The 72089-nt window shown below is 41.9% G+C and overlaps 2 protein-coding genes across 2 annotated transcripts; one reads left to right on the forward strand and one right to left on the reverse strand.

Annotated features, from left to right (window-relative positions):
* The first annotated feature begins 23661 nt into the window (after positions 1–23661).
* Positions 23662–36192, forward strand: LOC124273328. Its single transcript, XM_046708567.1, has 2 exons — positions 23662–23809; positions 34765–36192. The coding sequence occupies exons 1-2, from the start codon at positions 23732–23734 to the stop codon at positions 35737–35739; spliced, it is 1053 nt and encodes a 350-aa protein (XP_046564523.1). The 5' UTR covers positions 23662–23731; the 3' UTR covers positions 35740–36192.
* A 13293-nt stretch (positions 36193–49485) lies between these two features.
* Positions 49486–51123, reverse strand: LOC124273317. Its single transcript, XM_046708557.1, has one exon. It carries the CDS (start codon positions 51121–51123, stop codon positions 49486–49488), a length of 1638 nt encoding a protein of 545 aa, XP_046564513.1.
* Positions 51124–72089: the final 20966 nt, after the last annotated feature.

The following is a 72089-nucleotide window of genomic DNA, read 5'->3' on the forward strand; positions in this document are numbered from 1 at the left end:
CTTCAGAGCCACTTCAAAAAAACAATCTTAGCCCTACAGTTATTGTAATTGTGTAATATCGAGATCTTAGGCTTCGGATACAATCGCTATCCACTTGCGCAAAGCGAGTGTAGGCTAAGATCATTGTTAACTACAGTCGACATTTAAAGCTGGTCCTGACCAAAATGGCGTTAAAGCCAGGGTCTGTCTCACACAAGGAATCAGCTTTACGTTGAGAGATTGCTATATTTCGTTGAAACTGTATGATTCGCCTTGACACTTCAACAACTAGGAGATTGCCCTATTGATTTAATGTCCATGACATCGTTATTTACGGCAACGAACCACAAAACTATCTAACGATATCTAAGTGTACTCTTCCCACCCGATTCAATGTTGAAAGAAGAGTGAAACCTTTTCGATAATAAAGGAAAGGATTAACAATTGCCGTGACCTTTTCAATAGCACATGGGCCGCTAAACCTTATTTAACCGCCACATGGGAGTGGCTTCCCGTTTATTATTATGCAGTCCTTGCCCAATGTAATTAATGGTGTAACATCGTATAGTTCCACATATATTTCTTTTCGCCTGTCAGCGATTTTATCTTCAGTTAATCATTGAAATATTGCACAATTAGATACAAGTTAACGTGCAAAATCAAGTTTGTTTCTCATTCTTAAATACAAAATTGAGGCGGACGTGAGACGAGGATTTTAATATGTGCATTTTAGATATATACTTGTATTCTGAAAACAGGGACATACACATGATGAGGCATTTGAAATTTGTGTAAATGAAAAAAATCACATTTAAAAATGTGTCAAATAATTAATTCACCGTGAATAAGTACTGCAGTCCAATTTCTTTTATTACTTCCATCCTCCTGACTCAATGACAACTGTTGATAGATCATACATTTACGTGCTATGTTATAAGCAAATATTGTTTGCATTTTATATTATGATTTTCGTAATTATTAGGGAACTAAATCTAGACCCATTTTTTTATGAATGTATTTATTCGTATTTCACAAACATGGGTAGGTACTTTTCTGGTTGTATTATCGAATTCTCAGTTACTGAATCACGACAGTTTCAATGTGGAAATAACATATGCTATCTTCCCAGTAAAAATTCATTATTTGTGAACTGTGCGGTGTCTGATGGAAGGATACTGTGTATGTGTTGTGTGACATGATCAGTTCCACTTTTGTCTTGCGCCGAATGCTCTGCGCGCTTGCAGACAACTGTAGACAGTAGTCGAGAAATTCGAACCTCCACAGTCGAAGAATTCGATCTTAGCTAAGATTGCGATCTTAAACCAATGTCGTCTTACAACCCCGCTAAGATCGGGTTGTGCAAGTTGGTGAGGACAATTATACAGTGATTGTAAAGTTGATTGAAGGGGCGTAAGATCGATTGTAACTGAGATTGTTTTTTGCGAGTGTGCCCTGTCTTATAACAGCGGTTATATTGTTGAGCGTCATACATGCAGACAGTTTTTAAACAGGGACATTTTTTAAAGGGTTCAACATTTTCGTTCATGGGGAATAATCGATTACATACCAACAAAACGACAAAAGGATCAATGCGTCCTTCTCTGGAGATATAAATCAAATGAAATGTATATGATGTGTATGTCTAGTGGGAAACAATTTAGTGATGCAGACACTTAGCCTTCGACATCTATAAATTTCCTTTTGATTGTCATTTACAGTACTGACAAAGCATTTCACAAGAGATGAATTGCAGATCAACCCATTGTAATTGATCGAGAAATGTGAGTCTTGACGCTCCTCCGTGTTGGCTATGTTGATGAATGAGATCCTGTGTCAATTTACTAACCGTGAATGATTAAGTGTATACCGGTGTCTGTCAGCATACTATATACTCGCATGGAAATAGATCGTTCGGAGAAGACTGAAAATTCCTTTCATAGGGACATCGATTACGCTGTAAGAGATCTTCATAGAGCAAGCGTGAAATCTCCTAGCGCTGGAACTAATACCGGTGTCTGTGATGCGTTGTTGATCACCTACTCCCACTCTACCTACCACTGCCAATAACAAATTAAGTTGTTATATCAGAATGATCTCTCAGCTGCTGTTGTGTGTTATTCGATAGCACAGTAATTGCTTTGGAGCAATTTTCTATTTGATGAACTAGTATGTTGCTGTCTATTACGGGACATTACATTATATCAATCTACTTAGCAGTGTTGCTCGTGGTAAAAATATACGTACCAAGAAAACGGTGCACATTTCACGTACTTCCTATAAAAATATGAAACATATATTTAAGACATTTTGAGTATAGGATTTGCCTTTTGCAGTAGCGTGGTGTGCTAATATATATAAGTGATATCATTATAGCTTTTGAGTACATATGTCAAGTGGGGAGTTATTGCAGGGAGACTGTGAGTTTTTTCCATAGTTCATGTGTCATTCCGCGAACATGAACGACGGATGCTGTTCATGGCGTCACCATCACATCTTGTTAAGGCATAAATACGACGTAAAGACGGACAGAGGCTTAAATGTTTTAGAATGTGTATGTCTTACATGCCAAAATATACGGAACTCCCGAGGCCGTAATATGAGAATGCTTCTCAGGGTTCATAGCTGTCTGTCTGTCTGTCTGTCCGTCCGTCTGTCTGTCTGCGTGCGTGCGCTTGTGTGTATGTATGTGTGTGTGTCTGTATTCCTGTGTGTCTGTGTGCGAGTACTTGCGTGTGTGCATGTCTGCTCGTGTGTATGTGTGTGTGAGAGAATACATATGGGGATATGAATGTCTGCATGTGAGGATGTGTGCAATGTCAACGTATGGTTATATGAGCCAAGTTGGCATTACATGAATAAAAGAAAGACATCGTGATATGTTATTCCCACATGACGTGGAATATTCAAGATGATGCCGTCCATCCGTGTCCTCACCACGTCAATATGATTCAGCATCATAGTCGATTATTATATCAAACATATTATCTGGTTAAAAATGGCCTCGTGTTAGCTGCTACGATCAAATGAATGCAATACTGGCTTTTATTCGATTCCTTTTAACATCAGCATTTATAAATGAAACATTTTGGCTTATTTGATAGTGGAAGAAATATATGGAATACTTCAGGATGAAACTTATATATGATATTGCCTAGCTTCACTTGGTTTATATTTTTCTATACATGTTCCTATATTAATATTCGTCTCATATATTTAACGTAGTGTAGTGGGTGCGATCTTAGTTCCCATTGCTGTAATCTTTATTTGACTATAATATTCCCCATCGAAATGCAACGTATTGTTCTTCAAACTAAAGTGTTCATCAACTTACACAGATGACCCAATATAAACATTTGGAATGTATGAGTGTTTGTTGTTGGTACATTCTATAATGTATAGTAGATCTCCACGATGCTAGCGCTGTTACAGAGTCTGAATCAATGTAACAATGGAAACGCGTATTGGGGACTTATTGTACAGACCTCAATAGATTAGCCAGATGGATTAACACGATGCAAATTGACAAAATGCAGTTTCACGAAATGCCTAAAACTAGCGAATTATATAGCGGAGAATGGTCATTCTTTGGAAATAGAAATACACCATCACAGTTTGATTGATAGAGAGGAGAAATTTGTTAAGCGCATGCATTATATGCACTTTCAAAAAGTTTTCTAGGTGACAACCGATACGCCCTAATAGTCCTCCCTATCATCTTGTTGCTACAACAGTGCCTGTCATGTCAGACAGTTTAAATGAGAGTAGGAGCAAGGTTTTAATATTTATAAAGACTACTTGTTGTTTTTCATGACTCAGCAGTTTCTACATAAAATGTCCCTGGTAGACGTGATACCATGCATTTTTTGATAATCTTAACTTGTTTTCAGATATTAGCACGACTTGACATCATGGATAACAGATTTATCTGGGTTTTTTTATTGTGTCATGAACCTTTGATCAACCTGTATCGAAATATGTGTAGACAATTATCAGATTTAAAAGTACGTGTTGCACATTCAAAGAGAATGTTGTGCTATGTTTCAATTATATTGTAGTATTTTAATGGCACATGACTGTCTCTTCCAAAGGAAAACCGTCGAATTTCCTTTGGATAAGAGATGTATAATTTATACCGAAAGATTGACATCGCTAATCGTTTGTTTGTTGTTTAACGCCGCAACCATCAATTTGCAACTGTATGACGGCGGTCTGTAAATAATCAAGTCTGGACCAGACAATCCAGTGATCAACATCATGCGGATCTATCAACACAGTTAAGACACGATTTCATGTGTCAACTACGTGATACACGCGGGTTATCAAATCGAGCGCGTCTGTTTGTAGGCAAGGTGTGATATGTGTTTACACTTCTATTTCCAATATCTTCAAAAGTATGCAAAAATAATGTCTGAAGGAACTATCTTTTCTTTTTCAAAGCATTCCATGGTTGCCCTGTCAATAATATAATCCTAAATGCACATGAAATAAAATAGTTATTCTATTTGTGAAACATGTAGTACTTTCCACAGTAAATATTAAAAGTGTTGTATGTAATCATGTAAATATATGATCCTTGGGTGCCTTTGTAGTCTAGGTGTCTACAACATACACCAAACACAAGTAACTTCCAATAACAGTATAACAGTACCAGTAGAACGTATTTCGTAAGCAGATTGGAGCCTTTGTACGTAGGACGAATACTATTTTCTTCATGCACAAACAAAGGGATTTCAATATGAGATCAGATGACTGCACACAGAATGAAGCAGTAAATGACGGTGTTGGGACATTCATTTATAAGTAGGCATCTGAATGTATTCCACTTGTAATCCTTTCTCTGCTGAGCTGCTTATATATGCATGCCATAGAGAATTTATCCAAATTTCTACTTACGCTTCTTGTAAAGCGATGATTCAATAACAGTAAAAAATGAAACAACCAATTCCAATGTAGTGACTTGCCCACCTAAGCAAGAAGAGAAACCGCCTCATCGTTTTAATGTTTAGATCATATGCAAAATATCCATTCACTCAGTCCTTATAACAATAGGAAATACCTCGCCTTTCTTGCTATATTGACCAGTGGAATTTGGAATCATCCCTCTGTTCATAAGAAATTAATTATGGTTGAGAAACCGGTAACCGCTGAAACGGGTAAGGCACATTTGACATTTTGGATGGTGTAATTCCCAAACTGCGCATGTACATCCAACATTCCACAAATGCATTGTGCTGAATAAGGGCTGACTATTTATTAACCATTCTGTTAGCTTGTAATGTTTCGGATCAGACATAGTTAAGTGCAAATGTGTCAGAGAATGATGCATTTTAGTAACGGGCTCACAAGCTGTAATGTAAATGAAACACAGAAAATGCATATTAGATCCAATGGAGTCAGAGGCGGATATTAACTTTTCAGAAAAATGCATCATACACAAAGATGATTAGATTAAGCGTGATCGGATCTGTATTTCGAAACGAGACAAATGTTTTCTTGTGTAGATCGAACAAATTCATTCTCCCCAAGTGAGCAACATGTTAACGTGAAATGCGGATATGTCCCGTGACAAAGCCGTAAAGAGCACAGCCCATGTACCTTTCATACATTTTAATTGTATAATTCCCTAAGAAGAAACTGGCAGCAAAAGCATTGCAAGTCCAAACGGACCCTTGTGCTGTGGTCTAAGTTCAGTTACTGGTGGTATATAGTCCGTTATATGTTGTATTGCTTTGAATAGTATTGTAATTTTGAAGTTACATGCTACTTTTAGAGATCTGGGATCTGAAACTCGTCAACTTCTCTGTGTTCCAAATGTTAACTCCTTTGCTTCTATAGCAGTACTGTCTTAAACTTTCAAACATATCTGTGTCAACTTGCCAATGCCGATGAATTCCTCCACTGAACCTTTTGTGGGCTACGAGCATACATTGTGTATGGAGCTATGTGCCATAGAAACATATTATTATTGTAAATAGAAGCAGAGGTTTGATTGTCCTGGCACATTCAGGCTGGTTAGGTTCCACATAAGTTCAGATACCCTTGCCCCATCTACATGGTGCCAAACAGCGAATGGGACGTCACTCAGGAAGCACTGCCCACTCGAAACTTCCAAGAACTTTCGAGAGACTATAGAAGCTCGCCAACACGACAACATTCTGCAGTATCCCCAGTGTCAGAGGAACTGCCCTCCCGGTGGAGAGCACGGGCACACTCACGGTCTGTGCCAAGAGATGAGGTAACAAACGACTGGCTACTACTTCAAGGGAATAAGAAAGGACTGACGCAGTAAACGTATATGTGACTTTGCTTGTTTTGAGCATTTAGCTTTGAACTGCAGATTTTTTAAGTGACGTTTATACTCGGCCCGGATGCTGTCTTGAATATGGACACCATGGAGCTTGTCTCGACCTTGCATTCAACGATAGGTGTAGGCCTGTTATTTCCAAACGTGCATACTAATCCCTCCCCCTTGTAACATAACCGATGAATCATTCATTAACTTGTCGCATTTCAATATTACGTGTGTCGCGTCCAAATGTCATGTCAATATCATTATCATTAGAAAAGGACTCGGCAAGGAGAACCCGTTCTTTCAAATTGGTATCTGCTTTGGCAAGGATTTAAATATTACTACTAAACGAATCCCCTTGGAATATTTTCTTTTGTTTTGAAGTATTAACCTACACTTGCGAGTAGCTTTCAGGTTGTGCCGACCAAAAACTCTTTAAAGACTTGAGTAAACGAAGAAGTCTCTCAGTTAGGTAAATACAATGAAGCGTTTTCAGAATCCATTCACGACTGACTAAGTTGTATGATTTTTGTAGTCAACAAATCACATAGAGGCTGGAGTGGTATGTTTTTCTTCTTTTCCAAAAATATGTTTTGGTACAAGAATTTCGTTCCCTTCGTCACTGCTGGAAGAGCAGTACGATGACACGACGTTTGTCATGCATCATGTGGAGATTGAATATTGAGTCTTCAAACATGTTATAGGGCGGAAGCTTTCAGGATCTGTCATTCTTTCTTGGGAAGAAGTATTGCGAACCTCTGCAGAACACGTTCCTCCAATCTGTGTGAACTGAAACAGGTGTCATCTTTTTGAGACTTTTATAAATATAGCTTGTAAACCGTCATGAATATCTCAATCCCAAGACAAGCAACACACGCATGTTAGGAAAAGCTTGTGAATTGAAACATTACAATCGTTTGCATTTACACATCTCTACAGATGACTGACAATAGTCATTTTGATCATGTTCATATGCGTACGAGAGCCGGGATACATAATGGCGTTGCACACAAGAACAGAACAAATGGTACATGTGCATTGGCAGAGAAAATCGTTAATACTCTACATATTATTAAAAAGTAAGGGACATGTAACACAAAAGTGACACAACAATTGATAGTGAAACAGGGACATCGGACCGAGATTTGCATTAGTCGTTAATTGAGCTCAAGGGGCCATCACTATTGAAGTCAAACTCAGTTGATATCGCGAGAATCTGTCCCTATTCTCAAAACAAGCCCGGGTTCGACGAGGCATTCACCGAATCAACCGTGCAATGCCAAGATGGTCTTCCTGCAGGGCAGCACGAAGTTGTTCGGTGGTTGTTGATTGTGACGTAAGCGCGGCCGTCCAAGGTTATTTGAGACAATTTCGATGGGTGACAAGTCCGGACTGAATGCTTGCTGTGGGAAGGTGGTTTTGTTCTCCAGCTGGATGTACGAGCAATACGATCCCTGTGTACTCTTGTCTTATCATCCCGAAACACGAAACGACTTCCATATAGGCGCCCAAATGGCACCTTGTGTACCTCCAGGATGTTGCCACAGGAGTGTTGTCCAGTACCACATCCGTTAAGAACATGTAAAGATGCTCGGTCTGTCAAAGTTATTCCACACCACACCTTTACTGACCCATCCTCAAAACGTTCGTTCTGTCTGAGATTAATGGCATGTAAAGGCTCATTCAGGTAACGCCACACTCAAACAGTCTAAAGCAAACCTTGATTGATCTGAGAACATAATGTTTGCCCAACGACGATTGGTCCAGGGCTGCAACTATTGGCACCAAGACGTCTTGCATTAAGGTGACGTTCCGTCAATCGTGAGATAACCGATTTAAAATCATCAGTCCATTCACTATAACACCTGTCACTCTGTGAAGATCCAGTCTGAGAGTCACTTTGACCACGGTTTCGAAACACAGTCGGTCTGTTGAAACGGTCCTGCACGCCAGTTGTCGCCCTTGGTCGCCCAGATGGACGTCTGTCATCAACGTTATTTGTCTGTCGATAGCATTATTATAATCTGCTTATTACTGAACGTTAAGAGTTCATACAAAAATGTTCTATGTTGTTCCAACTTCCAACATTCAAATTGCTGCTGTTTCTGACGAGACAAACGTATAACTGGGTTTAAAACAAAGTTTCGTTATGTTTATCCCTGGAATATACGGCACATACTGACAAGTTTCAATTTCACCTCGACCATGCTGTCGTGGACATAAAATTCAAAATAGGTTGTGAATGGAAAGAAAATCAATTTCTAAACCCATATATAATCATGCAACTTGGTTCCCAAATAATATCACCCAAAAATGGAATATCCCCTACGTGTGTTATAGTTTGAATAAGCAGTATCAACATGAGGTTAAACAGGATAGCAAAACCCTTTCATGGCAATAAATTTAGATAGATGTGGGTTTAAGCGGTTTTTTTACAAATTAAACCTTCAGGTTAGTTATGGTAAGATACAGAAATGTAGATCATACATAATGAACTACATGACAGAGGAAATAACAAGGTGCCCTGTTCGTTCTACTCTGATCATATTATTGCACGAGTTTATGATTGTCTCTTGTGTATTTTATTACAGTCCCATAAGTGTTTCGTTTTGTGAAAGGGAATATTTTAAAACAAACAAAAGTTTGATACATTGATAGTGACTATAACGCTAACTGTACCTGTCTACCAACACCACATCTCAGTTCGACCAGTCAAGTTTACTCTTATGTGTCACGTACATATATTGTTATCCGGCATAAATCTTCTCATAGCTACATGCACACATCAACCACAACACATTCCTATCAGTACAATTGATGAATGGAGGTATTTCACACGTAATTGTTTTAATCGAATGCTCTGAGGGTAATGTCTTTCGAATTGCATAATTTTGGAAAATGGGAAATTATTAATAAGTTTGTTGTATTACATACAAGGATCCTGAAGCATACTTCAGACGAACATACTCGTTATAAATTGCGCATTATCAATAAATATAACAAGAAATCCGAAATGATCATGAAATACAAGTCTCCTTTTCAAAACGCCCATATACAGTATGTGTGCAAATGTTAATTACTGAGAGACGAAACAGGGCTGGACTATAGATTTTGTAGTGATCCAGGGGCTGTGTGTAAAAGGCAAAGAGAGCAAGGAAACACTTTTATCCTACCAGTCAGGTGAAGTTAAAAAAAACTGTAGATGTGGTATACATGTACTATCTCCAGTTGAATATCGCTGTATTTCAACGGGGTCAGTTGCTGCCCAGGACAACTTATATTGGCTTATCAGGTAGAGACAGGGCTATTTGCCGGCATTAATGATGTAAGCGCATTTCCTCACTCTGCTGTCACCCATTGTTCAGGAGAATCTAGATTTACTTATCCGCTGGAGGCATGCTATCTTCAGGTAGCCATGAGCGTACTTGCTGTGACACGGCGGACAATTTTCATGTGAAACTACAATGTGCAGATAATATTCATCTGCGTCTTGTTATATACTAAGACCCGAAACGCTACGTACATGTACAATGAGCGCCTATCGGAAGAGTCGCCATATAGCTTGAATATTGCTAAGAGCAAAACACACCTATCGAAAAAACAACAACGTCTTTTTGAGAAATACCTGAATTCTCAAACAACAAAAATATGGTATACTTCCATTACGAAAGCTAAGCGAGTTGGAAACGATGTTAAAGATTTGAGATTTGGTTGGGAGAATTAGCAATGCTTTCCGTTCTGTCCCAAATCGTCACCAACAATGAGTCTTTGGTGGATGCATTGATACCTGGCGACACACATTCTGCGCTCATATCGCTGTCCAACACCGATGTAAATGAAATTCTTCAAAGGCATTAAGTCGGTGTAGTAATACAAGACAATCTTTATGGATAACAACTTTTCTCTCTGTTTTTCAAGACATTACCGGGCTAGTTCTTGCCCCTTCTTCAGGTGGATTTGTTATCCATAAGATTTGTCGTGTATTACCGATGTAAATGTTCATTTACAACAGTTAAAACCGTCCCAATGTGCCAGTCCTATATATTTACGTGCATAGACATAATACCGAATATGACCGGCAGAAGAGATTCACGAACTTTCACCAAAGTAAACCTAATGGACGTCACGGATTGTTACATGGATTATAGATACCCACACTGTGGGTGATATATATATCAATGAACTATTACTCGTGGCTGGAAGTCAACCAACCTGTAACAAATGTTGGGATTGTTCCTATAATGTGTGGTGCCAACCAGTCACAAATCACCGCTTGTCTCCGACACATCTGTCTCCATACCAGTAGTATGATTCATTGGCTGATAAACACATACATCAACTCAGATGAATTCATGCTATGAAATACAAAGTTTCACACTTGATTTGCCCGCTATGGCCTGGGTGTACCACATATATTTAGAAGGTTTACCTCGCTTGAAACATGTGTTGACTTATAGTGCCATAACGTACTTTCAAAGTAGTAAGTTTCACGTCATCCTAAAATAGCTATGGCGTTCAAGCTTTCAGTTCCGACTGTAAACTCTAGTACGCAACACTATGGTTGAATGTGTCAGAAAACACTTAAGCGTCAAAATAATAAACAGTGGCGTCATTGTTAACAAACTGTACGCGCCTAATGCCGACCTGTAAGAGCAGTCTTACTTTCTATATGTTTGCAAAACGTAACTCCCTAGTCAAGAATAGCGGGGTATAGTATGCAGATACACGCAGGATTTATTGATGGTGAGATGGAACGTAACACATTTCATGTCATATCAGCAAGGGAACGAGAACATCCACTTTATAGACTGTATGGACCTTAAACTGCATTCTCACCTATTTGTTCTGGTTTGCACGTAAAAAAAACCCCGAAAAAAAACACCTTTTAAACTGACTGAGCAATGTTGCAAAAAGTGCTTCATGCTATGAACTCATTCATTACAACAGATGTGGTCATTTAGATCCCAGCACACGGTTAAGTAGAAGCCACATCGTATGGACCTACATTCTCGTAAATATTGGAGTTTTTATCCCCGGGCAATGTGGCCTAAAATGCCACAGCCATTAGTTGTGTCGTATGCTGTAGTCCTTTAACACCTAATGGCCATTAACATCAAAGACTCATGGAACAACATTACTGACCTCAGATACAACAGATGGTCTTTCTATGATATACTGACGATATAATATCAACATTTTGTTTTCATTGGTACTCCTTTTGTTTATGTCATGCTGGGTGAAATTTCAGAAATGATACGTCACATTGTAAATCAGAATTTAGCCTTTCCACAGTGTGAGCAATATTACTTAGCATTACTACTAACACAGTTATATCTTATACATTTCTATATATTACCCCTATGTGCACGGATATAGGTCGAGTTCATTCAATGCTAATTTATTCTAATTGTTTCATTGTTTGCGAATGCAACATCACAATTAAATCGTTATGTTATTTTCCTAACATTATTACAAATAAATGAGGTTAAAATAATCCATTGTTTATTAGGCCTACTCTTTCTCAAAACAAAGGCTCCTTGGAATTACGAGTTATTGGAACCTACATTTTTTGTCTCGTCATAGAAAATCCATAATTCCTCATAGTCAGCTCTTCTCGAAGTCTTCTCTCTATGTCTATATGTCTAAGTCATTCAGGACCTATAGCTACTTAGCTGGTATCACGCATTCTATGATGTCAATCATTCTGTCATATAACAAGCACCTTGATCACAGAGGTAACATGGTTCACGTGGACCTAAAGTGAATCGAAAAAGGCTATGTGCATCTGTTATCGTTGAACACCATAAGGAAAACCTTAAAAACAAATACAACAAACCAAAAAGACAACAGCAGGTAAACACCTATAACCCGATTGAATGCGACACGTTTGCAGCTGTAATAGCTGACAAATGCTTCTGATATTTTAGAATGACAACACTCTGCCTTTGTCCATTTTGTCGTCAAACACTATTCGGATGTGAACGTTAATGGTAATTATTCGTCAGTAAATACAAATAAACAGAAAAATGTAACATGTCAGAGCTACGTTTGGTGACATTTTCGTGAAATTGCTTTTTATTCTATTGAACCAAGATAATAACATATGTTATAATTCAGTCAATCTTTAAAGGATATAAAATTATCAATTTTGCTGTAATGGGACAAATAAATCCGGAACATGCACACACCGACGTGATAGTTAATTGACGTGCCTTTCGTACTTAGTGCTGGCTACTGTTGATTCTATTTTAAAAGATACACTTCGACGGTGCTTCATGCCTGCCTACGTTTCCTGTCATCTGAGGTATGTGTGCTCTCAGTCAGATGTGTTGACATTGATCCTGACTGTCTACATATGCGACAGGTGCTGGCTAAAAGGAGACAAACAATTGATTTCGTAACTGTCCACTGTGTCAATATTTAAAATCAAAACGTGGAATATTGATTATCCGTCCAGAAAAATCAAGATCAGCCGACAACATGTGGTGAGTAGCTACATTCAAATATCAAAATATTTTGATATTGGTAGTAGCTTGTAGCAATAAAGAGCAATTGGCAGGCTAATCAATAACACATCTACCAAAGAAGATCTATCAGCCTGGTCAAATGAACCAAACAATGCTAGTCGATAAAGCAATTAAAACTTTTACCATACCCTCGAGTATGCATTGATATATGCATACATTACAAAAGGCTGAGAGGCATACATGTCTGCAACTCGTCGCGAATGTGTCTTATTAGTGTATTTGTCGATCAGTAAACTAATATTAGACTTTACGTTATCGTTCTAACTGGAAAGATCATGTAAGTCGTGATGTGAGGGACTGTTGAATTTGAACAAGTGTTTAGAACGAGTGTAGTCTCTCCTATATGAACCAGATTGCACTTAATGGCTGTTAAGTGTATCGCAGGTCTCCGGCCGACATATACACCCCCGGCCCACCAATATACCTCCGGCCCACATATACATATACACCTCCAGCCCACATATACACCTCCGGCCCACATATACATATACACCTCCGGCCCACATATACATATACACCCCCGGCCCAAATATACATATACACCTCCGGCCCACTTATACATATACACCTCCGCCCACATATACACCTCCAGCCCACATATACATATACATCCCCAGCCCACATATACGTATGCATCTCCGACCCACATGTACACCTCCGACCCACATGTACACCTCCGGCCCACATATACACCTCCAGCCCACATATACACCTACGGCCCACATATACATATACACCTCCGGCCCACATATACATATACACCTCCATCCCACATATACATATACACCCCCGGCCCACATATACATATACACCTCCGCCCACATATACACCTCCGGCCCACATATACATATACACCTCCGGCCCACATATACATATACACCCCCGGCCCATTATATACATATACACCTCCGGCTCCACATATAAATATACACCTCCGGCCCACATATACATATACACCTCCAGCCCACATATACATATACACCCCCGGCCCACATATATACATATATACACCTCCGGCCCACATATACATATACACCTCCAGCCCACATATACATATACACCTCCGGCCCACATATACATATACACCCCCGGCCCACATATACATATACACCTCCAGCCCACATATACATATACACCTCCGCCCACATATACACTTCCGGCCCACATATACATATAAACCTCCGGCCCACATATACATATACACCTCCAGCCCACATTTACACCTCCGGCCCACAAATACATATACACTTCCGACCCACATATACACCTCCGACCCACATATACACTCCCAGCCCACATATACACCTCCGGCCCACATATACAACCCCGGCCCACATATACACCCCCGGCCCTTATACAAACCTCCGGCCCACCAATACACCACCGGCCCACATATACACCTCCGGCCCACATATACACCTCCGACCCACATATACACCTCCGGCCCCATATATACACCTCCGACCCACATATACACCACCTCCGGCCCATATACAAACCCCCGGCCCACCAATACACCACTGACTCCACATATACACCTCCGGGTCCACATATACACCTCCAGACCCACATATACACCTCCGGCTCCACATATACACCTCCGGTCCACATATATACACCTCCGACCCACATATACACCTCCGGCCCTTATACAAACCCCCGGCCCACCAATACACCACCGGCCCACATATACGCCTCCGGCCCACATATACACCTCCGACCCACATATACACCTCCGGCCCACCAATACACCTCTGGTCCACATATACACCTCCGACCCACATATACATTCCCAGCCCACATATACACCTCTGGCCCACATATACACCTCCGACCCACATATACACCTCCGACCCACATATACACCTCCGGTCCACATATACACTCCTAGCCCACATATACACCTCCGGCCCACATATACACCTCCGACCCACATATACACCTCCGGCCCACATATACACTCCCAGCCAACATATACACCTCCGGCCCACATATACACCTCCGACCCACATATACACCTCCGACCCACATATACACCTCCGGCCCACATATACACCTCCGGCCCACATATACACCTCCGACCCACATATACACCTCCGGCCCACATATACACTCCCAGCCCACATATACACCTCCGGCCCACATATACACCTCCGGCCCACATATACACCTCCGACCCACATATACACCTCCGGCCCACATATACACCTCCGACCCACATATACACTCCCAGCCCACATATACACCTCCGGCCCACATATACACCTCCGACCCACATATACACCTCCGGCCCACATATACACTCCCAGCCCACATATACACCTCCGGCCCACATATACACCTCCGACCCACATATACACCTCCGACCCACATATACACCTCATCATCAGGTCTACTGAGCCTAAGTTAAATCGACTATTCTGAGAGTGGATGTACCAACCATATGTTATGCAGTGTGTGTTGGGACCAACGGACAAAGGCATTTTACAGGCTAACACATATACATGAAGTTTCTCCAGAAAGTTGAGTCGTTGGAATCGTATATCTGTGATTCATATAACAAAATTGGTTTAATTACGAAATTATACACCTGCAAACTGTACATGGTATGATAACTGTTATTTACTAGCAATAGGCACTTCACAAATCAAGTCCCTCTTCGAGCATGGTATTATATCCAGGGAGCTGGTGGGTACACAAACCGATTCTGGCGCTCCACACATCAAGCATACGATACTCACGAGTATCATGTCATAAATATTTATCCCTTATAGTACAATGTCTCGTATATTGGCGAAATTTCAAACAAAGTCTCCTGGCCAGAAATAATAGAATCAAGGGCTTGTAAATCGTCTCCCATGTTAGGCAGCTGTGTCGGGTTACTGACGTGATACATGACGCGACCCAGTGTATAATCGTTCAACTCTCTCGCAACACTGATAAGCTTAGCAATACATTCACACATGCAGCTCTTGTCTTATGCCAGTTGATTACCATTCCGTTTTTTGACTGTGTATTAGCTTATGTTTAAATATTCAGTGTTATTCCACATACAATTGCATATTTGATAGAAGAACGTACGATAAGACATTACACTAATCATATAGTTGTCTAATACAAAGCTATAGCCTGATTAAAACAAGTTGCGCCGGGATCCATTAAACACTCACATCACTACAGATTTCGACAGTGCATGCAACTTTATTTTCTGCTTCAGTTTATTGTAAAGGTAATTCCCAAACTTCTGCTTTTGCGTCAAAATGAAGACAATCCCTATATTGACGAAGTGATCCAGATACTTTACACATGTTAATATTTACTCTTTCACATTGATGTCGAACAGGTGAAATGCTGAAATACCTAAACATGTACAAAGCCAATGTAAAAAAACAGTCCCCTATCCGTTATTAGTGATCCCTCACACACATTGTTGCTTTCCTTGCAAAGTAAGATATATATGTACATTTACCTGATGTTCTATCAATCCAAATGTGAACACAATGAGTAATTATGTGTGAAATAACATAGGGAACCCTGTCCGATAAATTATGAGAAATTTTAAGTCCCACTAATAAAGAATAGCGTAATCCTTTGTTGTGGACCTTATATGAATACATTAAGACCGTAAAGGAGCCATTTCAGCAAATGACTTTCTTTTGACCTTTAGAAAATGATCAAATGGAAAGAACGTGTAGTGATCGGGTACTTGTAGAATAGAGCCACCAAAATCGCCCACGAAGATATGATTATGAAACGGATGGCCTTTCTGATGCCGCTGTTAACAGAAGGGCAACAGAGTTGAAAGGAGGCAGGGCGATCGCCCCTGTTCTGGACGGCCTGCCACGTCCAAGTGAAAACTGTCAGAACGCATACCTAATTCATATAACAACATACAAGATAAAACACCGATTGTTGTGAACAATTATGCTTGATTCTCATTTCAACAAACGAACGAGGAACGTTAGGACAATTTCATCTTTGAAATTACTAGTATTAGCCATCTGAATGCTTTAACATAACACTGTCTTTTGACTATTTATTGAAAAAAAGACTTCTGCGTGTTGAGGACGTGATCTCATTATGGCAAACATTAACAAGCTCACAATCATACCAACATCAGGTCTAATTAGTCACAGCTAAGGGGATTAGTATTGATTAGGTATATACCTATAAACAGAGCCGAGAATATTTGATGGAATGTATAATATGACTAGTGTGTATACTATTTCAACATCGCCCATGTCGACGAGACATCACTCATGTTGAAAGTTTTCGAAAAACGTTTGCAAACGAAATACGTTAGTCTCCTTATATTGTTGCAAGTGAACGCTAAACAAATCTGGGTTACATGTATGTCTTAAACAACAAACACTAGTTTCTATAAACCTAAAAAATTAAAGAGCAGTTAAATAATTTCAAAAGTTAAATGGTTAACTTTCGTGATGAAGAGATTTGTACTTCACCGAACAGTATGGCGTCTAACGGTGACATGAAAAATCAACCAATTGAGTTACACATAAACAACCCTGAATACATTTATGTCTATATTTATCGGTGACAAACATAACATTTATAATCTTACAGCGCTGTAAAATTAGAATGCTTCCTTTTCATCATCAAAACACTGTAATTGATTTATACAAACGGATGTTTAGATGTATCGGGATTGATGTTTATGATACTTATAACACTGTCACATGTATTCTGTGTGTAATTTTATAGAAAGAAGAGCACCGGACAAAGTCTTTTGTGCAGCACCATTTGAATCAGATAGATATACCTGGTTGTCGTCTGGCCGCCTGCACACCACATAGGTTCTTGAGTATATTATTTACTCACCTCCATGTCATCTTTTTGAGGCTTGTATAAATATAGCTTGTACTCAGTCCTGGATATAGCCATCGCGAGACAGCGAACAAATTACTTTCAGTCATTTGATCATGTTCATATGCGTACAATAGTCATTATATTTCATGACATTGCGAACATGTACAAACCAAATGATACATGTAGCGTAAACACATGCATTGGAATAGAAAATCCCATATTATACATACTATTAAAATAGGGGACATGCAATAATAAGTGTCCCAACTATTGATATCTTCAATGACATATATAGTTTAACAGTGTAACAATGACATCTGACTGAGGTTTGCATAAGTGTCGTTGAATATCAGATGACCATAGTCGATGTCAGATGTTAGACGATCGTCCAAAGCCTCTATTCGAAGAGGCCTACTCCTAATCGTATGTCCAATGACATCTCCCGCAGTGTTCGGTTGTTGTTGACGGTGCGTGATGTCATCCAAGGATAACTCAGACATCAATGACTGACGAGTATGGACTGAGTGCAGGTCGAAGTAATGCAGGTACGTTCTCTCTGTAGCAATACAAGCCTGGTGTGCTCTTGCTTTGCGATCCTGAAACACAGAACGACGTCCATGTCGGCGCGCAATGGCACCATGTGAGGCTCCGGGTTGTTGTGACGGTAGTGCTGCCCAGTGATACGTCCATGTCGGCATCATGTGAGGCTCCGGGTTGTTGTGACGGAAGTGCTGCCCAGTGATACGTCCATGTCGGCGCGCAATGGCACCATGTGAGGCTCCGGGTTGTTGTGACGGAAGTGCTGCCCAGTGATACGTCCATGTCGGCGCGCAATGGCACCATGTGAGGCTCCGGGTTGTTGTGACGGTAGTGCTGCCCAGTGATACATCCATGTCGGCACCATGTGAGGCTCCGGGTTGTTGTGACGGTAGTGCTGCCCAGTGATACGTCCATGTCGGCACCATGTGAGGCTCCGGGTTGTTGTGACGGTAGTGCTGCCCAGTGATACGTCCATGTCGGCACCATGTGAGGCTCCGGGTTGTTGTGACGGTAGTGCTGCCCAGTGATACGTCCATGTCGGCGCGCAATGGCACCATGTGAGGCTCCGGGTTGTTGTGACAGTAGTGCTGCCCAGTGATACGTCCATGTCGGCGCGCAATGGCACCATGTGAGGCTCCGGGTTGTTGTGACGGTAGTGCTGCCCAGTGATACGTCCATGTCGGCACCATGTGAGGTTCCGGGTTGTTGTGACGGTAGTGCTGCCCAGTGATACGTCCATGTCGGCGCGCAATGGCACCATGTGAGGCTCCGGGTTGTTGTGACAGTAGTGCTGCCCAGTGATACGTCCATGTCGGCGCGCAATGGCACCATGTGAGGCTCCGGGTTGTTGTGACGGTAGTGCTGCCCAGTGATACGTCCATGTCGGCACCATGTGAGGCTCCGGGTTGTTGTGACGGTAGTGCTGCCCAGTGATACATCCATGTAGAGGTATTCTGCCTGATCAAACTCCACAAGAGTACTGAACCACCTCAAAACGCTCGTTCTGTCTGACGTTAATGGCATGAAAACGCTTATTCCGTCTACGCCACATTCTATTGCGCCTGTCAAAGAAGTACAAATTAAACCTCGATTGATCCGAAAACATAACGTCTGGATTGGCACTGCTGCTATTGACTTCAACACCTTGCATTGATGTGACATTCCGTCAGCCATGTGATAACACGTGGACGCCGGGCATGCAGCTTCAAATGTGCGTAGCCGACTACGAATCATCTACCCACTTACTCTGACACCTGTAGCTCTGCGAAGCTGATCTCCAATTTGAGATGAACCTTGCCCCCGGATTCGTAACACAGTCGATCTGATCTGGTCCTGTACGCCAGTTGTTGCTCTTGGTCGATCAGGTGGACATCTGTCATTAGGGGTATTTGTCTGTCGACATCATGACTATAATCTGCTTATTACTGACAGAGAAACGTTAAGGGCTCGTGCCACAATATTTCAAGACTACGTATCCAATCGGTGATATTATGCATACGTGAAATTCACACATGCAAGCAGGTACAATTGTTTTGGTGGAAAACCATTTTGAAGAGATGTACATTGCTATTGCAAGTCAGTTGCATTACTGTTTTTCAGGTACACCATATCTTATGTATAAATTACATGTTCATCTTCCACAATATTAAGTTATTTTCCAAAGTAGTTATCAATATTTACCAAAGTTTCTCACCTTCCAAAATGACCCAAATGAACAGCAGAATACATGAGTTTGTTCGCCAATCTCCACTGGTACCTGTAGACGTCATGGCAGGGACACGTCTTACCGTATGGTTGTCCACATACATACCATACACTCGGACTGTTCAACACCACATCAGGATTGTTTTAGTCAGTTTAAAGGTCCGTCTATGGTGTATACACCCATCTTAATCTGTTAAGTTTCAGATGTCAGATGTCAAAACCTTACACAATTGACCGCCGCACAATGCAAATACGAGTCCCCCAATATATTAATTTTTCTTACCGGAGGTATGGTTCATCTAGTATCGTAATCACCACAGGGTCGTGATTATAAACTTTAAGAGATAACAATCGCAGAATCATCTGCTACTGTTAGGCGATGATATTTGAATGTTGTGGTTCTTGTTGGGAAGCTTAGGGGTGTGACATCGACGGACACAGGGATAACAAGGACTTCCGGCAAATATATCAATCACTTTAAGTTCCCCATGTCAGTACGAAAGCCAACACTGAGGAGAAAGATCGAAAGGATGTTTCAAATAATGATGTTGGCAATAGCTAATTACTAAACATCGAGATGAGAATATGCATAACATGTGTGGCAATACTTCATAAACCGAACTTGACTTTCCAAATCAGAGACATCAGCGGGCGTGAATAGTGGAGCACCGCCCAACTGAAGCCTGGAAGACGATAGGACCTGGTGACTCGCTACTATATTTAACATTATGTTATTGTCATAGTTGTAAGTTCTCGGATATAACATGGACACTCGCCCAGGGCCACTTGCACGTTTTTATATAAATTCTCTCCTGGAGGAAATTATCTTTTTACTCATGAAAGCTTTTCTGACAAATGAAAGCAACAGACATCATTTCGTATTTATAAGACATCTCTGAAAAAAGCAGATTCCTAAAGCAGTTTGCACAATTGCAACTGTATTGTGAACTTGTGAGTAGGAATTACACTGGCAGGTTAATGGACCAGTAGTTGGCGGATATGTAAGCCTGCCCAATCATTGGTATCCACCACAATCATACACACAAGCAAGTCAGTTGTTCATCTCATAACAAACAACAACACATGGGAACGTATACGTATAGTCAGAATTCCATCACTTTCACACTGAAGCGTCATATTTTGAAATGTCCTTCAAATGATCACCATGTTTCACGTTTGTTTATCAAGCAATCCTTTCAGTTTTTTAAAGCCATCATGGCATTAATTCAGGTTGCCTGAAATACTTATAGAAACAAACCCTTCCTTGATTGGTATAAATATCAAGGTTAAACTTTGGACCCAGAAATATCTCCATTGTACGGATGTCACTACACACCGCTGTGAGTAGTTCTTTCTTGGAGATGATCTATTTGCTTACAGGGCGGTCGGAGGGCGGAGGGGTAGCCTAGTGGTTAAAGCGTTCGCTCGCCACGCCGAAGGTCCGGGTTGGATTCCCCACATGGGTACAATATGTGAATCCCATTTCTGGCGTACCCCGCCTTGATATTGCTGGAATATTGCTAAAAGCGGCGTAAAACCACACTCACTCACATAGGGATCAGGTAGTCTTGTGACCAAAGCAATCGTCCACGCAATAACCTACAATTTATATATGTCATGGTGAGAAGTTGTGTTGTATCGTTAAGCGTTATAACCGACACTGGTAGCTTAACTAAGAAAGTTCCTCTCAGGCAATGTTTCTACAGACGGCTTGTTGATACTGTGATGATCTCATGTATATGACAACCGACCTGAGACCTTGAAAGTTAGCAAAAGCTATGATGTAAAGTTGAAGTTTTATTGAGTGTGTGTGTTTATTTTCGTGGATATTTTTTATCCATGTATACATGGTTGTCGAAGTGTAGAAAGCAAGGGCTACTGGTTATATTTAGTGCATTGATTAATGAGGAAGATCTGTAAAAGCAAACTTTTCATCTTTACAAGATGAAGATAGAACCGGATGCAATTAGCTTTGTTCCACAGCCCTGCATGAATATTTTACTCGAAATATATTGTACATACAGAAATGGTTATTAAGCCTGATCTCTCTTTGAAGTTTAAGAACCTTTGTCCTCAAGGTATTAACTGATGACATTACATTGCTCTGCATGCGTCACAGTTAGACCATTAGTTTCCTTCGATTTCCTTTAACAGCTTGAGAATTTCAGTGTAAAAATCATTCATGGTTGTTGTCATGCTGGAAACAGTAAACATGAAAATACAGTCGGTGAGATAGTGATATACATGCCGCCATGACTTAAGTCTCTGTGGGGATTTGGGTTAGAACAGGTCACCGGCAACCTAGGACGGCCGTGCTACGCTCACTAACATAGTTAATTGCGTGCCATCGTGACCAGACGACGTGGATGAATGCTCACAACATCGACCACTGGTCCAGTCTAAATGGATTAGTTCGGAGTGCGGCATGAAACACGGAAATGTACACAGAAACAATGAATGAATTCGTTTGTTTGTTTGTTATTTAACGCCTCATATGATGATGATCTGTAGATAAAAGAGTCAAAAACTGACAACGAAGTAATTGATATTATGAACATCGATCTTCGCAGTTGGGATACGATGACATGCGTCTAACATGTCAGCGACCCGAGCACTCGACCCCTTTAGTTGCTTCGATAATCTGTAAATGATGGGATGGACATTTCTTTTCTTATTTTTGTTCATGTGATTAAAATAATTATATCTTCGATACTTCATATTTTTCTCGCAAAACCTAGAAAACATTGCACTTTGTGTGACTAAAACTGTTACAGTACAGCACAACCAAGCAACGACGAACTACAGAGCTGATCAAGAATGTCTGGTACGGTCCGGTGTCTTTTACGATTACTCCCGATTTATGATGTTCTCGAATCGTTATCGTCATATTCAACAGTATTCGGTATCAAGAGAAATGAACGACAAACGTGTCGATACAACTAAATGCTCCTAAAACGAAATGCAGGGATGGTTAATGTTGATACAAATCGGCAATGAAGCAACTTTAATGCATTAAGCGATGTGAACCTCAAACATCTGCATGACACAACCACCTACATGGCTTGGTTTGAATGAGGAGAGTGTTAGAGCATGTTCGTAAAAGGGATGGCGTTAAGCCATAATGTGTATGGTGATTTTCCTATCTGAGCCATCCCTTTTCGTCCCGACCATTACTATTCCTAATCAAGCTCTGGTCACTTTAAATGCACGATAAACTCTCACGTTAACCACCCTCACCCAAAACCCCACCCCCACACGCGCGCGCGCACGCACGCACGCACGCACACACACACACACACACACACACACACACACACGCACGCACGCACGCACGCACGCACACACACACACACTCCTCCCTCGTAACAAATAGTGAACTGTGTCAAAATTTTAATGATAGGTTTGTTTAACAACTTATGTATTTTTAGGACATTAATTCTGCAAAAACCTCATAGAGTTGGTCTGATGTTGTAATTATGATGAGTGTTTCCTTTAGTATTATATGTATATTAGTTTTTCATCGGTCCAATTTTGAGCCAAACGGACTATAACAAGAATAACAAACTTGATTCTTGTAATGATATACATATACCTCAACCGTTCGCTGAAACAAAAGGGAATAGTGTAGCTATCGACGACTTGTGCCATCGTATATAGGCTTGGTAATGCCTGTCCCTACTGGAAGATCATTGGAGCACGCACGTCGCGTATAACTGGATTACCTCGACATATCGATCAGCAAGTATTGTTGACAGATCCACGTGCCCCATCCTTATAAAGTGGAACTGACTCCGTGGTCGTCCACGAGTCGGTGGCCTTGTCGACCAAGAGAACACTTTGATACCAGACGCTTGACGCTACTATAATGAGACTGGTATCATCTCTTCAACCTGGGCTTGTCCTTGCTCTTGGTCTATACCTTGTGCTGGCAGAAAAAGAAGAGGTAAGTTTGATTGCCTTTTAGTATCAAGTTTTCTTTAGTAGGTAAAATGCTATTTGCGTGTGTTGATGTTGCGGCACTTGTTTGAGTATCTGAAAATTGTCAAAAAGTTTTGTGCAATATTATATCATCTAATTTTAACAAATAGAATAAGAATTATTTGGTAAATCAGAAGTCTATGCCATGGTAAATGTTACAGTGAAAAAATATGAACAGGAAAAAACGGTGTGATGTATTTTGTTGTAATATATATGTCCTAGAGGTAGTTTTCATGAGGGTACTTCGGCTGTCATTCAGTAGCTACTACAAATATAATGACACTGTTTGAACGAGATTTTTTTTCCTTTCCTTCTGTCGTGATCAATTAGAAATGTAATACCAGTATACAATGAAAACACCGTCGTCCTTTAAAATTAAACAAACTGTTTTGACAGAATGGATTTGTGTAATTAGAAACATATTTATTTCGAATCTTCTTGGCCTGTTTTCATTGCACCTAAACCACGGCGCGCATAATTTCACCTGACATGTGACAAGTTTATTTAAATTTGCCGTTCTTAAAAGGGATATAAAACTTGGACAGTCCTGAAAAGGAAAGGTTGTTTGAGAACCGCTTTTAGATATCTCCACTGAAGTTATGACCACATTTGCGGACGACATTACAAGCTTCATCGTGAAAGCTAAACATAGGAAGAGTGACATAACTGTAACGATGTGTCACATATCTAGTACATGTGCCACCTGGCCCTTAATTGCCAGGGAAGCATTGACACCACATGGGTGTTTAAACCCTAAGAAAGAAATAAGAAAACGGTACTTTGGGTATGAAGCAAACAATGACTATCGCAGGGTTGTTTCCCGCCTTTGTTCCGCAACATAAATTCAGCAATTTCATTCTACAAACATAGAGCAATAGGTTATCTAAGTACATAAAAGTTATGTAAATTTAACCATTGATAATCCTGTTGCACTCCATGTTATCATAAGTCTTGTGCTTTAAGTAGTTGATAATTCCCTGAAAAATCTGCAGCATTATATTCCCGTAGAGAATGCATTAAGTGTGAATGGCGGGTGATTTTGCCTGACAGTCTATTAATAGTATGAGCTGCACGCCCATTGATAAATGCTAAAGCAGCCTCAGTGCACTCGGGAGATCAAATATTATCATATCAGCAGGCTACATTGAGCTTCATCTTCTATCCTTAAAGCCAACTCATGTACAGAAAGTCCCACACATCATTAAACTTTCTTTCTCTGTATTTCAAACCAATAAACATAGGTGCCAAGTGTAACACGACAGTATACCGTAGCACTTGTTTCACAGCAGCAGACTATACAAGACAGAATTCAATGTTTTCACGTGTATATGTACAAATTAAATCATTTAAGAACTACGACATGTACAAACGTGTACATGAACAATATTATCAATGAGCGTTATTATCTTCTGAGAACCTGAGAAATCCACTTTTCTGACATTTGTGAAAGTCTGTTCAGTGTATGTTCTGGAAGTGTGCGTTAGGTTACTCGAACCAACACATTTGTGCGTTTTCACAACCTCAGTTCATGTATTTTAAGGACATACGAGCATTTTGTCTCTGATGTGTTCTAAAGCTCATAACATACCGTTCCATAACTTAATCAATTCATTTATTATCTTCCCGCAAGATCGTCTTCATACAAATAATAACCCGGACAGACAGACAGCATGACAGACAGGAAGGCAGAGATATATTTACGTCTCATCGCTGTACATCGTAAAAAGAATATATATACAGACAAGACTTGAAACTGTAAGAATATGGTACAGCGCCACTCGCATTAAGTTATGAGAGACGGTAAAATCATATACAAGTAGGCATCTATACATATATAAAAGCGATTGTTTATCAATATAAAATATGTTTTCTACGTTGTAGTATTGAGAAGCAGGTTTTGGCCGTAAAATAAACCTTTCGTGGTTTGACAAAGTTTAACAGTTGGACACTTCAGCTGAAACATTTGTAAAAGAGCTATTCTAAAGTTGTCATATAAGAGACAAATTAATGGAACATGCTCCTCATCTTCAATAACTCCATTACAGGTAAAGCAAACTCAATCCTCAACATTTCAATTTGTATGTCTGCCCGTTTCAATTCTTAAAGGCGCAATACCACATACATATTTTGCAAAAGCCGAACGGTAATTCCGGGGCATAAAAGTGCTAACATAACTTTCACAACAATAAAACATCGTTAAAAGATCTGTAGGTACGAGGCTTACTTCTACTATTCATATCATTATCTTCCCATAAACGTTCTTGCCAATGTTTATCATAGTTGTTGCCCCATGATGTAATCATTAGCATATTTCAGTGTACGCATAGTTATATGCCGAATCTACAAAACTGCAAAGTACTATGGTGCTTCCTATACTTCTAAAGGACATTAATGTACCCAAGCAATGGTTTCTGCATGATGCATTTTACCCTGGCCGATACAAAGCGAGTCCTCATCAAATAACATCCTACTTTAACATAAGGCATAATTATAATTGGTTACTTTGAAGAAGAATTTCTATGTGAGTGGACTTCCATAAAAAAAGTTGTCTTTATGAGGTTCGAAGAAAGTATAGGTCGAATAAAAGAACAGAAGCCTCTGTAATTTAGAACTGATTCTATAATTTTCGTGCGCAATTTCAATGGCATTCAGAAAATGGAAATTCCGTTGGAGCTAAGAAATGTTCTGTGGTAAGAAGCAACAATAACTGTGTCTCATCAACCTTTCATGTCATGATGCAGAGGAAAATATGTTTTAAAAAAATCAACAACTGCTAATTATGAGGTTGAAACGTAGCCTCTGGTTTGCATGTAGAAGTTTAAAGAACACGACGACATGAAACGCCTATGAAAATAAAGTTCCTGTCCTAGTTAACGACGTTTCAATGCTACATCTGGACCATTCTTCAGTAGAATACAGAGTAAGCTTAGTAAATTTATATATGCCCGCTGATGTGATTACCAAGGTAGCATGTATGGACAAAAGTCTCACTACAACGAAGGTAAAGGGAGCAGAAGAAGAGAAGGCGCCTAATACGGTGACGGTTAAAAACAAAACAATGAAGTCCTCCATTGCTGTTACGGATTGAATGTAGAATAGAAGAGCCCACGCCGGGTAGTTAGATGCCATGCTCTCTGCTGGCATCATACATTATTTGAATTTCCATAGTTTATTGGTGTTTCATCTTTTCCCAGTGTCACTGTTTCTGTTAATAGCTGGCCTCATATATTATTTGAATTCCGATAGTGTCTTGATGTTTTCCCTGTTTACAGTGGTTGACGTTGGTGTGGAAAAAGATGTCATATTGTCAGAACATGATGTGGTTAGGATTGTTGGTGTTCGTAAAGTACGGATTTCATGTCAGATTTAGCAAAATATATTTAGAGTTGTTGTATTCGGGTGCCTATTGGACGTGAAGTCCCGTTATGTACGAACCATATTGGTAAACCAGCATTGAACCGAGGTTCGAATGATAGGGCAGAAAGACCATGGCCTCATTTAAATTTGATTTGGAAGAAATAATTTGCATATTAAAAAACACAGGACTAAATATATGTGTCTATGACATTCACTGCATCTTAGTCATGAGTTAGGGGTGTAATAAGGGATTTGCATTGATCGTTAATAGGTGACAATAGATTTTGTTAGGTGATTGGCCAAGTGTACATAACGTCATTTACCTTGAAAAGTCAAAGTCATTAGTATCGCGCGAGTGCGTCAGGACAATCAAGGATTACACGAGGCATCCTCCTAATCAAACTTCCAATGTCAGCTTGGTTCATTCCATCTCGAACATTCAGCCATCCCGCAGTGCACCGCCAATTCCGCTGAGAGTGTTCGGTGGTTCTTGACGGTGATGTCGTCCAAGGATATCCTGGACATCAATGGTTGACAAGAATGGACTGAGTGGTGGTCATGGTAATGTAGTTACGTTCTCCTGTTGGAGGTACTCTGTAGCAATACCAGCCTGGTGTGTCCTTGCTTTGTTATCCTGAAACACAAAACGACGTCCATGTCGGCGCGCAAATGGCACCATGGTGGCACCTGGCTTCAAGATGGTGTCACGGCAGTGCTGCCGTGTGACACGTGTGTGAATGACATGTAGCGCTGTTCTGCCAGCCATGGCGACCCTAGTCTAGCATACAGACCCTGAAGCAAATATATGCAAGAAAGCCCACGCAAGTTTTGAAAATGTGGCAAGTCTAGATTTCCAGTCTCAGGCTCCTTTTCATTATGTTGCATTTTTTTACTATGAACTTTTTTTCTGTAAAATAGGTTCATTTCAGAGACTAGTTGATAGTCTACAGTGACCCCATGTCACAATGTTACTGACCCATCCTCCAAACGTTCGTTCCGTCCATGCCACAACACTGCAGCCCGTGATGTCAACGACGACGCGCTTTAATTCAATCGCTGGATAACATGTGGACGTCGGGAAGGCAGATTCCATCTGTGTAGTATATATCGAATCGTCTGTCCAGTTACTATAACGTCTGTAACTGTGTGAATCCCATCTCCATTTTGAGAGGCACTTTGCTGATGGTTTTGAAACACAGTCGTTCTGATGAATCTGTCCAGTTGTCGCCCTTGGTCAACCAGATGGACCTCCGTCATCAACGTGATATGCCTGTCGATATCGTGATTGTACAGTACTAATTACCGACTGTGAACGATTGTGTTTATAACAATATCAGAACAGCTGGCAGTCTGGTTTTATCATTGCAATGTACAGTAACACACTGACACGTTTAACTGCAAACTTCGAATTTTACCTCGACAATGTTCACATCCACCTCCTGATAAAAACAACAACGCTTGCACGACATTGGTGTGTTTGCATGCAATTCATTACACCCTGTAAATGGATGATGATCATTTTCTGATTCCATACACTAGCATGCAAATTGGTTCTCCAATAATATCCCCACAACATGGATTATCCCCTACCGTTTAAACAACTTGGTTCTCCAATAATATCCCCACAACATGGAGTATCCCCTACCGTTTAAACAGTATATTTGGTCATGACCCGAGCCTCCTGAAAGTCGAACTGTCTGAATAAAGGTCACCGTGACATCGCAATTGTGTAAAACATCTGATCTGATTGCGTGGCTGTTTAGATCTGTGTATGCGAAGCTCACTAGTACAGGCGATGTGGCTGCTTTGGGCTTGGGGTCTTTTGGTTGGTTTCCAGGGTTTTCCGAACTCTCTCTTCGTGAGATCCCTGTATATAATGAAATGTTAGACATACCGGGGAAATCGTGAACATACCCAAGATATGACAACACATGATATTATGTTCACTGTACACGTACAGGTAGAACTACAGATAATGCCCGGGAGATAACCACAGATGGAGTTCTGATGTTATATTCTATTCTCGACAGATAGCTGTGTGGTATTAATTAAACTATTAAACTACACCCAGTTGATATTTATACATGAGAGTATACGTCACATAATGTATCAATATTCATGTATAAGAGACGAAATCACACAATACGGTGAAGAATGAGGACTATTTTTATGGATATACAACTTCTTTATTCTATATAGGCGACGTTTCGGCATAGATTCTAATGTCGTTGTTGCTTGCTTCACAATGACATTAGAATCGATGTCGAAACGTTGCCTATATAGAATAAAGAAGTTGTATATCCATAAAAATAGTCCTCATAACAACGACATTAGAATCTATGTCGAAACGTCGCCTATATAGAGTAAAGAAGTTGTATATCCATACAAATAGTCCTCATAACAACGACATTAGATTCTATGTCGAAACGTCGCCTATATAGAATAAAGAAGTTGTATATCCATAAAAATAGTCCTCATAACAACGACATTAGAATCTATGTCGAAACGTCGCCTATATAGAATAAAGAAGTTGTATATCCATAAAAATAGTCCTCATAACAACGACATTAGAATCTATGTCGAAACGTCGCCTATAAAGAATAAAGAAGTTGTATATCCATAAAAATAGTCCTCATAACAACGACATTAGAATCTATGTCGAAACGTCGCCTATATAGAGTAAAGAAGTTGTATATCCATAAAAATAGGCCTCATTTTTCATCTACCCAACTTCTAGAATGCCAATCAAAGAAGACACACAATACGGTGATATAACGTCACATAATGTATTCATACACACAGATAATGTCACATAAGATAAAAGTATTCATACACGGGAGATAACACCGCCTAACGTAAAGGAATATATACTCAAGGGATAACGTCGCACAATGTATTTGTATATTTACGCGAACGTTAACGCCAGATAATGTGATGGGATCTGTACCTGAGGGATAACGTCACACAATGTATTGGTATTTATACACACAAATAACGTCATAAGGCATAAAGGTATTTAAACACCGTCACATGAGATAACGCCACTTAATGCAATTGGATCTCTACTCGAGGGATAACGTCGCACAATGTATTAGTATGTACACACGGAGATAACGTCACATTGCATAAACGTATTCATACAAGGGAAATAACGCCACATATTGTAAGGGGGCCTGTACTCGAAGAATAACGATGCACAATATACTGACATTTATACACGCAGATAACATCACACAGCATAAAGGTATTTATACACCGTCACGGGAGATAACAACACATAATGTAATGGGATGTCTACTCGAGGGACAACGTCGCAGAATGTATGGCATTGCGTATATATATAAACAATGATTATTTCACAAATTTGATGATATTGATTCACGAAAGATAACGTCACATCGGCATAATGGCATTTATACATGAGTTACATAATATATTGGTATTTATAGACTTGGATGTCATAATGAAATAGAATGTATACTTGGGGACGCCAGGTGATCCCACCAAGTTCATCTAGGGATTCTGTTGGCAAGAAACGTGATATTCTGAGGGATGTCCAGTATGATCAAGTCAGATGGCCGGGCTCGCCAAGACATAACTTTGACATTGTTGGCCTGAAGAAACCCGCACAATATGTGTTGTTGTTGTTTTTTTTGTGATCGGACGTTATGCACACAACCTGGCCATTGCAGGGTTGTACATTGAGATGTGAACAGAACACGACTGGTTCATCTGACCGCAGATCCCGTCTCAAGTGTGTACGGGATGTCTTGAAAGGAGCAACGTGTCAATCGTTCACATTTTTGTCGACGGAATGTGTGGTATGGGTGATTGTAAATTGTGGGACCATGTTTGCCAGCCAGTCCACTGTTCGCATGTTCGGTTGAAGCGACCGTCAACATGGGTGTTGTAACGAGGGTACAACTGGACTTCTGGCTATCATTGTGAATTTCTGAAACATGTGGCATCAAATAGTGTAATACGCTTGTTTTGTACATTAATGTAGGCTGCACGTGCAGCAAATCGTTCGACTAAAACTTCAATAATTTACACGGACCAAAGGCATGAGTTTCTGATCCATTAATGTAAGTTGTTGATTAATTTCGATTAAAAGTAAAGCCAGAAAACCTTACAATAGTCATAAGAACTATTCCAACTTATATCATGAGCATGAATATAATGGAAGAATCATGATACCGGGTGTTGGCGAAGTGTGTTCGTAGCCTATCCTACTGCTGGGCTCTGTCACAAGCACTTGCAAAATCAAGGCAGTTGTTCAAATGAAAAAACGTTAGTCAAAAATAGTGAAATGCATCGGATATCACGTTTGACACTCTTTCGTAAACTTTAGTAGTGGGGAAGCAAATCTTCGCTGGATGGGAGTGCTTGAATGTACCTCAAATTAGGGAAACGTAGACAATAAGGGGGGAACATACTTGTATACTGCACGATTATCTGAAAGAACGTGTGGATGTAAATAAGAAGAAGAAGTCTAGGGCGTCTCGCAGGCTAAAGACGCTCAGTGGTTCCACCCTGTCAGAAGTACAGACCGTGGGAGTACGTCAATTTTAGATGTGGTTTAGGTCCCATCACCAATTATTCAGATCGAAAAGGTGATATCATGCGCACAGACTGCATTTTATTTTAAGCATTCCGTGGCAAACCTAGAGTACTAGTAGAAGTTTAAACGGGCTGGCGTCGTACCGCCATGGAATGATGAGTGCCATAATTATTATGTTTGGCTGCTCTCTTGATTTCAATCTTATTTCTATGGGTGTCAAAACAGCCTCACATGAGAGGATTTGTGTGGTTCCCTCAGTGTCTATACAACCGTGTCTGTTTGAGTTGGGTACGTTTCAACATGTGCGCTTCTACATGTGCGAGTCATTTTCCTGTTTTCCCTTATGCTATGTGTTCCCTTGCTCTTTCAAGTCTAAACCTGTATATTTCAGTATGACGTCGCTGAATACGTTCACCTTTGGCACATAACTGATACTGATTCATACACAATACATAACTGTGCAAGGGAGATCTTATGATGATGAAAAAAGCTTTTGTGCCTTTATTCATATCCTAGGTATATAGATTGTTGCATAAGTTGATCATCACCCAAAAGCCAGAGGGCACGAAGAAGGACGGTAATGAACCGCAAGGAGGTGAATCAAATTGTCGAGTGCATTGCCTTCAACTTTATGCTTTCCCGTCTCGGTGGATCCGATACTTAGAGAATGGGGTCTGTGTGTCCTTCATAGAAGCGTAAGCTACACATGATACACAGCTCAGTAGAAACGCCAGGGACTGATATTTGAGGAATGAATGTGCCATCAGTTTTCCAAGCATCAAGTTTTTTATCAGCAATCTACAACATCACTCTCAACTTTCGATAGTCATGAATATCTGACACATACAAGTTGTATCTGATGATACATGTGACAATTACTTACATTTACTTATATATATTGTGTTTCACAGGCTGGCCACAATCATGGTATATTGACACCATAGTGACGAAAACATACGTTTCCTACATCAAAATAACTCGAGGTGGAGTCCCTGTTCTCACAAATACAGTCATATTCATTGCGTCTAATTTGATTTTCATTTATTTACCAACGCTAGGCTAAAAATGACGGTATAAATACTGGCGTCTGGGCCCAATGCGACTGGGTACAGTCTATATCTCATCGTGATCCTATTGCCCAGGATAATGACACAAAAGCATTTCACACTCCCTTGAAAAGAGGATCGGGTTACAGGAAAGGCGCGGTTTATCACCAGTATCTGCTCATTGTTATCAAATCGCCTGTTTCGTTTGATGTTGTATATTGACGTCCCTAACGTATCATTTGGCGGTGCGATTGATGGCTTCTCTTCGCCGACCTGCACTTAACTGAGAGCGGTGCCGTGTCATTATTTTACAAGCCTTATCTGAACTAATTGGAGTTGGGTTTCCAGGTGAAATCATTCTTTGACCACTTAAGGATCCAATTTTGATGTTTACCGTTATTCCCTGAAATCGCACATATACGACGTGATCTTGGCCTGAGCAAATTTATTGACAGATGTTTAATGATCATCTGAAAATGTGAAACCATTGTACAGGAATAATGGCGAAAAGTATGGCATCATGATAATTAGTTGACGGTGATTACCCATTGATATTGCCATTACTGCGTAATGCGAACGAATCAGTAATGAGAACGAGAACATGTACTTGTTTCATTATTTGTCAGTCAATACGTGCTTTATTACACGAAAGTATAGATGTATTCATACATGACTTAGGAAGAGAGAAGGTGAAATAGGGAGTCCGCAAAACACTTATGTAAATGTATAGGGTAACATATAGGTTAATTAATGTATTCCAAGGCAACGGTACACACTGATCGCCGAACCTTTCTGAAGCCATGCGAGCATGATGATGTCTACAATACAAATGGTAACCTAAACATATATTAGCAATAAGTAACACAAATACGCGCATCAGTATAAATGTCAGTAGCTGCGACTTAATAACTGAATATATTGCCAGATAGCTACGCACCAAATATGTTATCACCGATCGACGACATGAGTCTGTTCTTTCAGAAATTATAAATATCTGACACAGACGATTTGCGTCAAAGGATATAAGTCATAGCTTTGAATTAGGACGGTTTGAAAGCTTATACATAAATCGTAAGTCCTAAATATATCGTTCGTTTATACATTAACTTAAAACTTCGAAAGTCAATTTAAACTTACCAGGATTTTTAAACGTAGCATTTTTGTCATTTTAATTGTAGCTAACATTTCTTACAATCGCCAGCAGCTGAAGGGATGGTGTAAATCCAACTAGGGTCCATGCAGGTAGCCAAGGTACTGTAAGTCCCCATGGTCCCTAGTATGGTGATCGACCTTCAGTTGTTGGCGATCTATAGCCTGTTTTTATCTTGTATTGTCCTAATAGTGCTATTAGTTTTAACCTTCCACACTAGTTTTAAATCCAAGTGTGATATTCTAGTTGTTTTACTGTCCTTCGATGACAGGTTTTATAATATATACATATTCCATTACAATGTCAAATGTTCTCGTCACGATATGGCTGAAATATTGTCGATGTGACGTTAAATAATAACTCACTCACTCACATTAACTTAAAACCAAACTGTCACAAGCACGCGCACTTGGAAATTTGGTTAAGTAAATCATGTGTACATACACTTGAATGCCTAATCCTACAACTATTGTATCAGTGTGTATGCTTTTCCCTCTCCTTGGCATCTGTTTGCCCAAGACAATCCACACTTCCCAAGTGCTACTTCAAGACACAACACTGTCAAATAATGGACGATATGAGAAGGCAGTTAATTATTTAGCGTCTATTGTTTGCTTCATATTCCTGAGTTCTCGTTCAGTGTGCAGCATTCCAACACAACACAAACGGACTTCCCATACGATAGTTAACCTTGTTGACACAGAGTCAATATGGCCTCTTGTCTTTAGTAAATCGTTAATCCACCGGACAGCTGTAATATTCAAGAATACAAATGTCGAATGAGATGGTGTTTTGTTTTCTTTCAGGTGAAGGTTGGCAAGTCTGATGTTACGTCTGTAGCAGTGAAGAGATCCTTCGATTCAATCAACAGGGGCAGTGGCTTAAGTGGCTTCATGAAGCGTGGATTCGATAAGATATCTCACAGCAGTGGGTTTTCGGCCTTCAACAAACGACCCTTTGATTCAATATCCGGTTCAAGTGCTTTCTCTGACTTCGCTAAGAGACCGTTTGACTCCATTGCTTCTGGTGGAGGAATGGCAGGTTTTGCTAAGCGTCCATTAGATTCAATTTCTGCCGGAAGTGGGCTATCCGGATTTGCCAAACGTCCCTTTGATTCCATAGCAGCTGGTAGTGGTATATCGGGGTTTGCAAAGCGATCCTTTGACTCCATAAATGCGGGCAGTGGACTGTCGGGATTTGCCAAGCGTCGATTCGACAAAATCGGGGGTGGAACTGGAATTTCGGGATTTGCTAAACGACCGTTCGACTCCATTGCATCTGGTAGAGGTATGTCTGGATTTGCTAAGCGTCCCTTCGACTCTATCGCAGCAGGAAGCGATCTCTCCGGTTTCGCTAAGAGACCATTTGACTCCATTGCCTCCGGGAGAGGTATGGCAGGATTTGCAAAACGTCCTTTCGACTCAATTTCGTCAGGAGGCGGTATGGCTGGCTTTGCGAAGAGGCCGTTTGATTCCATCAGCGCCGGAAGTGGGATGTCAGGGTTTGTCAAGAAATCTTTCGATAAAATTGCCCATGGAGGTTTCGCATCTTTCAACAAAAAGTCAGACAGTGAGGTAGAAAAACGACCATTCGATTCAATCAGTCAGGGTGCTGGAATGGCAGGCTTTGCCAAACGACCATTCGATTCGATTGGTTCTGGAGGCTTCTCCACTTTCGTCAAGAAAGGCCTGGACTCAATTTCACACTTCAGTGACATGGATGACTTCGGCAAGAGGTCTGTGGATAATGCTGTCGAATCTGAGAGTGATGAACGAAAATGAAAGTTGAACAACAATAAAGACACATGCAAGGCTAACATGATCGTCCAGAAAAGAGTATGCATATCAAAACGTTACTTTCGCACTGAAACCTTTAACTCCTTCTGACATATATGATATGAAGAAGCCATTAATGACAGTGGCCCTACATTTTGTACATGAAATTCAAGTTCACATCCAATTTGAGAAAGAATGCTTGTGTATCCTATTGACTGCGTGCATACTAAAAGGTATTACACATACATGTACTAGGTCTGACATACAAATCAAACCACTGTAACTGTTGACACACGAATAATGTTTCTATGAAGTGTACCATTAAGACGCTTAACACTTTGTATACAAACAGCCTTAATCTTTTTGAAAGAGTTTATATCAAAATTTAAAGGAATATATTTTGTGTTGTTAGATATTTATTTGTTATGAACCGCTTCGGCAATAAAGAGTTGAAGAGTGCCTAAGTTTCATCTTGTTGATCAATGTTTTGTTTTTATTACGTCAGTTCTTGAGGCTAAACGTTCCGCCCATGGAATGCGTCTTGAAATTGCTTAAACCCCTCCCCAGCCAGCCATTAGCAGCCGAAGATTGTTATGGCCTCCATCGTTCGTGGGGCGGAATAACGACAAGGAGTGTTTTGCATCTCATTAGACCAAGCGGTATCTCTGATGTGAGCTGAGGTAGAGGTGAGTGAGGTTTCACGACTATAATACCCCCATTATAACACACCGTATCATATCGATCTGGGAGGAGACTTCACAATGCATGTTGTAGGTTTTAGACACTTGATTAAAAACTTGGCCCACGTTACCCACCTGGACCACCTTACCAACCTGGCCCACCTGATACACATTATCCGCCATACGCAAATTAACCACCACTCTGGCTCATCTTTCCCACCTAGTCCACCTGGCCCGTCCGTCCTACCTGCCTCTCCTGGACTACCTTGTCCAACTGATTCACCTGACCCACCTGGACCACCTGACCCACCAGGACCACCTGACCTTTCTGGCTCATCTGTCTCACCTGACCCGTCCACCCTACCTGACTCTCCTCGACTACCTTGTCCACCTGATTCGCCTGACCCATCTGTCCCACCTGACCCACCTGACCCTTCTGGCTTATCTATCTCACCTGGCCCGTCTGGCTCATCTAACTCACCTGACCCGTCCATCCTACCTAACTCTCCTCGACCACCTTGCCCACCTGATTCACTTCACCCATCTGACCCAGCTAGACCACGTGACCCATACAACCTACCAGACTCTCCTGGACCACTTTGCCCACCTGATTCACCCGACCCGTCTGACCCAGCTGGACCAATGACCCGTACAATCTACCAGACTCTCCTGTCCCAACTGGCCCACCTGACTCTTCTGGCACATCTGACCTACCTTGCGCACCTCACCTACCTGAACCACATGACCCACCTAAATCACCTGGGCCGTCTCACCCAGAGAGAGTATTTACATAGAAAATCAGCAATGTACCTGATAGGTTGTTTTTGAGCTGGACAGACGAAAACTTTACACACAAAGCACAAGCGATTTAGAAAGTCTGATTGTATTTTGAACCTATTTAACATCATCCAATATAGCACATATATTTAGCATTTTTCCCCTTCGGCAAGCGTACTGATGATTACAATTACCTTGGCATGCCGTGAAATCTGCCCAAAAAACTGTGGACACAAGTGACATATAAGCCAGACAATCAGCGGCCTACCATCCCCACTCAATGCAGTCTTAAAAAGTGGCGAAGTCAGAAACACACCTCTATTCATCGTTCTGGATGCTTAATTGTGCTACCTCACAGTGTGACGTTGCTCATGGATTCAAATTCCATAGGAACACAGCTTGTCACTTATGGCGACGTTTATAGCAAAACAATCACGTTATAGATAGTCCCCGTAGCGGCCGCCCACCAGTAATGGCCCCAAAACTGATGGATTCGAACCACACACCTCCAACACGGTTCCAACCAGAGACGTCAGACGCTCGGTGTGTGGGTGCATTCAATGACTCAGCGATCAGCTGACCCTTTCGAGTTTTCTTCGCAGGAGGTCGACCATTCATTGCCGTGAATGCTGACCAAATGCTTTAGGTAAAATATGTTTACATTGCGATTTATTGTGTTGTGAACAGAACATTTTGCGGAGGCATGTGGAGTTCCGGCAAAGCGATACTTTCACTGCAGTGCAGACATCAAATTCTTGTCACTGCAGCGAAATATGACTTTTCACAAACTCAGAAATGTCTTCAACACTTATATAAATGATAAATTGAGATCTTTAAGTACAAGGATTAGGTGGTTATGTATATGGGTGCCATTTTACAAATGGAGAACAGAAACACAGAACGTAATTACATACTATTGTATATACATTTCTGATGTAAACATGGGGGCCAGTAGCAGCGGCACCATCAGTTTATCCAGGATGGCGGCTGGTATGTACTGAAATAGTTTAACGTTCTCTACACTTTCTCACATCATTTACTGTGGGATAAATGTACCTGGTAAAGTATTTCACTTCAACAAACATTTTGAATAACGGGCAAATTGATAAAAAGTTGAACGCGAAATCAAAAGAAATCAGTTGGAATGGTGCGCTATTTGTTTATTCAAAGCATATATACGTAGTTTGCATAGCCCACAAGGTCATAAATACAAGTGTCCTTAGGATGCGAAGCCATACTTGGTATCTATCGGGGACATATTTCGATTAGGACATAGTATTTGTCATTACTTACGATAATATTTGCTTCCTGCAGTTTCAGAGTCTAAGCGAAATCAGTTGGATGAAAGTACATTCCTTACCAGGAAAACGGATGTACTGGTATTCTGTATTCAAGCCACCTCAAGACATAAATTTCAGCGACATGCCATTGATGTCATTGTGGGTGACGTCATTGTAAGCGTTGTTACTCCCTTTTACCATAACAGAGAGCACCACCCGCGACCTGTCTTGTAATTGCAATTCTACAGGTTGCTTGGAAAAATGTATCCAGCTTTGCATCCTGCGATAAAGTTAACTTTTTATGTTCATAATTGGCTGACGTCATGACGTCGATCACATTATCTACCACGTGATCTACCCTATCCTTGCTGACTGTCTTGTCAGTCAAGATAGCGCACCCATGCCGCTGATATGTCCCAAACATCCCCATGTTACCGAGTGATTCCACAGAGGTCATGTTGATGTGGGAGGGGGATCTCGATGCCCAGGGACGTATGTCTACCTGGGAAACTGAAGCAAAGTAATTAAAAATACTATTCGTTGTGAAACTTACAGTTCATCCCAAATGACAGGTTCAATTTCCCTGATCCACAACCTTAAAATTCCGTGTTGCTAACAGCGGTATTAAACTATACTCCACTCACGTTTGCTGCATTGGATTCAGGATCATCACATCAACCTTTTTGATTATGTTGCATAAGTATTTAATAGCGTACTGAAAAGCCGGATAGTCTGCGGTGCTGGAATGTGCTGCGCAGTGTTGCGTCATTTGGCCACGCCAAATAGCGATCTGCCTTAACGTAAAATGGAGGCAAATAGGTGAAGCAGCTCTCTAGTTAGTTTTAAATCTTCGTTTTTGTCGTGCTTGCAAATCTTCACTCTAAGAAGCATTGCTGAAAGATCAAAGATGTGGACAGTACTTGGTCATTCGATAAAGCTCGGGTTTTGCGTTACGTCATAATGACCTAACATCATTGCGTTCATCAAAAACATGCTCCCCAGATCTGACTGATCTTGGTTTATTTAGTTAACATTCTATCATTTCTCTCAATCAGTATCTGCCTCTATGTCAATCATATCGATAGATGAATTAGTTGGATGAAAGTAAAGATGAATAAAACCCAGTGATGTTCGAAACTTCTCCCTTGTTGAACAAAGTCAAATATTGCCTGCAGTGTTCCCTCGCTTAGACTTTCATAGTTAAGAGCAAATCGCTACTGTACTACACCACACATGGGCAGTGAACAAACCTACATTATTTCTTCATTAAATCACTTTCGGTGAAACATAACGCCGTAATTTCCACTGTATATTTTATAGTTTTTGTTTTCGACGATACCAGCAGAGATCTGATATCAAACAAATTTAAAACTGATATGTATACTGATGTCATAAATTAATCCAATTCATTTGATACCCACACAACGTGTAAACATGACAAGCTGCCCTTCATTCACACAACTGGCGAAGGGAATGCTACATTTCGATGAAAGTAAACATGAATGTGTCTTCTTACGATCAAAAGCATGCTGTACAATGTATAAAAAGAAGTCTCATATTCGCAAGGATAAATGTATTTTCTATCATAACCTTTAAGCAAACTGGCACTCGCTAAATTAATTTCCTCTTAGCCTGTCTCCCGTTGGAAGGAGTGAATGGGTTATATTGTATGCCATCTTTGAAGTGGTCAAACAATGTTTGAGAATTAACACAACATATTGTGCCTTCCCTTGGAACAAACAGTCAACGCCAGCGTCGTCTCTCACTAAGATGCCATGCAACAAAAGGCCTTGTAATGTTGCTTTTTCCCCCTGAAGTTCGAAATGTGTCTACTTTTTTCATGTGTCGATATATTTGGAAATATTTTGGGATGCTTTCGTTGCATTTAGAAATGGTAATATTGATTAGTGTGCCAGTGAAACACGCACTTTACCGTGCCATGTTAAATGAGTTTTAAATGATGATCGTAAATGTGTGATTTAAAAACTATTAGTATTTAATATGTGCTGATATGTTAGGAAGTTTAGTATGTTTCTGTGTATATATAGCTGGAGAAGCTTATTTCAGCTGCGGCATGTATACATGATCCAGCAATTAGTTAAGAAACAATTGGTCTGCACGGTAACAAATCGACATTAGTGTGAACTCCCTAATATATTCCCTCGCTCTATGCAAACACAATCCATCTCAGTTACATACAATCGTGTTTGCGATATCCTTTATCTCATTGTATAAAATGTGCTTATGATACATTTGGGTGTATATACACTCAGGCGATAGTTTATACGCTCCCTACATTATCTTGTTGACGTTATCGCTAAATTCAGTTAAAAGTGTAAATACAACGTTATATCACGCATCAAGTCCGCATTTTAGTTGCAATATGAAATAGATCTGCATGTGTTTATCTGTTTTCTCCCTGTGTTGAATAATGTATAAGGTAGTGATGACTGTAAAGTAGGTTTTGTCTGTATTTCAGTCTCGATGTGTAATGTACAATATTCACCTGGCCTTTCTTCCACTTGTTGTCGCATCTCACTACGGGTCACACTGTGGTACATGATAATACATAATATATGATCCGGGTAAGAATTCTTCTTCAGCAGCCCATGCAAGCAACGGGATCAGGCTGACTGACGTGGTAGGCACGTGACATCGTATACCAATTGCGTAGAACGATGTTCATGGTGTTGATCACTAGATTGTCTGTTCCAAACAGATCGCCGCCATATTTGCTGAAATATCGCTAAGTGCGGCGTTAAACAACAAACATCAAAACGTAAAACAAAAACAAAAAAACAAAACAAAAACCAAACATACCACCATACTAAAGACTAGCAGATGACAGTGGGCTTGCATAATGATACAGCCAGAGTAAACAACTATATTATGTATACATTTATCGTGTTGTGTCGATATTGTGCTGAAGTGATATCTGACATGCCAGCGGCTTGGCTTCTACGTGAGAGGAGACTAATGTTGCGGTAGATCGCTGACATGTCAAAGCATTGATAGACCAAGAATCATTATCGTGAACAATTGGCAACTTGCAGGTGGCTGCCTGTGCGAGTCAGATCTGGGAGCTATTGTATAACTCGGCCGCACGTCCCCCAACTTAGTATATTACAAGATAACCAAATAAAGTTTCCTACTGAAATGTACACTGCAAACTAGTGAAGGGCGGCAATGTTATAACTTTTACTGAATAGACATGCTATTATTGTCTCTTGGTGTAATGATGATATTATATTGCGATGTTAACCGACGTGTATGGACATGAGTATTCCCCAATGTAGTTCCTGTCAATGAAGCCCAGCATCTGCAAGTCCGTGGCCACGAGAGATACCGGTCTCTTGGCCCTAACTACTCCCTATTAACGTGAATCCCACGTCATTTAATATGATATAAAGTCAGACTTTTAACCACCATCTCTCAGGCGAAAAGATAATCCAATCACTACAGGTTAATCTTCTGTTGGAGAATATAACGAAGTGTTGTCTACATAACTAAGGGATAGCTCCGCTTAATCTTAACTCCTCGCTCCACCAACTTGAATAATGTCATCACTTATGCTTATCCTGTCTACGACGATACAGACGCTCACTGGAGATGACCCTGTATGGAGCTGATAAGTCGGATGTAATTAAATCAGCATTTTGTTAGGCTACAGATTCCTGGCATGAATACAAACGAGATTTGGCGCTAGTTCATGGATGCGTGCTCCACGTTATTAACAATTCGCAGTCAAACAAACGAGCTTTGCATTCTTAATTTTAATTTTCGTTACAATATTGAAATGATTCATTTTTTACGCAAGCAAAACGTTTAAAAATGTTACCGGCACGAACAGAATTTCACTCCCATAGAAATCCAAATATGAAAGTAAATTAAGCTAAAGAGTATCATCCGCCAGTCTTGATATAATGTAAAATGGCGCAAATGGAACGGAGCGTAGAAAACGAGAGAGAGAGTGTGATAGCAGGTTTGGAATGTGTGTGTGTGTGCGTGAGTGCGTGCGTGCGTGTGTGTGTGTGTGTGAGTGTGTTTTGCTGTTGTAACCCCGCACACAGCAATCTACAAATGATCGGGTCTGGACCAGACAGTCCGATGATTGATATGACGAGAAACGATTCTGGTATTCTGAGTTGGATGCCACGCCATCGACCAAGTTGGAGAACTTATCCGCCCGATCCAGTGCGTGGCCCGGTACGATGGGAGTGAATGTGGGTTTAGGGAGATGTTAACGGAAAGGTTAAGTGGGGCTGGGTGGCAACTAGAATGCATAATCCAGTCAACGCTATTCTGTAGGCTTCGTGACTCTCAACAATGCACACAGCCTGTGCCCACCTGTGTGGAAATCCCTGCGGGCTGAACGGTGATTGTGAGAGGTGATATCACTGGAGTGGACTGTGGTGACAACCGAGGTCTTAATAGGATATGCTTATACAGTTATTGGTGGATCTTTTCTTCGATGTGCCATGACTACCAAGCCTCCCCAGCGATCGTTGTCATTAAAGGGAACAGTATTTTACAATAATGACGATAATTGGCTGGAAGACTGTCTAGCACAGATTTTCCGAAGATAAAGAATGTTTATGATAATTTTGATCAAAGGCATTTTCTCAGTCCACCATCTGCATTGCAGTACGTAAATGTGAAGCTTTAGGAAATAGGGCTCGAATCGTTCCATTACGCCATTTCTCAAGTATTGAATCACCATGTGGTTGTGGTTGAAGCCTGTATAAAGTATCCTTATCTTCAAACAATCATTAATCGAAAGATGCACTATATTTTCTGACCACGAAAATGAGATCAAATTAGACACTGGTGAAAAACCTCACACATCTGCTTGTTTTCCTCATTAATTGTCGTCATGCGCTGTTTGCTTTGAGTAAGATAGGTCAGGGGATATCTCATTAACTTTTGTTAATCTGCTAAATAGTGACGTATGCAGTGTGTTCTGACCCTGTACTTTATAGAACGCACCCCCACGCCCATTGCCCTCAATACGAACACTTTCTTCTGATATGACTGTCTGTTTTCACTACCAGATGAAAACCTCCTGTAGACAATGCGGAAAATTAGTGGAACATTTGTTACCAGATTTTGTTAACAAGTGACAAGTGTTGTCCTCGATACTCCTTCTCGTGGTGAGATTGTAATTAATATCATCTGGCTTAATTTCACAGATTGGCGAGACTTACCATCCTAGCCAGATGGTTGGAAAACTCACCCTATCCCCAAAAACCTAAAAAAGAAAAGAAAACAACCACAAAACAGTAACAAACACAACAATAATGATGTTTATTGATTATTCTTAAAAGCATATGATCATCTACTATAAGTTCATGGTTAACACCTGTAGTTCACTTGTGACATCAGCTTGTACAGCAATACCATGAATTGTTTGTTGTGTTTCTCCAATCTGAATGAACCATGTATAACAAGCTAGATGCATGGTAATAAGCTCCCTAAGCACGATGACCCCCATTTGTACAGTAAAGCGACGATATGTCATGCATCATCACTGGACCTGCTGGGAGATGTAATGTAATAAGCGAAGGTGCCATAAACATGCGACGGTTTCCTCTATGAACAGAATATGTAGGCATGAGCATATTTTGGACGGAATAGTTACAGTGGGACACATAAGACAAATCTTGATCATATTTCTTAGACGGATCCTGTTTATATGATTACCCCGCTCATTGTTGCTATACCAAATTTATCTCTCTCATCCCTCACTCGTTAGGGTTCAATAGGTGAAAGGAGCTTACAGAACCATCTCCTGGTCCCACAATAATTATCTAACACTAATATAAAAGCAAATCTCACGGATAACTGCTCATGTCCCTATTGCATCAAGTTTGCTCATTTTCAATTATCGAATCTGAAGTATGAGGATTGCTCGGATTACCTCCCTTTGAAGTTGGCTGAGTGTCAGATTTTAATCATGGCGAACGTATTTCAGCCGGTGCTTTCGAGAAGGCGTTATGTGTAACATTGAGAACAGACTTAAGATAGATTTTGCTACATTAAGCATTTTTGAACAAGGATAATATCTGTCTTATTTGATTAGGCTTCTTCTCCACCATATAACAACAGTACTATGTTACTTAATCGTGATTGATCACGTTTTTGAAAAATAACAGAACGAGCTACAAACGACCGGTGTCTCCCCAAACAGAAAACACCAGTGTAACTAGTGATGGCTTATTCTCAGTACTGTTGTGAGGCGGTGTGATAGGGTAGTGTAACTAGTGATGGCTTATTTTCAGTACTGTTGTGAGGCCGTGTGATGGCTTATTCTCAGTACTGTTGTGAGGCGGTGTGATAGGGTAAAGGCGGTGTGATAGGGTAGTGATGGAGTGCTGTTGTGGCGGTTAGTGTAACCAGTGATGGCTTATTGTCAGTACTGTTGTGAGGCGGTGTGATAGGGTAGTGTAACTAATGATGGCTTATTCTCAGTGCTGTTGTGAGGCGGTGTGATAGGGTAGTGTAACAAGTGATGGCTTATTCTCAGTACTGTTGTGAGGCGGTGTGATAGGGTAGTGTCAGTACTGTTAGTGTCAGTGGCTTATTCTCAGCTGTTGTGTGTGATAGGGTAGTGTAACAAGTGATGGCTTATTGTCAGTACTGTTGTGAGGCGGTGTGATAGGGTAGTGTAACTAGTGATGGCTTATTCTCAGTACTGTTGTGAGGCGGTGTGATAGGGTAGTGTAACTAGTGATGGCTTATTCTCAGTACTGTTGTGAGGCGGTGTGATAAGTAGTTAAGTGCTGTTGTGAGGCGGTGTGATTGGGTAGTTTAACTAGTGATGGCTTATTCTCAGTACTGTTGTGAGGCGGTGTGATAGGGTAGTGTAACGCTTATTGTCAGTGCTGTTGTGAGGCGGTGTGGTAGGGTAGTGTGTTCATTCCCATCGTGACTACTCCCAGTTTGACTACCCGTCCAATACACACCCTGTTCCAGTCAAGAGGTTTGTAATTACAAGCTCTCCCCTCCATCAGGTAGACTGTTCCACTAACACTTATAAACAATTATAGCTGTACCAGTTTCATGCAATATGTATTCAGCTAATTACATAGGTCATTGTTATGGAAGAGTTCAAGTATACACATATACAGTTACACGATATATCATAAGAATAATACTGAGACAAAATAACAGATAATGATTGAATGATAAATATGTTCGTTATGGTGTTGGTTATGTTTAGGTGATAATCACTGGAAGCGGTTACTTAGTTGAGAATGTGACTATTTGTTGAGTCATTCAATGCTCCGTGTAAAGTAGTTTTAACATCGTATCCTTGAATATCAAAATACACAGTTGTTCTTAGATTTTGATAGCTCCGACATGTAAAGCGGTAGTGAATAAAGTCTTCTTTTATAATGATCACACGAACACTTAGATGTTTCTGATATATGTCGATTATATTTGTCTGCGTTTTGGTCACTACAGCCGAGCTTGAGGCGACAATGGATGATTTGACAAAATCTAGTCCCAAAATCATAATCAAAGTAATTGTGAGTTTCTGTTGCATTTATCATGGTTTTAAATTGATTCAGGGAAATAGCGTTAACAGCTCCATCGAGCAATAAATTCCACGACATAATCGCGCTCAGTAAAATGATTGAGAATATCTTTGCGTTCTACAGTTAATAGTTTCAATGGAAGTTGGAGGGATTATGTTCAATTTTCAAAACAAACAACCTGTGCTATCAGTTTACAAAGTTTCAATCCCAGTAGAGGAGTTATCTCCAAATATTAAACCAAACAATAAATGATCACAAGATCCCCGAATCACTTGGCTTCTAATTATTATAGGTAGGCCCTGGGAGTCTCCCTTATAGTTTTTTTTCAAAGAGTAGACAAAAACTGGAAGTAATCAGCTATAAAGGTATAGTACAATATTAAGTTTTGGGGTGCTCCATTACATGTTTGTGTTCATGAGTAGTCAAACTGGGACTAGTCATGTTGTGAGTAGTCATAATGGGAAGATATCGGGTAGTGTAACTAGTGATGGCTTATTCTAAGTACTGTTGTGAAGAGGTGTGATAGGGTAGTGTGTGTGATAGGGTAGTGTGACTAGTGATAGCTTATTCTCAGTACTGTTGTGAGGAGGTATGATAGGGTAGTGTGTGTGATAGGGTAGTGTGACAAGTGATGGCTTATTCTCAGTACTGTTGTGAGGAGGTATGATAGGGTAGTGTGTGTGATAGAGTAGTGTAACTAGTGATGGCTTATTCTCAGTACTGTTGTGAGGAAGTATGATAGGGTAGTGTGTGTGATAGGGTAGTGTGACTAGTGATGACTTACTCTCTGTACTGTGTTGAGGAGGTGTGATAGGGTAGTGTAACTAGTGATGGCTTACTCTCTGTACTGTGTTGAGGAGGTATCATAGGGTAGTGCAACTAGTGATGGCTTACTCTCAGTACTGTGTTGAGGAGGTGTGATAGGGTAGTGTAACTAGTGATGGCTTACTCTCTGTACTGTTGTGAGGAGGTGTGATAGGGTAGTGTAACAAGTGATGGCTTACTCTCTGTACTGTGTTGAGGAGGTGTGATAGGGTAGTGTAACTAGAAATGGCTTACTCTCTGTACTGTTGTGAGGAGGTGTCATAGGGTAGTGTAACTAGTGATGGCTTACTCTCAGTACTGTGTTGAGGAGGTATGATAGGGTAGTGTGTGTGATAGGGTAGTGTGACAAGTGATGGCTTATTCTCAGTACTGTTGTGAGGAGGTATGATAGGGTAGTGTGTGTGATAGAGTAGTGTAACTAGTGATGGCTTATTCTCAGTACTGTTGTGAGGAAGTATGATAGGGTAGTGTGTGTGATAGGGTAGTGTGACTAGTGATTACTTACTCTCTGTACTGTGTTGAGGAGGTGTGATAGGATAGTGTAACTAGTGATGGCTTACTCTCTGTACTGTGTTGAGGAGGTATCATAGGGTAGTGCAACTAGTGATGGCTTACTCTCAGTACTGTGTTGAGGAGGTGTGATAGGGTAGTGTAACTAGTGATGGCTTACTCTCTGTACTGTTGTGAGGAGGTGTGATAGGGTAGTGTAACAAGTGATGGCTTACTCTCTGTACTGTGTTGAGGAGGTGTGATAGGGTAGTGTAACTAGAAATGGCTTACTCTCTGTACTGTTGTGAGGAGGTGTCATAGGGTAGTGTAACTAGTGATGGCTTACTCTCAGTACTGTGTTGAGGAGGTGTGATAGGGTAGTGTAACTAGTGATGGCTTAGTCTCCGTACTGTTGTGAGGTGGTGCGATAGGGTAGTGCAACTAGAAATGGCTTACTCTCTGTACTGTGTTGAGGAGGTATGATAGGGTAGTGTGACAAGTGATGACTTACTCTCAGAACTGTTGTGAGGAGGAATGATAGGGTAGTGCAACAAGTGATGGCTTAGTCTCTGTACTGTTGTGAGGAGGTACGATAGGGTAATGTAACTAGCGATGACTTATTCTCTGTACTGTGTTGAGGAGATGTGATAGGGTAGTGTAACTAGTGATGACTTACTCTCTGTACTTGTAGCAGGGTAAGGGGTGGTTCTGTTCAATGAAGACCAACGCCTGCTGGGGTGTGAGTTGTGACTTGTGCCACTACTTTATTTTTCAAACATATAGTTTGTCTTGTTTTCACCCTGTAACATAATAACAATAATCAATAAAACAGTCATATCACATATGTACTAATATAGTAGATTACATATAAAAGTTACAATTACTGATAATAATCATATATACCTATCACAATATGTTCATTGTAATACAAATTACTTGAACTGCATCAATTCCAAGAAAGTTATAAACAGAAGTAATAACCACATGCAGTTCACAAAAAGGTATTATATGGATAAATTGCAGCAGCAAAATATCACAATATCAAGGGAACACATATCTGTGGCAATGATATATACATGAAATATAAACACATTAAAAGGATAAAATACCTACCAAATATATGGTACTCAGGTGATATTATATTGTCCACCTTAGTGAAACAGCATGTCCATCTATAAGTAATATAACACACAATTAAGTATATTACGCTAACCTATTCTTATATCATAATGAAACATATCAGAATAAAACAAACCTACATAATAAATATATACATATACCTTACAGCACAACATTATCTGTACTGTGATATTCTTATAAATATATACAATGAACAATTGTTAAAATAATATGATATCTCAAGTGGCACAAACATTACATGTACCACCAACAAGAGTAAAACATAGCCGACAAAGATGGCCACTAAGCAGGCACACATGCTTGTGTGTCACCTGACCTCATAAAAGATTACAATTATTACCTATAAACTTATAATGAAAATGCTGATGCAGTAAACATGAAAATCATGCCTATAAACACACAATATTTGACTTACAATATATTCTTAAAACACATTCATACATACCTTCACATCACACATTTAATATTATAACCTAAGCAAGAATAATGTTTATAATATAACTATACTTAACATATATTGCATCCTACATAATATGTTTATAATTAAGTTAACTAACCTTGAACAGAGAGAAGTTGTTGACCAAAGAGAAGAATCAGACGTCTGTCAAAAATATCACGTACGTCATATGTAAGATGCTTCTCGTGCGGCTGTATGTGGCAGACTGACTAAAATGTGCTGATGTTAGTGAAGAAGAAAACATACCACATAAAACTGACCAATCCGAGATCAAGGAATAGCTTGCCCTCTGAGTTACGAACAATAGAACTCCCTGCTCTCCCACAATAATACAATAGGAGCCCAGGTCCAGCTTGGGGTAATCAAGCTGGAGACAATTACCATACATACTCTGATAAAAACCTAATCCAATAAAACTACCACAACCAAACTGTTTAAAAATGATACCGTATTTACTCAAATAAATAAATAAACTGTAAAATATGACACTACCACACACTTCCCCCAAACGACAAATGACGTCCTCGTCATGACAACTTCCCTGCCACAAGATCTACAAGAACATCCTATGCCTTATCACATTTACTGGCTACCACTCCTGTAGCTATGAGAGAACTAAGGTAGTCTGCTCTCGAGATCCAGTCCGGTTTTGGTGTTGTCCTAGCTGCCATCACATATTTGCCACTTGTCTGCCACGATGGTTTCTGCCGTTCCCTCTGTGACCTCCTTAGTGGTGGGGTAGGTAGTATCCTCCGCCGAGGTTTACCTTCGGGTGTGGTTCTTGTTGGTGGTGGCTCAGAAGTTTCTACTTCCGTGTGCACATCCTCTTGTGCAGCAGCATCAACACCCTTAGATAACTTGACAGGTGGTACAGATGATCCCGGAACTTCAGCTTCTATCTGCATGTCTTCTGGTGCAGAAACCGCTTCATCACCTGGGATATCTCCAACTTCATCACCATCAACATCTGTGGCTCTCTCTGGCTCTTCATCTCGGTGATCCTCATGCAGAGCGGCATCTGTCACAACTTCAGCCTCACTTTCAGGTGGCCTATCAGCCGGTACACCAGCTGAAACTGAGGGTTCTGGTGAGGTCACGGGCACAAAACAAATTTCATCTTCTGAATCGTCCTCTTGATCCTGACCCAAATCCTCCTGTTCCTGGATTGATGATCCAGATGGAGCAACTGGCGTCTTGGATTTCCGAGACCTTGGAATTGGGACGGGTGCACCTGGGACTGCTTGTGGCAGAGATCCTATGGGAAGAAGTAAATTCCTGTGGAGGGACCTCCGTTTCCCATCGTCTCTCTCCTTCCCAACTACAAACACAGGTATCGCAGGATCAGGCTGATGAAGAATGACATATACATCCTTTTCCCACTTGTCAGCGATCTTGTGTTTCCAATCAAATGCGACGATCTTAACAAGCACCCTATCTCCAATGTCCAACATGGCAGCTCTGGCTTTGATGTCATAGTTAGCCTTCTGTCTTGCTTGAGATTTGGTGGCAGATTCAGCAGCGAGTTCATATGCCTGTTTCAGTCGATCTTTCAGGGAAATAGTGTATTCCAACAGAGAATTGGCCTTGCTTGGTTCAATATCTAGTCCAAATGCTAGGTCTACAGGGAGTCTTGGCTGTCTTCCGAACATAAGAAAGAACGGTGAATATCCTGTTGTCTCGTGCCTTGTAGAGTTGCAGGTACGCATGAGAGGACCAACATGGCTCTTCCAGTCCTTCTTTTCACTAGCATCCAAGGTTCCAAGCATGTTCAGTAGTGCTCTGTTGAACCTCTCACACTGTCCGTTTCCCATAGCGTTGTAAGGAGTAGTCCTGGACTGATCAATCTGTGTGAGATTACACAAGTCCTTCATAAGGTTTTCCTGAAAGTTTGCTTCTTGGTCTGAGTGGATTCTCTTGGGTAATCCATAATTGACGACAAAGTTCTTGAAAAAGACCTCAGCTGTTGTTTGAGCAGTCATTTTTTTGGTGGGATAAGCCTGGGCGTAGCGGGTGAAATGATCGGTGACCACTAGTATACACTGTTGTCCTCCGTTGGATGGTTCCAGTGTAAGGAAATCCATGCAGACCAATTCCAAGGGCTGTGTGGTCTTGATGCTTACGGGTTGTGCCTTTACTGTGGTTCCTCTTTTCCTCCTGATACATTTGTAACATTGGCTGACATGATTCTCGATCTCCTTTGTCATTCCCGGCCAAAAGAAACGATCCTGTATGAGTGAATTGGTCCTGTCACGTTCTGGATGTCCGACCTGATCGTGAAGGCAGCGTAGCACAGACTGGCGACATCTACTAGGCAGAACAAGTTGTTCACAGGTTTCACTGTCCACAGATGTAACTCGATACAGGACTCCTCTTTCAGTTTGAGACTTGGAAAGGTCTTAAGGAGACCAGTCATCTCAGGATCTGCTAAACAGTCACTTGCTCTGGGCTTGGTTCCATTCCTCAGATGGGCCATGACATTATCCAACGCTGGGTCTCTAGCTTGTGCTCTCCTCCAATCACGGGCATTAATATCACATTTATCATTGCTGATGTTCATCTCTGGCTCTTGAAGGATGTCAGATGAAACAGATACACTCTCTACTAGGCTAGGGGTTGATGTCATGTTGCACATGGCGCTAATGGAATCTGATGCTATCTGTTGAGTCGGATAATCTTCTGGTGTTGGAAATCCTGACAATATGTTGGCATCAGCATTGTTCTTCCCACTATGTCCTGTTGCGTCCAACTTCGCACTTGTGAGTACATATACTACCCATCAAAAGTTTAGACTCACTAGTGTAAATGTAGCCACTTACTTGTCCACTGTTCTAAACTAGCTTTTTGCAAAATATTCCATACTGTTTAAAGGTACAGTTTAGTTATGAACTGGTGTATTGTAAAACATATTCGTAACATTGAAAAGATTATTGTCATGAGTTCAGTAAATGATTAAAATCTGTGAAAATTGGCGAATTCTTAACAAAACTTTACACCAAAACGAATCTGTTCACATGCACGACATTTGCTCATGCCTTTCGCAATTTGAAGCATCATCCTTGTGCAATTCATCTGCATAAGGTTTTCAGTTGGTTCCCCCCAAGTTGGTGGAGAAATTCATATTCGATGTAACCACATACATATACATAACATATAGTGAGTGCTTTAAGTGAGTCTAAACTTTTGATGGGTAGTATAGGTGAGAGGGTTGTTATCCGTAAGTACTGTATATTCATGTCCATAAAGGTAATCATGGAATTTTTCTGTGATGGCCCATTTCAAACACAAAATTCCCTAATTTGTGAGCAGAGTGGTTCCTTTCCGACTTATTGAGACTCCGGCAGGCATATGCAATAACTTGATGGTGACCATCATGCTCCTGGTACAACACAGCTCCGAGTCCTTGTGTGCTGGCATCCGTGTGCAATTCAAAAGGATGTGAATAATCCACAAATCTAAGAACAGGTGGTGATACAAGTCTGTTCTTTAGCTCCTGGAATGCATTTTCTTTGTTGGATCCCCAAGTCCACTGTAGCATTGTCTGATCTTGTCTGGTTCGACGTTTCTTGCCTTTCGTCTTAGGCATCAGCTCTGAGAGGGGTTTAGCGATCTTAGAAAAATCCTGGACAAATTTCCTATAATATCCTGCAAAGCCGAGGAATTTCCGAACTTCTTCAGGACTTGTTGGTGTAGGCCAGTCTCTAATTTTGTTGATCTTTTCGGGGTCAGCCTCAATTCCGTTCTCAGATACGATGTAACCAACATATTTCACCTTATTCTTGAAAAACTTGCATTTCTTTGGAGCCAACTTCAAGCCGCATTCTCTGAGACGTTGAAATACAAGTTCAAGCCATTCAAGATGTTCTTCGTAGGTCTTGGAGAAGATTAAGAGGTCATCAATATAAACCAGGCATATCTGGAGATGCAATCCTGACAGACAATTCTCCATTAATCGCTGGTAAGCGGCTGGTGCATTACATAGGCCGAATGGCATCCGGTTGAATTCGTAGAACCCAAATGGTCCAATGGTGAACGCTGTTCGTTGTTTATGATCTTCGTGGAGTTCGACTTGGTGATATCCTGATTTCATGTCGAGAACGGAGAAGTATTTATTTCCACCAAGACAATCCAACATTTCTTCAACCCGAGGGAGCGCTTAGGAATCCTTCAAGGTCCGATTATTCAACTGGCGAAAATCCACACACATCCTAAGTTTTCCGTCAGATTTGCGTACCAGTACAACATTGGACAACCATGGGCTGTGGAACTCTCGGATAACTCCAGCTGACAACAGTTGTTGAAGATGACTATGAACTTCTTCATACATGGCAGGAGGTATTCTTCGATGGCGCTGCTCGAAGGGTATGTCGTTGGTTAAGTCGATGCAATGTCTTACAGCTGTACTATGACCTAAGTCATCATCTCCCTTGGAAAAGATGTCCTTGAACTTGAGGATGACTCCAAGTCCTAAGTTCAGTTCCTCCTGAGATATAGCTTTCTGTTCAACATCAGCTTGTTCCAGCAAGCGTTTTTCATCCTCAGACTCCAGTGGCATCAATCCTTTAAACCTAATGGGTTAGAGTTCGCATAACAGTGCTCTTGGATGTACAACAACTGTCTGAGTGGTGACGTTAGCGACATGAACATAAACTTCGCCAGGATGTTCGCAGTTGTAGTCCACAATGGTGGGAGCAATGTCAAAGTCACTTGGAATTGCAGCGTTGTCAGTCGGCTGAATCAGTGCACATACTTTTGGATAGTTCACACTCTTCACAACATGGCCTCTGATGACAACTTGACTATTTGCAGGGATAATCACATTTCCATGTTCTGCGCTTTTCACAAGTCCAAGTTTCCATCCATTCCTTATCAGCTCTTTCTCCCTCAACACTATACTGCGGAAAGCCAAGTACCTGGGTGTATACAGTGCAGCCTTCTGTAGAAACTTGACACCATGTGTGTTCTTGCATCCTTCCAATAGGTGACATAGGATGTTGGTTCCAAGTAACGCTGGCACTTTAGAGTTGTACTGGGTGTCCGTTGATACGAGAACAAACATGAAACAGGTTTAGCATATGATATTCATGATGTTTCTAGCTTGACATCCACATATCCAGTATAGGGTAATGACTCTCCTCCAGCACATTCAATGTTCAAGATGTTATCAAGTGACTCCAGTGGTACATGTCTAAGGTGTGAATCATAGAAGGACGAGGTATTATGGACACTGTAGCTCCTGTGTTTAAAAGTGCTCTTGCTCTGACTCCACTTCATTGGCGTTACCCTCAAGTCCATCCGGGATTCTTTTCCTTTTTCTGGGGTGTTCGTAAATGCCTACAGGTGGCCCCTGCCCATAGGCCTGCGCGAGTTTAAAGCCCTTCCTCGTCTTGAATGATCCAATCTGACATGGCAAGTATGCTGAGTGTGGCCGACTAATCCACATCTCCAACAAGTGGGTCCTGCTCTCTGTGATCTGTAGTCCAAGTCTTGTCCATATGAAGCTTGGTAGCCGACTTGTCTTTCATTCCACTGTCCATAGAAGTCATTGCTGGCTTGATGTTGATCCGCTCTGGTCTGCTGTCTGTTCCAGTTAGCGTGTTCACTTGGTGGCTTTGACCTCTGAAACGGTGAAGAATGAGGGAATTCTTGCTCTGTGGCACTTGCCTTCATTCCAGCAACTTCTGTGGTAAGCTTGTTGATCATTGCCTTCATCTCCTTCATTTCTTTCTTCCACTCAGGCTCTGGCTCCTGTGTAGTGACACTCTTCACTGTTCCTTGTGTCTTAGGCTTTGCAGATATGACTGTGCTCAGCTGGTCATTCTCTATCTCACGGAGAGTAGTATTTACAAAGATTGTCCGAGACCAAGTCCAACAAAAGCCTCTGTAAAGCTTCATTTCGCAAATAAAGCTTTTGTCAGGCCCTTAGATCTCGCCCCCATTGTATATACTACTTTTGAACCCCCAGTTAACTTCCCGACCCCACGTGACACAATAGTGTCACTATGACCGTGAACTATGTCGCGTTGACTTCGATGAAACAGTTTAATGTGAATCGCCTATGATCTCTTTGGTGTTCGTAATAAAGGCTTGCTGGGCTTTCCGTACCCCTTGTTCTATGTACTTTTTTTTCTCGTCTTCGCTGATAGCAGACTTACTAGACTTGGACCGGATTTCTTGTTTCATCTTACGGTACTTGTCGAGTTCAGAGAGGATTGAACGAAATTCCTCCTCTGAGATCTTACTGTCAATGAGTGCCGTGGAAATACGCTCACTTACCGTGTTCAGCTTTGCTTCGGCCAGAACCCTGATCTCGTTGTGTTTCAACGCTATACGATGCAGTCTGCGGGATGCAAACTTACACACTAACCCTGCCACCCCTACCACCCCAGCTGTGATTTCAATGCCTAGCACTATAGGTGTGGCCACGATAGTGGCTAACAACCCAACACCTGCCACCCTTAGTCCCATGCTGGTTGCCATAAGGGCAGTATCAGTCCCGTCCACGATATTGAAAGCTCTATGGTACTTCTTATATAGTGCTTTCCGCGTGTCGCGGTCTTGTTCTAGTTGGCGTTTTACATCACATAACTGTCTCAAGCGGAACCCATCTGCAGTTTCCAGGGTCTTCGCGACTTCCTCTACGACTGGGTACAGTCCCATCCTATAATATATATTACAATAGATATTTTAATTGGGTTTCATTTAACCTTCGATTAATGTACTTAAAGCTGATAATACTTAGATTATCTTGTGTGTAAAAAATCGTGGTCTCAGCTCTACTTCCATTTAGGACACGAACTCCATCAAGGCTTGCTAAAGGTCTGTTTCCCGATACCTTAATAATACGGCAACGTTGGTTTTTACGGCAACGTTGGTCTTCCCAACCTAACCTAATATCATCTAAAAGTTTAATAAACCTCCTGGGCCAATGCCTCTCTCCAAGATAGACGTCTATGATGAGTGTGAAGTTTTTCGCGACATCTCTAAAATCCTGTTGGTAATCGAGTAATTTGAGCTCTATCTTTACCTCCCCACTGTTTGAAGCTAACATGTTGCCCGAGTGGCCCGGTTTTCGTATGACTTGTGCACTAGAATCCGGAATGAACGACCCGAGAATGATGCCGTTGTTCCTAATCTCGGAGATAGTATTATTTTGTTTCAAGGAGATATAAGTTGAGGTGAGGGTAAAGTTGACTAACCATTCAGGCTCTTTAAAATCTGATAACGACACCCTCTCGTACACATTGTCTTTCAAGTGCAGGATATATAAGGTGTCTTCCTCACCAGGCTGATCAAACCCCTCCGTGTCCCCTAGGTTGTTAAGCGCGATGTTGGGACGATGACTAGTCATTATTATATTACTATTATGAGATAATTTCCAACTGTTTTTCTGATAATCTCTCAGGGGTGCACTTCAACCCCATGAGGAGTATGTTGTCTGGTAGGAAGATCTTGGTGAGTGATATCATGTCTTCCACGGCCACGGTGACCCCCTGCAGACTGGTGCGGGAGTCGACACCCACCTGCACGTAAACAGTGCAAACCTGATACTGGTGCCGTTTTACCCACCAGAGTTTGATCCCCTTCACGATTTCGACTTCATCCGGCGATGGTTCCCCTAGGTAGACTTTGATGACCAGCATCGAGTTAGCCGGTAGGCTCGCCAGGATGTTGACCATGCCAGCGAATTCAGACACCAACTGCAATGCCCCGTCTTGCACTCCCGGTTTACTCGATAGCATGTGGGCTGCCATACTGGCGACTGGGCTGATGATTACGCTACGTCTCTGAGCCGGGACGTAAGCCACGAGCAGGGTTCCATTGTTCACGACTTTGTTTAGGTAGTTGTCTTTGTTCTCCGTGAACACGTAGGGGGAGCCGAGCCTAATGTTGAGAAACCAGTCGACCACTAGCGGGCAACAACACCCACTTGTCGTCGTCGGTGAAGACGAGGGAATACTGCTTATTTTTGGTGATGGTCGTCACGTTGCTCTCAACATCTTCTAAGTCGAACAGTTTGCCCCCGAACGATGGGTGTACCACCCATCTATCATCACCGATGTGGACTAAGTCGAACCTAGTGTTGAGGGCCGCTCCTGAGGTCTCAACTATATCACTTAGGTTTCTAGTACCACCAATGATGGGGACTTCAACGCGTTTGTAAATGTTGTTTTTCAGTTGCAAGGCCAACAGTTTGCCATCTACTCCGGGGTCGTCGAATCCGCGTGTGTCCCCGAGGTCGGAGATCCCGGCATTGATGCATTTTTTCAACCTCATTCCGGGACCTTGTGCGCTAGTAATTTTATGTGCAGCGTTATGCTGATGTATCCTATATTCACAGGATTATGCTTTATATCTAACACCGATATTATCAACTCAGGGATGTTGCCCCGAGTTAACCTCTAATACTGACGCGGTGAAAACGACTCTGTTCTACCGTCGTATTTCTCCATTTTCACCGGTACGGCTCTCAGTATCGTGGAAGGGTGGCCCCCCTTGAATGTTGTCCATTGTGCTCAACTGACTGAGATGAACGCACAGCTCTCGGTACGGTACTAGGTCGGGTAACTTCGTGCCTGTGACGGTAGTTGTGGGTTTTATCTCGTCCGGCGTCATCCCGAGTGTCCTCGCCAATGGTCGACCGAGCCTCAAGGGGGTTTATCCCGTTGTTGATTAACACCACTGTGCCGTTTGAGTCGTTCATCTTGAGTTCGGCTCCCAAGGGTTTGAAGACCTCGTCACTTAGCGAGCACACGCTGTAGTAGCCGTCAGTTATCTGGTTGCAGACGCCACTGACGAACAGCTTGTTGTTGTTGATGTTTATGTAAGTCAATCGTGGTAGGTAGGTGATATCGCAGAGTGCGATTTCGAGTTGGCCCGACGTGTTATCGATCGCGTGTATCAACTGAACGGACTCGCCGCTCGTTATTCCTGGAAGTGTTACATACATGTTAGAGTATATATACCAATTATATAATACTTTAAAAATGTACAAGCCAGGAGTGTTTTACCCTAAACTGGATATAGATTTCCCACACATGAAGATTGTGGTCAACGCTGCTGGGTTGTATTTCGGTGCCCAGTTTATAGATGTATTTGCCAGGTATATGTTTTCGGTGACTAATGCTAAGCTAGTCCACGCTTGGTTCAACAACCCGATGCAGTTCTGGTAGAATCAACTCAACTTTGCCGTGTGGTGCGCTACAACGGGGTGTGGCTTGACATTAACCGACACTCGGTCGGGGCTGCTGAGTCAGTCTGTGTTCATGTACCACGTGTACTACCAGGTCAGGCGTATCCTCAAAGAGATCAGCGCTCCACTCCCACAGGACAAAGCATGGGACGCAGTAAACAACCAGTATTATAGACGGGCCTACGAACGTGTTTGCAATGAATTCGAACTAGACCCAAAGACGGATTGGTGTTTGCCGGCCTCGAACCATGGGTTGGGTATCCCCATCACTCACAATAAGCACATCGCGGAAGTCAGCAAACAGCTGGTGAAAGATTGGGGTTACAAGTCGTATCATATCACAACAAACGAGTGGGATGACCGTCACATGGCTTTCGACACCAGCAAGGATTACCGAGTCTGGAGGTTCGAGCAGGGGCCCGCGGACGAAATGTTCATGCTGGACACGTCGAAAGGGTTTACTCGTGCCGGCACCGAACGCTTGAACGACCCGATTCGAACGTACGTGTGGGCGCTGTTAGGTGCGCAGACGCAAACGCGTTCCAGTATTATCGGTAAGGGGACTGCTTACGACGCACAGAAACAGTTCGTGTCCAAAGTCGAGGATGTTATCAATGCTCCAGTTGATCTACCGAGTGCTATCCAACGCTACCAAGACGTGTTGGAATACGCCCGGTCGAAAGTCGACTACGTCTTCGACGTGGGATTGTACATGGCTCCAAGCGATATGCAATTGACAGTAAAAAAAGTGGTGGGTTACAACAACGAAATAGTTATAGCCATGGCCGACCAGAAGTTCGGTGTCAATGTAGGCATCAACGTGAGTCACGTCCCACCTCCCACGGGTGAAACAGGCATAGTCGTACCACCCCCGGAGCCCAGGGTTCAACCAACACCCCCACAACCCCAACCCCCACACGTGCAGGCGGCCAATCAGCAGCACATTGACCGTAAAACAGCGCTGGTGGTTGGCGGGGTCGCGGTCGGGGTGGGGCTTTTTTGGTTAAAAATTCTTTAACCGCTACGTACACCAGACCCGCCACGGCGACGATGGCTGCCCACAGGTTTTGACCGAGCCATGTGACAGTTTTAGCCAGCGTGCTAAGTAACCACGAGACAATGCTACCCAGGATGCCTGGCAGGGCTTCGGCGGCCTTACCAGCAAGTTTAGCTATGGCTTCACCGAGTGATTTCAGGTGTTTTTTTATCCAGTCTCTGACGTCACTAGTGGGTGTACCCCCACTTGGTGGGGTGGGTGTTGGTGTACCCCCACTCAGCGACACCACCAGGGTTGATATGATGAAGCCCAATGCCGTCAGAATGCTGGTGATGGTGATCCCTTGCTCTCGGAAGAGGATTCGGATCCTGTCAGCTAGCGTGGTGTCCTCATTTAGGACTCGATCGATGGTTTCCCGTACACTACTGATCTGGGATCGGAGGGCTTCCCGGTTTGAGGAAGCGGATTCCAGTCCGTCTCTCGTCTTCCAAGTTTTTTATTCTCTCCTCGATATAACGTTTCATATCATCGTCCTCCGTTTCGGTGAGTTTTATTTTCTCGCGAGCGATGTGCTTGTCGACTTCGTTCAGTTTCCCCATGTTGTTCACGAGTTCTCCGCGTACACGTTTCAAGGCTTTGTCTAGACCGTACAGTTCCCTAAGGGAAAATTCGAAACCTGGCAAGGGTTTATCATGGTACGTGGTCAGTTTTTTTTCGATGTTGTCTGATGTTTCTTTAGCACGTTGGGGTATATCACCTTCACCGCTGAGTTCGGCCCTGATGTTTTGTAGATCTTGGGCGACCTTCGGGGGAAGCTTAGGCCGTGCGCCACCGTAATCTCGCATGTTTAATTCATCATGGATAAAGTCAGTTCCATGGCGACCGGTGAGAGTAGACAAAGCGAGCGGTTTTCTCGTGCGCTTATTCACGAGATCGATCTCCAGATGAGCTTTCAATCGCAGCGTGCCCTTGTCATCGATGGTAAACTTGGAATACTCTATTCCCCACGGCTTGGTGTAATTTTTATCCTGTGTTAACCCCTTGTAATAATCGTTGACGGTTGTTTTTAAAAGTTCGTCGCTCAAGGTGCTGCCCATGAACGAGGTGTCTTCACCGGAATCCACCTCAACGGGCGCACCAGCGTCAAAATTATCAATTTCGATGTCGTCAGCCATTATTCATATTAAACTTTTATATTTTATCTATATAACAATGTATGGTAGGAAACTAGATCCTTTCCGCAGATCAAGAGAGCCCCTAGGCGTCAGAGCCGTGCGCCAGTCGGTGACCATCACCAACAATCCCAGCAAGATAGACCAGAACCAAACGCTGTTGGTTAGATTCCCCAACCTGGGTGAGAATGACCTCATCGTACCAGGCACGGTTCGACTGACGTTCAACCTCACGTTGACCTCCGCCAACGACAAACGCGAGCTAGTGTGGAACGTAGGTTGGGCCATCATCAAGAAAACCACCATCAAGATCAGCGATAATGAGGTGCTGAGCATCGCCGACAGCGACGTGTTTCACTGCTACGGGTACCTCAGGAAAAGCGAGGGAGAACGCGTCAATGACGTGTACCAAGGCATCAGCAAATCGACTCGGTTGCGCGTGGGGTACGGCTTCACGCAAGACCAGCTAGACAAGATCTCAGAGGGTTATTCCCGTATGAGGAAGTCCCAGCTTGTAGAACTATTACGGCAGAATAGAGCTATTGACCTAGAGTTCATGCGCACTGAGCGCGCTGTAGGTAACTATCTGAGAGGCTGGAGCATGCATGTTGATAGGAACATAGACATCACCGATATCAAGCCTCTAATCGCTGATAAAGTCAATGAGGAACTAAACGATTTTGGAAGTATAAAGTTTCAAATCACAGTTAAAATGTCACTCGATAAACAGCAGGGGGCTCGGGTCATTGAGTACGTTCAGCCTTACTTCCAAGGTAAACAAGAAGTCGTGACTCATACCGAGACTATAGACGAGTCAATCGATATCAGTTTTCAGCAGATACGAGAATACCTAGAACGCTACACGCACATGGGTTCCGGGTGGATCGTGGATAAAATCGATAATGTCTATCTAGACATAGCTAACTACGTGCCATTCAGAGGCGGGTCGTACCTAGACTTGCCCTCTACTACAAAGCAAAACAGGCCATGATCAACATCAAGAATAGAGGAGACGATTGCCTTAGGGTAGCTACCAGGTCAGCCTTGTTTCCAGCTGACACTCATTCGGACAGGCTTTCTAGCTATCCCCAAGGCGATGGGCTCAACTGGGATGGTATAGATGAACCCACCCCCATATCCCAGATCACTAAAGTAGATAACAGAATATTATAGCTCATAACGTCTTAGGACACGAAGGCAACAAAACGATCGTGCACAGGATCAGCCCAGGGTGTGTGGGGGTGGGGAGGAGGGCCGCCGCGTGATCAATATATTCATGATCAGGCGAGGTGATAAGTATCACTACACGTGGATAAAACACCTCAGCAGGCTGTTGCACGACCAGTCGAAACACGTTGGGAAAAAACACTTTTGCATACGATGCCTGCACGGTTTCAGTCGACCCACCCTGCTGGAATCCCACCGGGAGGATTGCCAAGGTGTGGGGAAGACGGCCATACGAGTCGACATGCCTAAGGAAGGCGACAATATCTTAAAATTCGACAACCACAAGAATCAGATGTCCGTGCCTTACGTCATCTACGCCGACTTCGAAGCCTTGGTCAAACCCGTTGATGCTGGGGGTACCCCCAACACACAAAAAACACAGGAGCATGAGGCCTGTGGGTTTGGATACGTGGTCGTCCGATGTGATGGGGAAACGAAAGGTCCCGTAGTGTACAGGGGTCCCGACGCGGCTGAAAAGTTTCTAAAGTGTTTGAAGGAGGAAGAGAAAACTATCAGGAATGCGCTGTATACAGTCGCTCCCATGCGTATGAATCAAGCCCACCGGCTAGCTCACGGCTGCAGCACTCACTGTCATGTGTGTGATAAACCGCTGAACGGCAGTGATGGCCCGCTGAACAGCGTGGTGAGAGATCACTGCCACGTCACCGGTAAGTATAGAGGCGCTTCTCACAACGTGTGTAACCTCAAGCTCAGAATCAACCCCAAGACAATAAACATCCCCGTGGCCTTCCACAACTTGAGAGGGTACGACTCTCACTTGATCATGCAGGCTATCACGAAAGTCGACGGCAACCTGACGTGCATCCCCAACAACATGGAGAGATACATCTCCTTCAGCTTGAATGGCCTGAGGTTCATCGACTCGGTTCAGTTCCTCCTGTCGTCACTCAACAGTCTGGTCAAGGCCAACGATACCTTCCCCATCACCGAACAATACACCGACCCTGAGACTCGACCCCTGCTGATGAGGAAGGGTGTGTACCCCTACGAGTACATGGATGGCTGGGCCAAGTTCGCCGAGACCCGACTACCCCCCATGAACCGATTTTACAGCAACCTGACTGACTCGACAATCACCCAAGACGATTACTCGCACGCGTTTAACGTATGGAGTAAACTGGGCTGTAAGAATCTGGGTGACTACCACGACCTGTACTTGAGGACAGATGTACTCATGCTAGCCGACGTGTTTGAGACGTTTAGGAGGACGTGTTTTAAGCAGTATCAATTCGACCCCGCATGGTACTACACCAGCCCAGGTCTGTCGTGGGATGCATTGCTGAAAAAGACCGGAGTTAAGTTAGAATTGCTCACCGATTACGACATGCACCTATTCTTTGAGAAAGGCTAGCGAGGTGGGATTTCCATGGCCTCTAAACGCTCCGCAAAAGCCAATAATCAATGTGTAAAGGGTTATAACCCGAATCAACCCAACACTCATATTTTCTACCTCGACGCCAACAACCTGTACGGCTGGGCCATGAGCCAGTATCTACCCACAGGGGGATTCGAATGGGCATCGCCCGAGATCGATGTTATGAGCATCGTGCCGGATTCGAACAAAGGCTATATCCTCGAAGTGGACTTGGAATACCCCAAGGCATTACACACATCACACAACAGCTACCCCCTGGCCCCCGAATGTATGAAGGTTAACCCAGACTGGATGTCCGAGTACCAACATAACTTGCTGGGTTGGCGGGTGGCAGACGTTGAAAAACTAGTGCCCAACTTAATGAATAAGACCAAGTACATTTTTCACTATCGCAACCTACAGCTGTACCTGTCATTGGGTATGAGGCTGACCAAAATACAAAGGGTGCTCGTGTTCGACCAGAGCCCCTGGATGGAGCCCTACATCAGAATGAATACGGACCTGCGAAAGCTGGCCACCAGTGACTTTGAGAAAAACCTCTACAAGCTCATGAACAACTCGGTGTTCGGTAAGACTATGGAGAACCTGAGGAAAAGGCGTGACCGTGAAGCTGGTTCGGTCGAATGAGGAAGACAAGCTCAGGAGACTGATAGCCAGCCCGGCATTCAACCGGAGCAAGATATTCACCGACGACCTGGTGGCCCTACACATGAAGAAAAGCCACATCAAATTCAACCGGCCTGTTTACGTGGGGATGAGCATCCTCGATTTATCCAAACACCTGATGTACGACTTTTTACTACAACGAGCTCAAGAAGCAGTACGGCGACAGGTGCGAAGTGCTGTACACGGACACAGATACCCTGCTGATGGAGATTCGAACCGAGGACGTGTACGAGGACATGAAGAAACGCCTTGATTTGTACGACACCAGCGACTACCCCAAGGACCATGCCATACACAGCACGGTAAATAAAAAGGCCCTCGGTAAGATGAAGGACGAGTGTGCTGGTACGCCCATAGCCGAGTACATAGGCTTGAGACCCAAGATGTACTCCATCCTGAAGGCCGACAACGGTGAGATCCGGAAGGCGAAGAGTGTCAAGAAGTACGTGGTGAAACAACACATCAAACACGCCAGATTCAAGGAAGCCCTGTTCAAGACCCGCACCTCCAGGCATCAAATGAACACGCTTAGAAGCGACGGGCACAGGACATACGGACTGACGATAAACAAGACGTCCCTGTCGCCGATGGACACGAAGCGTTGGATAGCCATCGACGGGATCAACACGTACGCGTACGGGCATGAGAAAATTGAACCAAGAACATAGGTTTGAGGCTATTTACTACAGCCTGCGTGGGTACTGGAAAGGAGCTAGCGCTGTACATAAGCTGGCTAAAATGGCGCGAGTACCCCTGGACGAGGCCAAAGCGTAGCTTGAAAAACAAGCCCTGTGGCAGATCTATTTACCGGCACCACGCTACGTGCCTCGAAGAAGGTTCGGTATTACTGCACCCAATAGTTTTCACCAGGCCGACCTCCTGTTCCTACCCCACGACAAGAGGTACAAGTGTGCCCTAACCGTCGTGGACGTGGCCAGTCGCTACAAGGAAGCCGAACCCTTAACCGCGAAGGACTCGGCCCAGATAGCCGGCGGATTCGAACGCATGTACAAACGCAGTCCGCTGACGTGGCCCACAGAGCTGCAAGTCGAACCCGGGCGGGAGTTCATGGGTGCCGTGTCACAACTGCTAGACAAACACGATACCAAGGTCAGGCGTGGCACAGCCGGGGCTCATCGCAGCCAAGCCATAGTTGAGAGATTCAATCGGACTTTGGCCGAGCGCTTATTCTGGCATCAGTATGCGAGAGAGAGATGGCCAACCCGGGGAAACGATCGATTGAATGGGTAGCGCGGCTACCTCAGGTGGTGTCGGCCATCAACCACGAAACCACCCGTCTCACCAGCAAGAAACCAGCCGACGCTATCAAACTAAAATCAATAGTGGCTGAGTCGGCTGCACCATCGCGTGGGAAGGAGAAACAGATACCTGAAAGGACCCTCGTGAGGTACCTCTACCAGGTACGAAGGGGACACTCTGAAAAGAGCCACCGATCCCATATGGTCAGTCAAAACTTACAACATAGATAAAGTGGACATCAAAGTGGACATCAAAGCCGACGAGCCGAACTTGTACTACTTGAGAGATGGGCCAGGGAGAGGTTTCGTCAGAGAGGAATTATTAGTCATACCGTACGGCACAATGTTACCCCCCAAGCAAAATATTTAACACTTACCTTGTCGGGTAATCTCAATGGTATCCTGCCAACACGACATAGAGCTATCACATGATCAGAAAGGGGTAGTTCACAGTCATAGTGACACTATTGTGCCACGTGGGGTCGGGAAGTTAACTGGGGGTTCAAAAGTAGTATATACAATGGGGGCGAGATCTAAGGGCCTGACAAAAGCTTTATTTGTGAAATAAAGCTTTACAGAGGCTTTTGTTGGACTTGGTCTCGGACAATCTTTGTATATACTACTCGGAGAGCTTCTAACAAATCGTCAAAGTTATCAACAGCATCAAACCTGTGCCCTGAGATATTCTTGAGAGCTGGCTTGAGTCCTGTCCATAGCATACTCCTGAGCATTTCATCCGAATCCTCATTGTTGGTAGGCTTATCCTTCAGGGCATGGCATAGAAGTTCCTCCAAACGACAAGCCCATTGTGAAACATCATCATCATCATTCTGTCTAGCGCTATAAAACTGAGCCATCCTTGATTCCCTCCTCTCGACAACTCCAAAGACAATGTTGAATTTCCTAAGTAGTGATGTAATACTTGTTCCAGGTCTCATGTTGACGGCAATCTTAGCGGCTTCTCCCTTCAAAGATTCCTAATGGCCTGCTCCTTAATATCCTGAGAATACAATCCTGATTCCATAAGTCCATCAACTCGATATCTCCAGACATCATATGGAGATGTCCTTTCCTGTTCTGTCACCACTGAATGGAGGAATCCTGGCGAACCTATGATGATCCATAGCGCTACTAGCCTGAGCTCCAGTTCCTGATGCAGAAGGGCCTAAATCCTTGATAGACATCACATTCTGAAGCCAAGTCTGGAAATCCTCCGGAGAGTTGGCCTTGGGTTTCTCCTTTCCTCGCCTAAATGCTTCCAAAATGTTAGCAATTTCCTCCTGTGAAAAATCCATGGCTGATCAGAGTAATAGTTCCAAATGATAATCCAAGAGGAAATCTATATATACAAAACTGAACTGGAATCCAACAACAAATTCACCCGGTGAAGCTAGAATCCCAGAATTCACGTGATGCGAGCAACAATCCACAAATAAACCAAGCAATCACTTAATAGTGAGTACCAACAAGACAAATGACCAATCACAACATCATAAGACCAAGTGAAAATCCAAAATCCAAAATGCAAACCCCAACAAAATCACATGATCAGACAAAAACACAAACTCCCAACAAGATGCAATATTCACAAAACTACTCCAGTTATCAGTGAGGGTGAGACTACTCACTGGGGATCAACGACCAAACAGGAGATATAATATAATGAATGAACTGCAAAATAAAATAAGCACTTCACATTCCTGAACTTACAAAACAAATTGAATTGAAACGGTCAGTAAGAACTTCACTTACAACAAGTTCCACTGAATAAAAAAAATATCAAAAGGAGGATAGATTGATATGGTTACGAGTCTGTCAGACAAAGAAGGAAAGGAAGGAAGACAACACAAACTACTTATACCTACATAATGACTTAAATAAAGTTTAACACCTAGTTATAACTAAGGTTAACCTGACACACTTTTATTACCCAGTCACTCACAACAGGCACACACAGTATGGTGAGATAACTAAATATAGTAATCAACTAAGGCATTATGTATAGAAGGTAGCACTAAGGTGATCACAAACTAAATGAGGGTACCCAAAGTAACTATGGTAACTAACTAAAGACAACTAACTAAACTAAATTGACTAAATTGAATTAACTATCTAAACTCAACTATGATATGTCAAGTGTTATTTCACATGTGCAAAACTAATAAAGAAGTGTAATCACATTTTAGTTATAAAGGCAACTAAGACATGATAAGTTCAAATTGAACAAATGCTTTCAGTTTATAAAATATCACATCTTGTCAGACAGTGACAAGTAAATACAAGGTAATAATTACATTATACTATGGTAAACCAAACAGGGGATACGATAATTACATGGATAATAAAAAAAATCTGATTATGTACAAATGTGGATGTAGCAACTTACACTACATCATAAATAGGCAGTGATCACATGATCATGCACAATCTCAAAATCAGTCGTAGCTGATGCACAAAGTCAGACGTGTGTCGGCGATCTTGATTACAACGAATATATCACATAAAAGTGACGAGTACGTATAGAGTACTACACAAGTACAAGTATAGTAGAGATGAGCGTACGTGAATACAGCTTCTCTGGCAGTGATATGGCTCCTCGCTCTCTTCCAAGTCACATCCTCACTGGGGGCTCCATTTTGTAGCAGGGTAAGGGGTGGTTCTGTTCAAGAAGACCAACGCCTGCTGGGGTGGGGGTTGTGACTTGTGCCACTACTTTATTTTTCAAACATATAGTTTGTTTTGTTTTCACCCTGTAACATAATAACAATAATCAACAAAACAGTCATATCACATATGTACTAATATAGTAGATTACATATAAAAGTTACAATTACTGATAATAATCATATATACCTATCACAATATGTTCATTGTAATACAAATTACTTGAACTGCATCAATTCCAAGAAAGTAATAAACATAAGTAATAAACACATGCAGTTCACAAAAAGGTATTATATGGATTAATTGCAGCAGCAAAATATCACAATATCAAGGGAACACATATCTGTGGCAATGATATATACATGAAATATAAACACATTAAAAGGATAAAATACCTACCAAATATATGGTACTCAGGTGATATTATATTGTCCACCTTAGTGAAACAGCATGTCCATCTATAAGTAATATAACACACAATTAAGTATATTACGCTCACCTATTCTTATATCATAATAAAACATATCACTCTATAAAACAAACCTACATAATAAATATATACATATACCTTACAACACAACATTATCTGAACTGTGATATTCTTATAAATATATACAATGAACAATTGTTAAAATAATATGATATCTCAAGTGGCACAAACATTACATGTACCACCAACAAGAGTAAAACATAGCCGACAAAGATGGCCACTAAGCAGGCACACATGCTTGTGTGTCACCTGACCTCATAAAAGATTACAATTATTACCTATAAACTTATAATGAAAATGCTGATGCAGTAAACATGAAAATCATGCCTATAAACACACAATATTTGACTTACAATATATTCTTAAAACACATTCATACATACCTTAAGCTTCACATCACACATTAAAACTATAACCTAAGCAAGAATAATGTTTATAATATAACTATACTTAACATATATTGCATCCTACATAATATGTTTATAATTAAGTTAACTAACCTTGAACAGAGAGAAGTTGTAGACCAAAGAGAAAAAATCAGACGTCTGTCAAAAATATCACGTACGTCATATGTAAGTTGCTTCTCGTGCGGCTGTATGTGGTAGACTGACTAAAATGTGCTGATGTTAGTGAAGAAGAAAACATACAACATAAAACTGACCAATCCGAGATCAAGGAATAGCTTGCCCTCTGAGTTACGAACAATAGAACACCCTGCTCTCCCACAATAATACAATAGGAGCCCAGGTCCAGCTTGGGGTAATCAAGCTGGAGACAAACACCATACATACACTAATAAAAACCTAATCCGATAAAACAACCACAACCAAACTGTTTAAAAATGATACCGTATTTACTCAAATAAATAAATAAACTGTAAAACATGACACTACCACATACTGTGTTGAGGAGCTGTGATAGGGTAGTGTAACAAGTGATGACCTACTCTCTGTTATGTGTTGAGGAGATGTGATAGGGTAGTGTAACAAGTGATGACTTATTCTCAGTACTGTGTTGAGGAGGTGTGATAGGGTAGTGTAACAAGTGTTGACTTATTCTCAGTACTGTGTTGAGGAGATGTGATAGGGTAGTGTAACTAGTGATGACTTACTCTCAGTACTGTGTTGAGGAGGTGAGATAGGGTACTGTAACAAGTGATAACTTATTATCATTAATGTTGTGAGGAGGTTTGGTACGGTATTGTAACTAGTGATGACTTACTCTCTGTACTGTGTTGAGGAGATGTTATAGGGTAGTGTAACTAGTGTTGACTTATTCTCTGTACTGTGTTGAGGAGATGTGATATGGTAGTGTAACTAGTGATGGCATACTCTCACTACTGTGTTGAGGAGATGTGATAGGGTAGTGTAACTAGTGATGACTTACTCTCAGTACTGTGTTGAGGAGGTGTGATAGGGTAGTGTAACAAGTGTTGACATATTCTCAATGCTGTGTTGAGGATATGTGGAAGGGTAATTTAACAAGTGATGACTTACTCTCAGTTCTGTGTTTAGGAGGTGTGATAGGGTAGTGTAACTAGTGATGACTTACTCTCAGTACTGTGTTGAGGAGGTGTGATAGGGTAGTGTAACCAGTGTTGACTTCTTCTCAGTGCTGTCTTGAGGAGATGTGATAAGGTACTTTAACTAGTGTTGACTTATTCTCTGTACTGTGTTGAGGAGGTGTGACAGGGTAGTGTAACAAGTTATGACTTTCTCTCTGTACTGTGTTGAGGAGATGTGATAGCGTAGTGGAAATATTGATGACTTACTCTCAGCACTGTGTTGAGGAGATGTGATAGGGTTGTGTAACTAGTGATGGCTTTCTGTCCGTACTGTGTTGAGGAGATGTGATAGGGTAGTGCAACTAGTGATGGCTTATTCTCAGTACTGTGTCAGGAGGTGTGATAGGATAGTGTAACTAGTCATGGCTTACTGTCAGTACTGTGTTGAGGAGGTGCATAGGACAGTGTAACTAGTGATGGCTTACTCTCTGTACTGTGTTGAGGAGATGTGATAGTGTAGTGTAACAAATGTTGACTTACTCTCTGTACTGTGTTGAGGAGATGTGACAGGGTAGTGTAACTAATGATGACTTATTCTCAGTACTGTGTTGAGAAGATGTGATAGGATAGTGTTACTAGTGATGGCTTACTGTCAGTACTGTGTTGAGGAGGTGTGATAGGACAGTGTAACTAGTGAGGGCTTACTCTGAGTACAGTGTTGAGGAGATGTGATAGGGTAGTGTAACTAGTGAAGGCTTACTCTCACTAATGTGTTGAGGAGGTGCGATAGGGTAGTGTAACTAGTGATGGCTTTCTCCCTGTACTGTGTTGAGGAAATGTAATAGGGTACTGTAACAAGAGATGGCTTTGTCTCTGTACTGCTGTGAGGTGGTGTGATAGGGTAGTGTAACTAGTGATGGCTCACTCTCAGTACTGTGTTGAGGAGATGTAATAGGGAAGCGTAACAAGTGATGACTTACTCTCTGTACTGTGTTGAAGAGACGTGATAGGGTAGTGTAACTAGTCATGACTTACTCTCTGTACTCTGTTGAGGAGATGAGATAGGGTAGTGTAACTAGTGATGACTTATGCTCAGTACTGTGTTGAGGAGACGGATAGGGTAGTGTAACTAGTGATAGCTTACTCTCAGTACTGTGTTGAGGAGGTGTGATAGGTTAGTGCAACTAATGATGACTTACTCTCTGTACTGTGTTTAGGACGTATGATAGGGTAGTGCAACTAGTAATGACTTACTCTCAGTACTGTGTTGAGAAGGTGTGATAGGGTAGTCTTACTAGTGATGACTTACTCTCTGTACTGCTGTGACGTGGAGTGATAGGGTAATGTAACATGTTATGACTTACTCTCAGTACTGTGTTGAGGAGCTGTGATAGGGTAGTGCAACTAGTGGTGGCTTAGTCTCTGTACTGTTTTGAGGTGTTTGATAGGGCATTGTAACTAGTGATGACTTACTCTCTGTACTGCTGTGAGGTGGAGTGATAGGGTAATGTAACAAGTGATGACTTACTCTCTGTACTGTGTTGAGGACATGTAATAGGGTAGTGCAACTAGTGGTGGCTTAGTCTCTGTGCTGCGGTGAGGAGTTGTCATAGGGTAGTGTAACTAGTGATGGTTTTTTCTCAGTACTGTGTTGAGGAGATGTGATAGGGTAGAGTAACTAGTGATGACTTACTCTCAATACTGTGTTGAGGAAATGTGATAGGGTAGTGTAACTAGTGATGGCTTACTGTCTGTACTGCATTGAGGAGATGTGATAGGGTAGTGCAACTAGTGATGGCTTAGTTTCTGTATTGCGGTGAGGAGCTGTCAAAGGGTAGTGTAACTAGTGATGGCTTATTCCCAGTACTGTGTTGAGGAGATGTGGTAGGATAGTGTTACTAGTGATGTCTTACTGTCAGTACTGTGTTGAGGAGGTGTGATTGGACAGTGTTACTAGTGATTGCTTACTGTCAGTACTGTGTTGAGGAGGTGTGATAGGACAGTGTAATTAGTGAGGGCTTACTCTCTGTACTGTGTTGAGGAGAAGTGATAGGGTAGTGTAACTAGTGATGGCTTACTCTCACTACTATGTTGAGGAGATGTGATAGGGTAGTGTAACTAGTGATGGCTTACTCTCAGTACTGTGTTGAGGAGATGTAATAGGGAAGTGTAATAAGTGATGACTTACTCTCTGACCCGTTGTGAGGAGATGTGATAGGGTAGTGTAACTAGTGATGACTTATTCTCAGTACTGTGTTGGGGAGATATGATAGGGTAGTGTAACTAGTGATGACTTACTCTCTGTACTGTGTTGAGGAGATGTGATAGGGTAGTGTAAGAAGTGATGATTTACTCTCAGTACTGTGTTGAGGAGGTGTGATAGGGTAGTGTAACTGGCAATGGCTTACTCTCTGTACTGTTGTGAGGAGGTATGATAGGGTATTGCAACTAGAGATGGCTTAGTCTCTGTACTGTCTTGAGGAGATGTGATAGGGTAGTGTAACAAGTGATGACTTACTCTCATCAGTACTGTGTTGAGGAGATGTGATAGGGTAGTTTGACTAGTGATGGCATACTCTCAGTACTGTGTTGAGGAAATGTGATA

This window comes from Haliotis rubra, unplaced genomic scaffold (assembly GCF_003918875.1).
Source record: "Haliotis rubra isolate DU_JTF1 unplaced genomic scaffold, ASM391887v1 Scf18, whole genome shotgun sequence".
Taxonomy (NCBI): Eukaryota; Metazoa; Mollusca; class Gastropoda; order Lepetellida; family Haliotidae; genus Haliotis; species Haliotis rubra.

Bases quoted from the DNA above. Each gene is read 5' to 3' on its own strand.
- LOC124273328 (XM_046708567.1), top strand. From the start codon at position 23,732: ATGAGACTGGTATCATCTCTTCAACCTGGGCTTGTCCTTGCTCTTGGT. The intron at 23,810-34,764 runs GTAAGTTTGATT...GTTTTCTTTCAG, and splicing joins TGCTGGCAGAAAAAGAAGAG to GTGAAGGTTGGCAAGTCTGA.
- LOC124273317 (XM_046708557.1), bottom strand. From the start codon at position 51,123: ATGACAAAGGAGATCGAGAATCATGTCAGCCAATGTTACAAATGTATC.